Here is a 70,520-nt window from a genome sequence, read left to right on the forward strand (position 1 = left end):
GACAGTTCCTGGAAGATACTGATGTTGCTGGTCTGGGGACCACACTTTGAATAATAAAGTCCTAGGAGACAGTAAAAATTAGAATGTTCAGCATTTGAATCCCTTGTCTGCTGTAAGAGCCCCTAAACTATAGGCCTGTGCTGGTTAGGTTTGTTTCTAGCTGCGTGAAAGAGAACACCCGATGGCTTTGGATTTCAACAAGTGAGGGGGAGATTGGAGGTCTCACCTAACAGGAATTCTGGGGTGGGCCACTCAGCTCATTCCTCATGACCCAGGTTCTTTCCATCTTTCTTTTCCTCCCTCCGAGTGTGTGGGCATTTGTCTTCATGCTTGTGGTCTCATGGTTGAAAGATAGCTGCTCCACCTCCCGGTATCACATCTGAATTCCAGGTAGGAAGAAGAGGGGAGGGTCGAGGTGCATGCCTTCTAAGCCCGTCTGTTTTCAAATGCTTTCTAGGGTGCCTCACTGACCAATCTGCACTTAGTTCTCACAGCTCAGAGCTGGATCGTAGGATCAGTCTCATTCAGTAATCGCATGCGGCAGGCACTGGGCTAAGTACTGGAGATACAAGGACAAAAAAGACATAGTTTCTGTCCTCAAGAATCTTCTAGAGGAACTCTAGATTTGTAAACAAGCAAAGGGTGTTTGAGGAGAGGTGCTTGGATAGCTGTGGTGCACAAGGGCAGACAGGGGACTGTCCTGGCCACTTCTAGCTGGGAGACTCCGGGGAGCAGTGAGCCCAGAGAAGGTGGAGCTGCTGAACCCCATATGGGCTGGGAGGCCAGCCCCGCTGGCAGGGGCAGCACGCACCCAGGCACAGAGGCATGAGGCAGCACAGTGCATTCTGGGAACTGCGTGTCCACTCACACCTCTGTTGGAACTGCCCCAGCGTGGGGATCCAGCTGGCACACACAGCCAGGGCTGCACAGGTGGTTTTTGTCTGGCATACAGTCCAATTGGTCATACCCTACCAGGTCTTAAATATTTTTACTATCACCCCTGGAAAGACTATGGAATTCTCAGAATGTCCGGGCCCTAGGCAGACCTCTCTCTCGTGGGTGTGTAGTGAGCCCTCTCTCTTTGCATGGCTCAATCTTTTCTCCCCTGGATCATTTCTCCTGGGCGTCCACGTGCCGGCAGGTCAGCTATATACATGGTTTATTGGCAGCTCGACTGTGCTCACCTCTGCACCCAGGGCAGGCCCAGGCACCCTTCCTAGCGGCAGTCCTAAACCCCTCACTTCTGAACCCTGCAGACACTCACTACTCCATCCCACGCCTCTTCTGTCCCAGGACCCCGCAGGAAGACACTTCATTTCCTTGCCCAGACCTTCAGACTTCCATCCTCCCCCTCTTTCAAAACCATCTTTTCCTTCTGGCTGGCCTCTTGGAAGAGTCTGATAAATTAATTCCCAATAAGACTTTAATGATTGTCACAAGCGCTCCGGGTTTCTCTCCCCAGGGGCTGGCATTTAACACAGGCAGTAAAGCCTAGCATAGAGTCAGCGGGATTGGCATCCAAACATTGGTGGTCCTGAGTTTGTCCCTCCCTAAAATGCTGTGGTGAGTGGACAGCTGGTGAGGGTCCCACCAGTCTGAGCCTCTGGGTCTTTTTCTGTCAAGTGGGAATAACAAACTCTCTGCCAGTGCAGAGCCTTTTTGTGGGGCTCAAATGCAATAATGCACTGGAAGTGCAACCTGGGAAAGGCTGCAGGAAGGCGGCGTACTATCAGAAGGGGCATGGTGCCCTGGCATGGAGCAGGAGTGCCTCCCCGCTGGATGGGGTGTGTGTTGCTCAGGCCCACAGAGAGACTGCGAGGGGGCTTCCCGGCAGCCCAGATGGAGCCCTGGAGGTGAGGCTCAGCCAGGGAGAGGCCACCAGCCGGGAGGGGAAGGAGTGATGGTGGGCACCCTCCCCCAACCCCAGCACCTCATTTATATCCAGGTTGTTTTCCGCTCAAACCCCTGAGGAAGGGGCCGAGCCGTCTGGCGCGCTGCCCCGAAGGGTTAGGTAAACAAGCGCGGCTCCTGGGGGACTGTGCCCCCGCTGGGCACCGCCCTCCCTCGGGCAGCAATCGTGGCAGATTTACGGGCCTCCTGTCACCAAAGCATGTACCACTTCACTTTCACTCCAAGGGTCCCCAGAGGGGAAGGGGCTCCTGAAGGCCACTTTTCCTGTGCTGTGGTGTCCTAAGCAAAGCCTCGAGCTCTGAAGCCGGGCTCTGGCACCAAGTGTTACCGGGGGAGCCCCCTCCCAGCTCTGGCACCAAGTGTTACCCAAGGGGAGCCCCCTCCAAGCTTCTCTTGCCCTTCCCCTCCATTTCCAGGTTCTGTCAGAGGCTCCCAGAAACCTGGCCTTCTAGGTACTAGCTCGTTTTCACACAGGATTGCATTAGGGTCTGGGGCTCCCGTCCATGCAAGATTTACAGGAAGCTCTGTTCTTCTTCGGGAATTGGTCGGTCCCTTTTCCCACCCACCCACAGCCCATCTTCTGCTGAGCAGCCTACCAGGGGAGTCCGACGTGGTGTCTGTGCACAAGGTCGGCTCTGGGATGGGGAGAGCCAGTACAAAAATCCCACAGTCTGTTTACAGTCTTTGTATAAGGTGCCGATCATCAGTTCCCTTAGGTTTCAGACCTAGGAAAGATTTTCCTTCCCTGCAGAAAGAGAGAACTATGGGAGTGATTCAGGCTTCCTGATTGCCTTGGTTCTCAGGAAACGCAGTGCAAAAGTGGTGCTCAAGGGCAGTACCTCTCAGCCTGGGCATTTCACATGACTGCCTCGCCTGACTCCCTGTTTATGCATTTATTGGGGTGGAAGGCCTTATTGAGCATGCTAGATGCTGGGGATGCAGGCATAAGGGGACAAAATAAGACAAGATCCTGGCCCTCCATGAGCTCACAGTCATGTACTCAAAAGGTCAACGTAAGTGCTGTAAGGAAGTGTGCACAGTGCTCTGGATGCAGGGCAGAGAGGGCAGTTAATCCGACTAGGAGGAGGAGGGGGGTGATGGGCCCAGAGGAGGTCAGGCAAGGCTGCCGGGAGGACGCAATGCTAGAAGGGATGAGTAGGTGGGTTTACCAGATAAAATACAGGATGCCCAGTTCAATTTAAATTTCCAATAAACAAGGAATAATTTATAGTATAAGTATATCCCATGAAATATTTGGGATATACTTATACTAAAAAAAAATTATTTCTCGTTCATTGGAAATTCAGATTTTACTGGGAATCCTATATTTTTATTTGTGAAATTTAGGAACCCTATGAGTTAGGGTTTGGAGGGTGTTATAAAGAAAACAGCATGTGCTGACAGCACGTGCAAAGGATGGGAAGCAAAGGAGGAGCTGTTGAGTTGGGAAAGTGCAAGTATGTTCCTGAGCTTGGAGACTGGGCTGGGCAGAGGGAGGGGTGGGAGGCAAGGCTATCAGGAGAGACTTTGGAGGGTAAGATCTGGATGCCCTACAGGAGTCTGGGTTTCTTCCTGTGGACAATCAAAAAGTCTGGAAGGGTTTTAATCAGAGAAATAGTCCATCAGATATTTTTGTTTCTATTTTAGAAGTTACGTTAAAAATATGCATTTTAGTTTTAGTTCCCCCCTGTCTGGAAGGTGGCATATAAATTCCACAATTTATATATTTATAAATAAATTGATATGTTTATAACTGAATACAAATTGCCAAGCCCAGTTTGACAGAGCCTCATCTGGAGAGTGAGCAGGTGGTTCCTCTGAGCAGTGGGCAGGGGCTGTGACCATAGCCTTGCCCTTCAGGGCATGGCTGACAGCATTTTCCCAAGCCCACTGCTGGTCAGTTAGGGTGGGCACTGATGCCAGGGTGGTCTAGTGAGTAAAGAAATTATAGGGAGCAGAGTTTCTCTTCAGGAAAGGAAGAACATTCTGAACCTGGTGGCTGTGTCCCAAAGAAGTGAAGGGGTCAGTGGTGGTGGCTAGGATGCTCAGCCAGCCCGATCAAGAATGGTGCAGAGGTTCAACGATACCGTATTATACACTGAAAAATTTGTGAAGAGGGTAGATCTTATGTGAAGTGTTCTTACCACAATAAAAAATGATAATAATAAAGAAGGATGCTGTGGATGGATCCTTGCACGGGGCAGAGGTAGGGCTGGACTTTGCCTTCAACTCCGAAGTTTTCTGATTCTTCCCAGATATTCTGGAACCCTAGACAGCAGGTCAGGCCAGTCCTTGGGTCGGAGGGGCTCAGGATCAACAAGGGTGGGCATGGTATTTGCACCTCCACAGAGGCAGAGCGGAGAAGAAGCTTGTCCAGGTAAGAACATTACCGTGCTTCACCATGTCTGGTACGGCACAGCACTCTAAACCTTTCAGACTGAAAGGTTTCAGTCCTGAAAGCCCAGCCACGTGCCCCACTGACACTAGATAAGGAGAATGCACACATTTCATTTCATGAGGTAGCAGGGCAGAATTAATAGCTCTGATTTACAGATGAGAACTCTAAGGCCAGAGGGATGAAGTGCGAGTCACCCAGCCTGTGAGGAGCAGAACTGAGGCCTTACTCCATATTTCCTGACCCTGGACCAGAATGCTCTTCTCTGAATTGCACCAGACCCACCACCCGGCCACAGGCAGGAGGCACCCCTCCTGGCTGATGGAGAGGATGCTGAGTGTATCTTTGGAGAGTGTCATAAAAATCGGTGATGATGTGATAATAGACGAGAAAAGGAGGAATATGCTCAAAAGCACATCACCCCCCTCACACCCCTCCCCCCTCAAACAGTTTTTCTAGAAGAGAGCAGGAAGAAGATCTGGGTGGGATGAGGCCACCAGGTAGGCACCTGGGAGGCCTCTCAGTGACCCTGCTTAGTGACTTCTGTTCCTGGGTGGCAGTCAGCTTTGGGCAATGAAGGGACTGCAGAATGCTTCCTTAAGCTGCTGTCGTGAAGTAACAGGGAATGCACTTCCAATTTTCACGTGTAGGCCTCTGGCAGTGTGGGAAAATCAGAACTTTTTCAAAATGAAAAACACAAGTTTAAAGTTGCCTCTGCTCATTTAAGCCATTCAAGGAGGAATGTGCCTCCTGGCTCACTGCTCCCAAGCTTGAGATCCCTGGTTTCTAGGAGTTCTGTCATGTCAATAACATGTTTAAAGACCTTTTGTTCTAGAACTTTCTCCTCTACACACACACACACATTCTTGCCATTAGGGAAAAGGAGACTGGGCTTTGAAGTGCAAAGTTTTGACAATATGAAAAAGGACCAAAAGAAAAAAATCCTGTGTGCACCTCTAAAATATGAAGTCTTCAGGCTGTTCTGCCTGGTGTTGTTACACAGCACGCGAACTGACCGGCAGTGGGCAGTCATTCATCCAATTCCCAAGTGTGGGTTCAAGTCTATCAGTGGGACAGAGACCTAGAGTCCTTCCTTTCCAGCTGTGCCTCCAAGGAGCTAGAAATGTACGGGGTTAAGATTCTGGGGTCTTATTCCCACACTCCCCGTTTGTCCTTGAGACAATTGCGTCCCTGGTGTGCCCCAAGAGGCCTCTCCCTAAAGCAGGAAGACTATTTGGGGGTGGGGTGGTGAGTTGGGGGTTCAGAGTGATCAAAGTCAAAGAGGAACGACCAGTCAAGGCTAGGTCCTCCCAGGTATGGATTTGTGAAATTTACTCCTGACCAGATCTCCAGGACTGGTGGAGGTGCCGTCACCTGGACTAATTTCCAGCATTTTAATGGTGGACAGACCCAAGCCTTTCCACCATTTGGGGAAACTGTGCAAACGTGAGTGAGAGGTCAGCCAAGCCTGGATGCAGAGGTGAGAGGATGTTATCTAGTAACACAACTCCTTCCGAGGAGTGAGTAAACAGACACATTTGGCCTGGGACTGAGGGCCTGGCTGTAGGAGAGAAAAGGACCCCTACCAAACAGCTTTTTTCTCTAAATGCCCCTTGACTCAAGACGCAGTTGCTGGGTCTCCTGCGGTCTATTCTCTGTGAGGAATGTCTTCCACAGCTTCCCGGGCTGAGCATTACCAATTGTTTGGAGATTAACCCTTTGCCATCCAAAGTCTTGCTCTATCCCTCCAGCCCTTTCCCTCCTTCCGCCCCTCTTGCTCCGGCGCACCCTTCCTTACTTTGGGAATGACAGAGAAGCTGACAGTCTGCAGACGCCTCCTGTGTGCACAGTGCATGACAGTCTCCGCGTGGGCGCGAGTGCTTTAAGAAAAGAGCCTTGCTTCCTCACAGACTCTAGGAGTTTTACTTGGAATCTGTCCATCAAGAAATTTGGTCTGCAGAGTCCAAAGCAAGCTTTCCCAGAGCTTTACAAACAAGCTGGCCCCGCAAGGCAGCGCCTCCTAGGGTGTCCGCCTTGAGCTCTAAGATCTGTGGCCCATTTGCCACATGGGGCAGTACCACACTCTCCAGATACGGTTTTCACATCCTTGGCCTGCCTCCACCCACACTTCAAGACACTAGCAGTGTGGAAGCCCAGCGAACTATATGAACTGCTTGCTGTTGACTGCTGCCTCTGGAGTCAGCCATGGTCACACTCCTAGCTTTCTGGATCTTGACCCTCCCTCCCAGGGTTTGTTGGAAACATACACAGAATTCCAGGACCACTGAGGTGGAGGGGGGCAGGGAGACTTCTGTTCCTGCGGGCTGGATGAGAGGGCCAGGCTGTGTTTCTAATACTCTCCTGTGCCATCTGCCTTAATGGGGACCCTTGGTTTTTCACTTGAGGTTCCTGGGCCAGCTCTGAATGTAGCATGTGTGCCCCAGTGATGGACTTGATATTTACACAAACCACGCTGATGAGTGCACATGTGTTTTTAATGTCTTGGCTTTCTACACCACAAACATGTCAATGCATACATACGTGCACACACAGACGTTCTGTCGGGCTGCGACTTATGAGTAGGGTTTTTCCCTTTTTTTTCTCCTTTTTCAACTGTCCTCTCAAAGCTAACACTTTTGTGAGCAATATTTCCAGCCACACTGAGCAACATTTACCTACTGCCTCCGGGGCTGTTTGAAGGCCGTCATCCGGTTGGCCCACCTGGAAAGGTACTACGTTTTTAAACCAGCAAACGGCCCCAACTACACCTTCCCTTGTCTTTGAGGGAGCCGAGTCCGAAGGGCTGGGCGTTTAAAAGCAGCCCTCCGTCGCTTCAGCCTTCCTGAGTCCCGGTTTGTGGGCAACGGCCTTTGTACTGCAGCTACAGAGAACAAAACCGAGGGAGTGAGCTGCTCGTCTGGTGAGCTGCTGCGTGAAATTAGGAAAAAATATTTTAAAAAAGTTTTCATTATCTCACGGATTTCCAAATACTGCTAAGGTTCCTTTCTTTTCTGCGAGCCGACTCAAGTTAAACACAGCCTTCAACTTTGTCTTTATCCACCCCGCACTTCGATCTAGTCTCTTTCTTTTTCCCCCTATTTTCTTTCGTTTCCTCCTACTTTTTTCTTTTTTCTTCTCTTTCTTTCTTTTTTTGGTTCTGTTTTTTAAGGAGTGTTGACCTGTGTCTAGTTCTAGTAAACCGAACCCTCTTGCAAGTGAAGCGATTGGCTAATTGCGCCGGTGACTGACGTGCCGCCTGAGTGCGGCTCGCCGCGGCCGGGCGCTGATTGGCTGCGCGGGCGACTCCGAGGGCTTTGCAACAGGAGCGCCGGGCACTCGAGTCCTGCAGCCTCGGGAGCGGGAGCCGCGCGCAGCCCGCCCGCCCGCCGCGCGTCCGGGAGCCGGGCCGCCCTCGGGCCGCGCGCCCTCTCCCCGCGAGCTCCCGCCGCGCCGCGCGCCGCACGCCGAGGGACGCCCCCGCCGAGCTCCGGGCAGGAGCGCGCGGCCGCCGGAGCCGGGCACGGGTGGGGACGGCGCCTTTTGTCCCCGGAGGTTCCTGCAAGTTTGCGGCGGGACGCGCGTGGGGAGGCGGCCGGGGCAGCCCCGACGTCGCGGGAGCGAGGGCGCCGAGCCAGCATGGGCAGCGGGCGCGGCGCTGGGGGCCGCCGCGGGGCCGCCGGGGGCGTGCTGCTGGCGCTGGCCGCCGGGCTGCTGGCCGCGGGTTCGGCCAGCGAGTACGACTACGTGAGCTTCCAGTCGGACATCGGCTCGTACCAGAGCGGGCGCTTCTACACCAAGCCGCCGCAGTGCGTGGACATCCCGGTGGACCTGCGGCTGTGCCACAACGTGGGCTACAAGAAGATGGTGCTGCCCAACCTGCTGGAGCACGAGACCATGGCCGAGGTGAAGCAGCAGGCCAGCAGCTGGGTGCCCCTGCTCAACAAGAACTGCCACATCGGCACCCAGGTCTTCCTCTGCTCGCTCTTCGCGCCCGTCTGCCTCGACCGGCCCATCTACCCGTGCCGCTGGCTCTGCGAGGCCGTGCGCGACTCCTGCGAGCCCGTCATGCAGTTCTTCGGCTTCTACTGGCCCGAGATGCTCAAGTGTGACAAGTTCCCCGAGGGGGACGTCTGCATCGCCATGACCCCGCCCAATGCCACTGAAGCCTCTAAGCCCCAAGGTAAGGCGGCCCCCTCCCACGCCCGCGAACCCCCGACCCGGGCGGGCGGGGAGCCGGGCATTGGCCGGGCTGCCGCGGGCGCTGCGGGAAAGCGCCAGCCACTCCGACCCCCGCCCAGCGCTCCAGCCCGGAGTTCGGATGTGCTCCCTAGAGGCTGCTCTCAAGCTGTGCAGAATGATTTTTAAAAGCTTCTAGTACGAACGAGGTGTCACTCAGCGCCCCTCCCGACCCAGGCGCCCCGGCCGCGGCGGCTGCGCGTGGGCCCCAGGCAAACACGGTCTGGTTCCTGGGGGGCTTTTTCTGGGATCCAGTCCCGCTGTTTCCATCCCGGCAACAAGGCCTTACGCTCCAAAGAAAAGGAGAGCTCTTCTGTCCTCTGGGAGGGAACCGAGTCCCCATCGAAGGTTTTAACACCCGAGACGGGATGCCCCAGGAGGAAAACACCAAAACTCCTAACCTTAAGTGTAGAAAGCCCGAGAAAATGCTAAGGCCAGCTTTGTTTATTTCCATGGATTCGATGAGGATTTTTTGTTGTTGTTGTTGTTCACAACTCTTTCCTTAGCTAGCCGTTCAGCCAAGTAGCTCCAGGACGGCTGCAGAACTGGCTGAGAAAAAAGTTTAGGAACCGGAGATTTCTGTTCCTCTGCCCCTTGCAGGGAACAGCCCAGGAGGGCTGGGGGTGGAGAATGTCTTCCTTCTCAGTCTTGCATACCCCCTGCTTCTCTCATTTACACACATCCTTGGGTAATTAGAAAGGTAAAAATGTAATTAGCTCATTGTTCATCTCTCCTTGGGGAGTGGGGATCCACAGATTGGAGACTTTCCTAACAGCCTGAGGGACAGCTGAGGTTCCTCTCAGAATCCCCTCCCACTTAAAGGGCAATTCTTGAGTGGGAAGAAAAAAATCCCACAGACGCGAAACCCCCAAAAACCAAAACCGAAAAGAAAACAAGCCCGCAAAAACCCAGCGTGGTGGCCTGACTTTCATAGTAGGGAATTCAACCCTGGCTTCTTCGGAAGCAGAGTTGAGGCTCAAAGATGCAGAGATAGTCAGAGATGGGGAGCCATACCCAGGTGCGCTTAGCCCAGCGGCGCTGTCCCAGGGCTTTTAGGGTGGGGGGACCTGCTGCTCGCTGACTTAGCTTCTCTTGAGGTGACGCCAGGAAGAGAAATGTCCACATAAGGGCGTGCTCCCCCAGAGTGAGGGTAGGGGTGGTGAGGGTGGCGGGGGAAGGGGCACCCTGAGTTCTGAATGCTCTTGTTTATTCCAGGGAGGGAGGAGATCGGTCCCAAGTGAGCGCTGTTGGGTGGCCTGGGGCTGGCAGTGGGAGAGGCGGCAGCCTGCCTGCGGCAGCGGGGAGGTTGGGGGGCACTCTGCTCTCGGCTTCCTGGGGGTCTGCCCAGGGTTAACCGCGGGAAAGTGCAGCCCCTTGAGAGCGAGGGCTGAGCAGTGACCTACAGCTGACAAAGCACTTTGTGTTCTGTGCGCGTGGACCCTTCCCCTGCAGCCCGCAGGATTTTCCTTCTCTCCTTCCTCCACCGCCCGCCGAGGGGTTATGCCAGCCCTGCCCTGGGAGGCCGTGGCCAGCTCTGCTCCACCCCCACTTGTCTCTTCCTGAGACAGTCGGTGAACACAAAGTGGAGATCTTTAGGGGGGCATCTCCTGAAGGGAAGGTGGAGGGACAGGCTGGGCTGCCTACTTACGAAGGGGGAAGAGTCCTCTCAACCCAGCACCCCAAAAGGTTGGGATGGAGCAGTGCTGGGGTGGCAGAAACCAGGCAGTTGCTGCCTTCTGGAAGCCTTTTACTCCTTGGCTGCTGTTTGACTTGACTGCCATCTCCTCAGCCTGGGCCTCTGTGCCATCCTCCTCTCTCCCTCCCTCCAGGAGCGCTCAGGTAGTCAGTCAGCCTCCCGAGACCAGCTGCTTAACAAAGAAGAGCTCTGAGAGGACCAGGCAGGCGTGGGATGGGGAGCTGTCCTCCCCTCAGTATTTGTGGTGAGAGGCTCTCTCCTGAGACGTGACTTCCTCTGAGGCCACACGGCCATGAACTGTCAGCTGAGCACGGAGATGGGAGGGCTGTGTGTGTGTGTGTGTGTGTGTGTGTGTGTGTGTGTGTCTGTGTGTATGGAGGGGCAGGTGGAGACACACCAGACTGCCGGTCCTCGTAACCTTGTGGCTGGTGGCTCCAGAATAAGAACTGGTACTTTTGGACAGAATAAGCACACATGCACTACTTTTATTCTTTATTCTTTAAAATTAAAACTGAGTTTTCAGAGCAGTGCTGTATCTCTGAGTGATCTAGGCTGCGTTTTGTTCACATCCCTGGGCATGTACAGTTTTGGGGTATTGGGCAGGCCTTTGTGGCCACTTGTTATTAAAGATAAACTCTATAGTGAGAAATATGTCAGAAGACGCTTCCCGCCCCCCTCAAAAGCTGATGCCCAAGTTGCAGCAGCATCTGTTTTAGAACAAGCAATTGCTCTTTTTCCAGGAAAGTTATTTCTAAATCTTGCGCTCACATTAGACCTGTGCTCTCTGAGCCCGGTGAATGGTTGCTCTCCCTCCCTGCCAGGTTTTACTAGTTCAAGTTGTGTGAGCAAGCACACCCTTTCAGTTCAGTTTTCTTGTTGTTTAGGCATGTTGTGCATTCATTCAGCTTGGCTGTTTTAGTCACAGATTGCAGAGGCCATGGTGCCCTCATTTCCCCCTAGAGGCTTTGTAGGATCCATTCTCTGTGTTTTGAGGAGCTGGTCAGGGAAGACCTGTTGTGTGTGTGTGCGTGTGTGTGTGTGTGAGAGAGAGAGAGTATGTGTGTGCTTGTGTGTGTGAGTGTGTGCCTCTGTGCATGAGAGAGTGCTTGTATGTGTGTGTGAGTGAGACAGAGTATGCTTGTGAGTGTGAGAGAGAGGTGACCGGAGAATGTGCTGTATGCATGTGTGTGCCCTGATTTTTAAAAAGTCACTTAATCTTGACTCCAGTATTGGATTTTCTCCTCTACTCCCCGTTAAATATTAATGAAACGCAATACCTTTTAGTGTTTGGTTCCTTTGCTTGAAACGTTATTTTAGATACACCTTAAAACAGCGATCTAGTTCACTCAGCCGGATGACCGGGTGGATTTCTCCTGCTGAGGCAGCCTGCAGGGCCCCAGGGACAGTCCGGAGGGGGTGCAGATTAATATTGCATTACACATTCCTTCCTTCTCTGGATCAGACTGCTCCGGAGTCAGCTCTAAGGAAAGTGAGTTGGGGAAGGCCATGTTGAGAACACACAGGGCTCGCCCCAGTGAGCTGCTGCCACCCTGAGAGGTGCTGAGGCCTCTTGAGTGGACTGAGGAAAACGCCCTGCAGTGTATAGAGCCGTCGGAACTCAGAGTGTCCAGCGGAGATGATGTGAGTGTGTGGAGGGGGTGGAGACCTGGTGTTTACATTCCAACAGCCCTGGCCCTGCTACTTGTTTGGTCAAGATTATATTCATAGAACCTCGCAATGTGATGACTTCCACTTTTTTTAAATAACCCAAACAAGGAAAATCTCAAAGCACAGTTTACTCTCCCAATATAGGTAACATGGTCCTTCCCATATTGCAGAACTTCCTTTCCCTGTTTTTCTCCCCGTGGAAGCGAGACACTACTTGTGGAGCCCAGTCTCAAGTTCTGGGTGAAAAATACATTTCCAACATCTGGGCCAAAAGACAGTCACACAATCTTCTGCTTGGAGGGGGGCAATGGTTCTTGCTGCACTCAGACTCTGGATGGGTTTTGGCCCTGGGTACAGAGAAAAGGTGGGTGAGGAGTCTGTCCATAAAGACTAAGGTGTGTGGTCTCTCCTGGGCCACGCAGGGACCCTGCTTGGAAGTGAGCAGTGGTTGTGCATCATCTCCCCACTGTTGCTAGCCTGCTGGCCAGCTGTGGACCAGCCGTGTCCTGGGATTGGCCTGGGAGGGCTGCGCAGCTCCCTCCTTGTCATCCATCATGGAGGCTTTGCCCATTTCACTGAGCTGTGGAGAGGAGAGGGGAGGAAGAAGATGAAGAGCCTTATATCTGAGCAGAGGTCGCTCAGCACACCATCCTGCCTTGGGGTGACTTTCCTGTGCTTCTCAGCTCCAGGCTGTGCTGTGCCAGGAATGGAGTGTTCTTAGAACGTGCTAATGCTTTTCTGGATCGTAGATGAAACTCCAAGTTGTTTGATGGACGATGATGGTGATGATGACGATAGTGATGGTGGTGATAAGCCACCTCACCCTTCTGGGGATTCCACTGTACCACTTTCTCCCTGCCCTTCTCTGGCGGCTCTTTATCTCCCAGGGGTCCCTCCAGCATTGGCAGCATCTGGGCTTGGAGGAGGCCTCTGAAACCTCCTGCCCCTGCAGCTTAGCTGCCTCCCAGTGGCCCTCCTGCCAGCCACACACACACCTCCTCTTCAAAGCACTTCACAGTGTTATGAAAACGCCTCCAGAGGGTTGCTCCCTGTCCAGCTCTGTCCTCCCATTTGCCAGCTCTTGCTAGTGTGGCCCCCAGCCCCCACCCAGCTGCTCCTGCGTCCCGCCCCTGCAGGAATCTACTGCAACAGCCCTTGGGGAGTGGGGTGTCCAGGGCCTGAAGTTGGAGTTTAGGGGTCTGGCTGAGTTTCTTTTTTGGCTCCTAGAGATCCAGTCAGATTGACCTGTTATCCTCATGGGAGTTTGAGAATGGGAAGGGGGTAGGAATCAGGGCGGGGGAGGGAGAAAGAACAGGAAACAACTGTAGCGGATGTGTTTGGTTTACAAGTCAGCTTTTCCTGGGGACCCAGCACACCCCATCAAGCCACACTTCATGGGACCTGCCCCACCCAGCCCCAGATAGTGTTGGTTTAAATAGCTGTGCCATATTCAACAACTCTGGCCCCCAGATTTTCAAGAAACTGTATGTCTGTTGATGGCTTTAGGTCCTGGCCTCAAGGACTCTTCTTTTCAATTCTCGGGTTGTCCTTCAGAAATTCCAGTAGACTGTTAACTGCTTTCAGCCTGGTCCCGGGGTTGATCTCTTCCGCAGGGGTGGTTCCTCCCTGCCCCTCCACCCCCTCAACTCACAGCTCCTGTTTCTCTCCCTTTCTCGTCCTAGGCACAACGGTGTGTCCTCCATGTGACAACGAGTTGAAATCTGAAGCCATAATTGAACATCTGTGTGCGAGCGAGTTTGGTAAGAAAGCATCCCTGGCCGCCTCGGGGAGGTTTGGCCTCCCTAGTTCCTCTTGGTCCGTGTCCCTGATAAACAGAGAGCCTGTTGATGCGTCATTTTGGAGCTTTGTATTCTCTACCTGCGCCCCTGCCGAATGGCTGCTTTCTCAGGCAGATGGAAGGCTCACTGTTGTGGGAACTGGCCTGGTGTTACTAAGTCAGACTTTGTTTCTGCCCTGCTGTGTGGGGGATCACTGGATAGGTTTTGGGGGCCCTTCTCTAGGAGTGGAGGAGGCAGACTTGGGGGCGAGTGGAGAGGAGCTTGGGGAAAACACCACTCCTTGAACGCTCCAGGAGGTACAGCGGGCAGCCTGGGCTGGCCTTCTCTCTGCACTAGCTCTCTTTCCATCCACCCCTAGGTGTCAGCACCCCTCTACCCAGGACCTGAAATGGCTGATGGCGGGTGCCTTCCTAAGGGAGGGGGAGAGTCCAATGCTTAGGGCATTCAGAGGAGGGGCCCCTATCAGGTCCTTTCAGGCAAGGAAAGTTGACATCGCCACTGTCAGGGGATTTCTCTCCTTCTTCCCAAATTACTCCCAGCTAAGAGGGAATTCTGAATGAGCCTTTCCAGCCCATGGAAGGGCTGGATGTGGCCTGGGGAGCAGATCTCAGGTGGCCTTTCAGGGCAGGACCCTTGTAGTTGGCCCCACAGGAGACCCGGGCTCCAGATACCCTGGGAGTCTCTCCTCTGGGAAAAGTAAACCGCATCTCTGTGAAGGGCCGACTCCCTCGCCCCTGCCTTTGTTTCGTATGGAGGCCGAGGAGTGGCTCGGGCCAGGCCCACTTTGCCCAAGGACAGGTTCAGCCTGATGCTGAACAGGGCGTTTGTCATGATCCTGCGCTGTGTCCCTGAGGCTGGATTTCTTACAGAATTCTTATCAGGAAAAGCAGGACGGTAGGTAATCTGAGTCTTTATGTTCATTCAGGCTACCTACTCCGTGTTTTCATTAACCAGACATTAAATAACATACACAAAAGGGCCTTGTTCTGGCAAAGTGCCATGTCTGAATGAGCCGCACACATGTGCGCGCACACGCGGTTGAGGGAAATTGTACATGTGACAGATCTGTTCTCAGGGTACTTGTCGTGGTGACTGAAGGGGAAAGTTGGAGAATTCAGACCCTTTGCCACGGCGAGCTTCTTGAGGATGGATGTGTTTTGCTTGCCTTGTCTCTGCACTCAGTGTCTCTGCTTGCCTCCTCTGTTCTTGGTGGAGGACAGCAGGACCTCCAGGAAGATGTGGCCTACTCTGCATTTTGCTGCTTGTGTTTGAGGCACACCCTTTTTCTTGTTGCCGTTTTAAAGGAACTCAAATAACATGGTAGCAGGCACCTGCAGTGATGTGTGCACACACTGATACCCTCGCCTCTAACAGTGGGAACGTTTGCCTCCTGATGGCGCTCTTGCTTCCTCAGCAGGTGCTGAAACCCAGCTTGGCCTGGTGGGTCTCCTCCCGTACAGTCTGCGGGAGCACAGCCCCACATTGCCTTCACGCCTGGCTCTTCCTCCCCCATGGGCTTGGGACTCCTTCCCAGAGATGCATTAGAACAGAAAAAAGGGATGTAAATCACATCTCTCAGAAATCCTGACTAGAAGCCTTTTGCTGCATGGCTGGCGCAGGAGGAATCTGTTCAGATACGGCTCTGACCCTGAAAGTTCCTTATGAGGGATGACTGAGGGGCTGCTTCTAGATTTCATGGATCCTCTTCAGAGATTGTAGATCCCCACACTCATTTTTAGAAGTTGGCCCACTGACATTTCAGCAAATCCAGGAAATCATGTCAGAGTAAACTCTGAAAGGTAATAGCTTAGCAGATGTTTTATGCTCATATGATTTCTGTCAGGTTCGGCTCCTGAGGGAAGCGTGATGGGAATCCCTGAGCTGACTGTGAGGAGGTGACTGGCAGGGCAGCCTTCCTTTTGAGGTGACTGGCAGGGCAGCCTTCCTTTCAGGGAACTTGGATTCAGTGTATCGCATCATTTGTCGATTCACGGATCCATTCATTCAATGTTTCTGGAGTGCACAGTACTGTGCTAGATGCCGTATCCAAAAATACTTACCTAGGATAAATTAAAATTTAATTCCAAAAGTTTTTTAACCCTGACCAAACAGTCGTCAGTGATTTCCTAGAGAATCGTGGAGTCGTTTTCTAATTCACCGGCTGAAGAGGGGGCTGTAGGAGCTCAAGGCCGAAGTTAATGTTAAGGAGCTGTGAGAAGAGAATCCATGTCTCTGTGCTCAGAATCTTTGTTGGGAACTTACCAGCCTGAACCTGTCAGTGGGTCTCCTCTCCACTACCTCAGTCGCCCACCAAAATTCTGGCAACCGGGGGCTTTGTGGCAACTAGTTAAATAGAGACATTCCCTGGACGTGGGCTGAAGACACAAGGCTTGGGAAAGAATTCGAATCTGGAAGGTTGACCTTCTGGTGTAGGGCAAGGGCCTAGAGGGTGCTCAGGTAACTCACCTGGGGATGGACAGCCTTTCCCCACTGCATAGGCACCTGCGAAGTCAGCAAGCCGCCTGCTGCCTGCCTGTAGGAGGGAGCAATCTATCTTGTTTTAATAACCAATCAGGTCTTGGTGATTCTGAGTGATCAGCTGTTTGGGACTGTGTTTTTTCAGTCCTGAGATTATTTTCTTCTTGAGTTCATAGAACTTTTGAGTTCTCTTGGACACGATGGGTCATCTTATCCCATCCACTTATTTCATAAATAGGGCATCTGACTTTCCTAGCTGGCGTTTGTTTCCTCTCTGTCATACCGCCTCCTCACGTAGGAGAAGATGAGCAGTCACTGGGTTTTGCCACGGAGGCGTGGGTCTCCTCAGCATGGGTGTGCTGCGTGCCAGGCTTCTTTGATCTGGATGCGGGAGAGACTTTTTGGTTTTTTGTTTGTAATGTTCTTATAAGGCAATAAATAGGATTTTTTTCTCTCTCTCTGCGGGGGCTGAGCTTAGCTCTGCCCTTCTCAGCACCCTGGAGAATGCAGCCTTGTTGGGAAACTTGTTTCCTACTTTAGTTCATTTCAAGTGAGGGAGGCAGTCAGCCACACTGATGGGATTCAGTTAGGGAACAAAGAAATTCAGCAATGCAAGCTGACACATAACAGAGGAGAAAAAGAATGTTTTATTCCCTACTCCAGGGATCAAACTTTGCATTAAGTGGCCCTGACATCCCTGGTGGGAAGACATCAAGTTGTTGGAAGGCTCTCTGTGAGCCGCAGGAACAAGGGGTGCGTTCCTTCTGGGTCAGCATGCACACTTGCCCTCCTGCCAATGCATCCGTGGACTCCTGCAGCCTCCGTGGAGCTGGTCATACCCATTACCTCCTTCCCGGGCAGTGCATTTTTAACTGTCTGGCAGGTCTGCTTGGCCACTAGTCTCTCCACCCCTGCACTGTACCCCCTCAGTTCAGAGCACATTTTTTCCCCCAACAGGGAAAAACATCACTAGAAACACCTGTGTGCTGATGCTCAGGAATGCAGCTGAATCAGCCCGGATCAAGCACCAGATGTGGGAAAGCCAAAAGTTAGATGGTGCAAAGTCTCCGAATTCAACCTGGTGGCCAGCCTGCCTGCAGTGCTTCAATTAGGACGCGCTGCTCTGCTTTTTGTCCTCGTTCTGATTTTCCTGCTATCCAACAACCGGGGGCTGCTCTTTTCTCTTAAACAGGCCAATGTAGTAAATGTAAGCTGCCGCTCTGATGATCCTGCTGTCGACAGCTCAGTGCCACAGCCGTCTTTCCTGCAGGTTCGCTTATCCAGGGATGTGAGGATCTGATGTCTAATTGCTGAGGTTAGGACTCCGCCTCTGGCCACTGTCCCTCGCTTCTTCTCCAGTATCTGTAAACACCCTTAAGCTTTTCTGGAAATGTGTGTGATGATATACTTCTGCTAAGGCATTTCAGAGCTTCCTCTTGTAGGGGCTTCTCCAGTTTTTTGAGCTTGAGAGTTCAGGTGGCAACTTTTTTAGCCTGGTATTTTCTTGCTGTGGAAAAAGATTTCTTTGCCCCTAGAAATTTTCCTTGCCTTCTGGAAGGATTTTTTTTTCCTGTTTATATGTTTCCCCTAAAGAGTAAAACCATACTTTGCAACACTAAAATGAGTCAAATAGGAATGAAAAAAATTCAGCTCTCACTGTTAGCATTCGGGAATATTTCCTAGAAGAAATATTTTCAGAGGCTCCCGAACCTTCACTAGCCCTGTTCTCGTTCTGCTTCACTCTTCTTTCGAGGTGTCTTGGCTGTGCTGCTGTTGGGAGGCACAATGTTTTGCTCTGAAGTGCAGTTTGATCTCTTGCAAAAAGCAGGTTCAACCTTTCCAAACTAAACCTTGGGTTTCCTCCTGCCAGTGAGGGGTCTGGCTGCCAGCACCGTAGCCGCAGCATCTGTAGGCACTTGGGAGCAGAGTTTGTATCGTGTACCCTGTTTTACCTAATATACGAGGCTCATTAACTGTGAGATGCACTACTTGTTTTGTACCACTGACAAAGAAAACACACGTCATGTTAAAATGTGAAGATAATCTGTGTCTTAGAATGAACAAAACAAGGCCTGTTTGTACTTAAATAGTCTTTGGCACAGCGTCTTATATTTTTAGGCATAAAATAAAAGTTTGTCAGATAAGTCCATGAATGACAAGGGATGGCAGGGGTATGGCAATTGGACTTCCTTTTTAATAAAAGGAGAAAGCTCTTTTCCAAGTGGATATGCACAACTTGTTTATTAAGTTCAAGGAAAACTTCATGCCCTGTTTTGGGTGATTGTGTATGTGTATATGTAAAAAAAAAGCCCTAACATCCAGAAATCTAGTTCAGTCAAAGTAAAATTAAATAGACATGGGAGAAGGAACTGTTACCCCTGGTGGAATTGGCAGGCTGAAAACAAGTGGTTTTTATTGTCACTGAAGATATCTAAATACGTATTCCATCCACAGATCTGTAAATACTTGGAATGAGTTGTTATGGCATTTCATGTGTGGGAAAATGTGGGACTGGCGCTTTAATGCACTGAAAGAGTAACTCTGAGCGCACGGCCGGCCTCCCGTTCTGAGTGCTCATCCCGTGCGTGGGTTGGGCTGTGCAGTGCAGAGACCATGGCTGAAGCTGAACCTTCGAAGCTGTCCAGTTGGCCGGGTGAGTTGTGATGTCAGTTTCTGCTCCCCCACGGTCTCGGATTAGAGAGTTCCTGAGCGGGCCCCAAATCTGGGGTCCTGGCCAGAGGAATCAGGCCCTGGGCAGTTTGGGCCGAGATCACATGGGGAGCACTTTGCACTCTGAAGCCATGTTGAAGAACACAAGGAAAAGCTGGGAAAAGAGCCAGATTTCCCCCTCCGGTGCGGATGGTACACCCTATCTCCACCTGTAATTCTTTCGTGGCTGTAACTGTGGCAGGAAGATGCTTCGATAAGGCAGACGTCAACAAGAAACGCTGTTCTGTGCGTCTTTGAACCTATAAAAGCACGTTGAAGCCTGGGGAGGGGACAGAACCCAGGACCCACGGAGGGGCACAGCGTCCTCTGGGCCGAGTGCAGTCCTCCCCCTGTCGCTGTGTGCACGCCCTGCAGCAGTGGGCCAATCTCCTAACCTCCGCAGGCCTCAGTTTCCCTCTGTGAAATGGCACCTCGTACCCAGGTGTCGGTTCTGGGGAGGAGCAGACGAGGTGGCGTGTGAGGAGGCCGGCTCTGGGCCGCACACAGGCTGCCTCATTCCAGGTGCACTTCAAGGGCGAAGCAGCCCAGCTTTCTGTCCTGGGCAGGTGAGGCCTCCCTTCCTGGCGCTCACTGAAGGATCAAGGGGTGCAGCCAGGGACTCTCTGTCTTCTGCTCTCAGCATATTTATTGAAATCTTTCCTGAACCTTCTGTTTTTAGCCCTTGCTCCTCCTCCTGTCTTGCTAGAATAACTGCTTTTCTTTGTCCTAAGACAGATGTAGGTGTGGGCACGGCTGATTTAGGATTGTCTGACGCGTGACTTCTCCCTCTTTGTGGTTAAGTCCAGCTCTGACTAGGTTTTTCCTTGGGATGGTCAGTTGCTAACCGGTGTGGTCTGGGTGTCCTTTGAAGTCCTGTCCACCCTCGATTCTGTGAGTCTCTGGTTGTGATTTGCCCTGCCCCAGCCCTCCTGCCTAGGCGTCCTTATCATTTTTTAAAATTTACTGTGGTAACATATATATAACATCAGGGCCTGCCCCGTGTCTGAGTGGTTAAGTTCCTGCGCTCCGCTTTGGCGGCCCAGGGTTTCACTGGTTCGGATCCTGGGCGTGGACATGGCACTGCTCATCAGGCCATGCTGAGGCAGTGTCCCACATGCCACAACTAGAAGGACTCACAACTAAAAATACACAATTATGTACCAGGGGACTTTGGGGAGAAAAAGGAAAAATAAAATCTTTACAAAAATATGTACATAACATAAAAGTTACCATTTTAACCATTTTTAAGTGTACAGTTCTGTGGCATTAAGTACATTCACATTGTTGTGCAACCATCACCACCATCCATCTTTGGATATTTTTCATCATCCCAAAATGACGCTCTGTATCCAAAGACTAACTCCCCATTCCCGGCTCCCCAGCACCCAGAAACCACCGTTCTTTCCGTTCCTGAGTTTGACTGGTCTAGGTACTGCATATAAGTGGAATCATGCAGTATTTGTCCTTTTGTGTCTGGCTTATTTCACTTGGCGAAATGTGGTCCTTATCATTTGATGTATGTATAAACTATCATGGAGAAGGGAGCAAGAGCGGTTTGCCTTCAAGCCCACCTCTGTTCTCTGAGGCTTTCCTGGGGCAGGGCGGAGAAAGGCCAGTGAGGGACGAGGCGGGATCGGGGGTCCTTCACAGCCCACACAAGCAGCACATTTCTTTGGGTGTTGTGTTGCTCCTCAGTACCCATTTGTCGTTCTGAAGATATGCTGAGCTGAATGCGACCTCAAAGATCAGCCAGTCTAAGCTCTCATCGTACAGATGGAGGACAATAAGACTCAGATAAAGGAGTTAGTCATCTGGTTGCCCCAGGCCACTCTGCCTGGCATCCCTGACAGTCTTTGTTTCACCAGCACTTACCTGGGTAGCCAGTCCAGATTCCATACCCTCCCTCCTTCATGTCCTCTCATGCCCGTCCCATTCCCATCCTGCCAGGACTGGGAGAGCCAGCTCCCTGGGCAGGGGCCATCGGCTGCTCTTTCACTCCTCTCAGTTTGTGGGATACAGGAGGATTGCGGTCTGTGCCTGACACAGGGGCAGCGCTCAGCACTCGCTGATCTCTCTCTGTGGCGGGCCGGCAGTGGAGTGGAGTAGAAGGAACAGAGGCTTTGGGCCACACAGACTTGGATGAAATCCCAAGCCTATAAGCTGAGTGACCAGGAGGAAGTCTGTCAACCTCCCAGAGCCCAGCTCCTCACTTGCAAAATGTGGTTGATGATTTCTGTGTTACTGTGCTGTGGGGAGAATGGAACTAATCAAGTGTGTACGGTTCTTGGGCACGATGGCTCCTCAGTCCGCAGTGATTATCTCTTCTTATTTGAAAGAATTGTTTCAGCGTGGAGATTAGTCTAGGTGGGAGGATGCTAGCACTAATGAAATCAGCTTCTTTGGCAAAAAAATTTTAGGAAATGGAATGGCATGGCCTCGTTAATTCTCTGGTTAACAGAAGATTAACTGAAGAAGCCTTTCTACAAAAGCCCACTTAGACAAACTGTAAAAGCTCTATGCAGCTTCAAGGTGCTATGGTTAAAAAACCAAAACAAACCCAAACACAGCCCAGACCCGGCAAACTGAAAACCACCCTGTCTACACTGGCCGTGTTAGCGAGATGACACCCTTAAGTCCTTGTGAAACTGGAAGTCGTTGGATGGCTCTCACTGCGGAGCTCCCACTGGGGCTAGACCAGCTCCCTGACACGCCCACGGAAGCTTTCCTTTTGTGTTTTTGTGTGTTGTAGAAATTTTGTTTTTAATCCGAGTTTTTCTACTCACAGTTTTTTTGGGTCTGTTTGAGAGAGATGTTCGATCCTGCGTGGCATCCTGCCCTCTGCCCTCCCCTTTCCTCGAGCCCCGTCTCCAGGGCAGTTTTCACTCTCTTTTCCAACAGCTGCCTGGTGAGGTTTGTGACACGTGCTCCCTTTAACCAAAACACAGGCTATATGCAGAAGAATTGAGCATTTAAATATTGGTAAGTTTTGTCCAGTTTTGCAGAAATGAGCCAGAAGCTCCAATCTGTATTTTTTTTTTAAAGGAGAACAAATGGCCACAGAAATGTCAGGCCCCCGCCCTGCCTCAGCCTGCTCGCAGCAGCTAATTAAACATGCATTAGCTTTGGAAGGCTTCTCAAAGGCCTATAGATTGCGCTTGAAATCCTTGTTTAGTCTTTCAGGAACACTGTCACACAGATGATTTATCAAAGAAAGTTGTTTATCTGGCAGTAAAATAAACTCTGGGCCTGTTCAGACTAAAATTTCCCGTGAATTTCTACCAAGGTAAACACTGGTAACTGGCAGGTTGCAAATTCCGTGTGAAAGCCAGACATGTACAATAAATATTTGAGCTACGGCTTTGCTGTGTAAGAGGCTCAGCCTGTCACTGGCACTGTCACTCCTGCTGTGCCTGGGAGGACCTGGTCCTGCAGCCTGGCCGGCCGGGCCACCAGGAGCAGGGACCGGCAGGCCTGTGTGTGCTGGAGCCGCCCCTGCTGTGGGGGCCTCCCTGGGCTTGAGTGTCACTTAGGGCTGGCACCGGGGACTTCCTGGTTCAGAGGGGGTCAGCCTCGGGATGGCTTCCCTCAGCATCCCACAAACAGCCTGTGATGAGTTATGAGGGAAATGAACCATAAGCGGCCAGCTTCGGTTTCTTTGAAAACAGACACTTGTTGAACCAAAGTGGCAGGGGGCTGAGGTGTGTTGAGTGCTGTGGGAGCTGGGGCCAGGGCGTGGTGGCAGGGGTCAAATCACCTTGTGAATGCTGCTGAGCTTGAATTATCGTGGCAGAAAGTGCTGCTGATGCTTCCCCAGGGTCTCTGGCTCGGCTTGGTGGTGGTCGTGAGAGATCCACGGAGGAACGCTGCCGTGGGAAGTGCCCAGCACGTGTGCGAGGGAGTGAGGGAGGGAGGGAGCGAGTGAACAAATGAATGGTGATGATGGAAAGGAGGGGAAATAAAGCCTTCCAGGTCTTTCAGAGGAAGATACTGCTGTCATTGTTTATAGTGGCTTTTCAGGGAGCGGCTGCTGAATCATAAACTGCTTGTTCTCAGAAAGTCCCTGTCCCAGAGGCTGGAGCTTCAGGATCACCCTGGCCTTGGCCGGGTCCTTAGTGTGGGACTGTGTTTAAAGGTGTTCATGGATACATTCCATAACTTAGGCCCCACCCTGGCTCCCTCTCATGCTGACTTCCTTGGTGGGTCAAGGAGTGGAAGCAAGGACCCTGCAGAAGAGGTAACGTTTGTGTCATTTGTGAGGGCTTTTTGGGTTGGGGTCGAGGCTCCTGTGCGGTGCATGCATGCTCACGTTGAAGTCTCAGAGTAAATGGCATTGGTCTTTCAGGGTTGGAGGGGCTGTGGGTGCGTGAGGCCAGGCTGTTCTGACAGCTCCCTGGGGACTGATGTGCGGGGGAGGGGGGGGCGGGGGGGGGTGAATAGATGTTGACTGGCTTGCAGATTTTAGGGGAATAAAGGAGTGTTTCTTTAGGGCAAGAGTTAAGGGAAGTCATTTGCAAATTCTGAAAGGATGTCTGTGAGTTGTAAGGTGATGCCAAACTAGTGCTTTGGCAGTGGGGAAAAATTAGGAACCAGCTTCCTGCACTGTGTTCTCGCCCCTTCAGGCAGGATTTCAAGAGGGATTTTCTCTCCCTTGTCGTCTCTAGCCCTTCCATCAGCGTTCTCCCAGGGGTATTTCCTTTTGGGAGTACCTCTGATGTGTTCTCTTCTCTTTGTGAGCTTTTTGAAAATTAGTTCACACTGGTGTGTCTTCCACAAATCCATTCAGCTTCTGGAAATGGCTTTATGGCTGAAGGAAATCCCTACCTCCGTGTCTGTGGCGGCAGAGCTAGAAACGGGCCTGCGATAAGCACTGTAAACCCTTAGAAACAGCGGCCCCTGAAGAGTGAGTCCCTTGTGCAGCCCTGCACGTGGGCGCGACCCCCGCCCGCACGCATGGCTCCGGCCGGTCCGTGTGTCTGAGGCAGAGACGGCCGCATGCCCTCCAGGCTTCCTTTGATCTCAGCTCCGTACCAAGGACCCGGTTCCTGTCCCCAGCAAGTTTAAGCATCTGATGGATGTCTCTGCTCTCTGGTAAGCTCAGATGCTTTAGCGCATAGTTCTGACTCTAAGGCCTGAGGGAGCGAGGGGTCTTTTGTCGGAGTCGGAGAAATTCACGGAAGTTTCCTAGAGGAGATGAGTATTCTGTCAGGCTGCAGATGAATGGAGAAAGTAAGGACAGGCATTTCTGGGCTCAGGAGATGAGGGCTTGGAAAGGGAGTGAAGAGCCAAAGCAAATAGTAATTCTTCTTTTTTGTTTTTTTTTTTTGAGGAAGATTAGCCCTGAGCTAACTACTGCCAATCCTCCTCTTTTTGCTGAGGAAGAATGAGCTAACATCTGTGCCCATCTTCCTCTACTTTATGCGTGGGATGCCTGCCACAGCATGGCTTGCCAAGCAGTGCCATGTCCGCACCCAGGATCCAAACTGGCGAACCCCAGGCCACCAAAGTGGAACGTGTGCACTTAACCGCTGCACCACCAGGCCGACCCGCAAATAGTAATTCTTAAAGTGACAAAACTTAGTTCAGGTGAATTAATGCAGGTAAAGAATGTCATTTGTCCATTCTAGCAACTAACTCAGCAGCCTGAGTTAGGGCTAGACTGGGCCGGAAGCTTGCGGACTGAGGCAGAACTGAGATGTGAGGAAGGAGTTGGTGGTCCTGATTCACCACTGCTGGTGTACCTGCTGGGGGCGGTGCGGGGTCCCAGCGACGCGGGCCTGCCCCTTATGGGACAGCAGGTGGAGCGGCAGGAGTGTCACAGTGGTTACCCATTCAGTGTGGCCGTGGGCCCGAGACGCCATCCAGTGGGGCAGGCTGCAGGAGGAAGGAGGTCCGTCTGTGAGCATGGGTGTCTGCTCCAGATACGGCGCTCAGGAGCGGAGGGGCCAGACTGAGCTGATGTGGGCCACTTTGGGCCGCCTTGGACCCCCACGTACCTGCAGCCGCTTCCGCCCAGAGGGAGCAGGGCTCACTGGGAAGTCACGGTCTTTGTTCTGAGATCCGGATGCACAAGGGGCCTCAGACACCCACAGGTGTCAGATGCCGGCCAGCACTCCGCCTCTCGGCTTAAGGCTCCTTTCCTCTTAACATGCCTTCATTTAAAGACAAGTGTATGACGTGTCTGTGTATGCATGTGTCCGTCCACAGAAAGTGTGCTCTCTTGCACAGGTTTAATTCAGCAGACAGTTATTGGGCGTCTGTGGGGTACGTGGCCTGCTTATATTTTAGACGGCATATGCTGACTGTGGGATCGATATCTAGAGACACATCAGTTGTGCTGACACAGAGTTTGTGTCCTTTCTTCCCAGGGCGTGGGAAGAGGGGAGACCCCACAGTCAAAGCCAGTGGGAGCCGCCGCCTCCGGGTGCTCTGAGCCCCGAGCTGAGCCCTCGCTGAGGAAGGGAAAACCTCAGTTGGCCAGAGGCTGGCTCTTCCCGGTGCACATAGGCACAGGCAGGGGAGGTTTCGGTAGGGCCTGTTCTAGCCTGTTGCATGTTGCCTTTTAAATTGGATTCTGAGGAGGAAGCCTTGCACAGAGGCCCTGTGGTGAGGCGAGAGCGCCGTGCTTTGGCGCTTCGGTCTGACGGTCTGACGGAGTGGGAGCTGGTGAGTGTTGGAGGGGAGGGTGGGAGTGTATCTGTGGGTGAGCTCACAGGAGGACTGGGGTACCTCACCCTCCCCATTCCTGGGGCCAGCTGGAGGCCAAAGCTTCCAGCTTGTCCCCGGCTTTCCAGAGGTGCTTCGTTCTTCCCTCAGGCCCTGGCTCTCAGCACTTCTGTGCTGCTCCGAATGGTGTTTCCTGCCCTCGAGAGGGAGGTGCCTCGAGGAACTGATCACATGTTAGGGTTCGAGGTCTAAAAAAAGTCAGTTGATTCGACTTGAGGATCTATCACGCGTCAGGCTCAGTACTGGTTACAACACATAAGAATGGTTGTGTGGGATGATCAGATATGGCACCTGCCCTCAGAGGGCTTACCATCTCGCGGGGATACTGAGGAGAAAACAGGTAAGTATAATACCCTGTCATCAAATGCTGAAGTTCTGGTAATAGGTAAGACCTGGGGGTCGTGGGAGCACAGAGGAGGGCACAGTTCTTCCTAGAGAGGGGTCAAGGAGAGCTCCCGAGAGGAGACACCTTGTGCTGTCTTCCAAGGAATTGATAAGAGTTTGTCAGGCCGAAAAGATGGGGCGTTGGAAGAATCTTCTCAGCAGAGAGCCCAGCAGAGATGGAGACATGGAGGCATGACACTGTCTGTCTGCTGGGGGCTGGTGAATCCCTTTGCAGTCAGCGTATAAGATGTTTGGTGGCAAGTATCTAGAAATAAGATTGACACAGTTGGCCGAAGTCAGCTCATGAGGGCCTTGTGTGCCCTGCTAAAGAATGGGGCGTTTGTCTTTTTGGCAGTGGAGAGGCATCAGGAGCCTATTATAAGTGATATTGTCACTTTGTGTGGGAGTGGGGACAGAAGGAGGAGAGACCTGAAAGGAAGGTACTCATAAATCCAAGGGGCAGAAGCACTGATGGCTGCTCTGCAGGCACCAGGGGTGGGATGTTTGGACAGGAGTCTGTGGCTGAGACTGAGAAGGGGAGAGAGACGACCCTCATGTCACTTGCCTTAAGAGCGCTGGCTGGGCCTGGGCCAGCTCTGGGCCACCCACTTGAAGGAGCCCTGAAGGCCAGCCTGATGAGGTCCGCACGTGGCCTGGGCAGTGGGGAGGGGCCGTCTGCTGCGGTCAGGGCTGCCGGGGAACCTTTGTTCTGGCCGTGTGGGGCAGGAGCCAGAGCCTGTAATCAGCTCATGCGCGGGTCGCCGCGGAGCTGGTCATTACCGAGAGCGGGCGTCATTAGGAGCTGTCGTAAATTGTCCTGATTCTCTCTCCAGACCTTGTTAGTGGCCCGGGCAGGCGGCAAACGTTGCGCTTCTGGAGCCCTCCCCTCATTGTTGGACTGGTAATCACATTAGTCAGGGCCTGAGAGGCTGGGCCAGCTCAGGTGTCTGGGGTTCTCTAGAGGAGGGGGCAATAGGGGCTGTTGCCACCATAGGGGACAAGGGGCGAGGCCTCCGATGGGGTGCGTGCGTGGCTTGTGTGTGTGCTCACATCTGTGTGTGTGGGTAGGTGTGAGGTGTGGGTGTAGATGCATGTGTGTAGCCGGGTGGTACAGTGGCCCATGTGACTGTGCACATGCGTGTGCTTGTCTGTGTGCGCACAGCATATCTGCCTTGTGAGCGTGGCTGTGCCTGTCAGCTGCTTGCTTGCCTAATGGGCGCCTGCCTCTTACCGCCGTGCTGGCCTCTGCAGGCGCTTAGTCTCCACTGGTGAGGTCAGAGGCTTTCTCCTTCCCCATCACTTGAGAGAGAGGCCGTCAAGAGCACACCGCTGATTCCCCTGGCTCAGGTGGGCTTGAGAGAGCCAGTAACGGGACTTCTCCACGGCATGCCTTTCTGTAAAGCCAGGCCATCATTGTGAGTTTGGGGAACACTCCCATAGTCTTGGTGTTCTGTTCTCCAAATGCCAAGTAGGCCCGTTTTGTGTTGGTTTTAGTGTTTGCAGTAAATCCATTTAGGACAGCTGGTTCTCTGGGCAGGAGTTACTTCCTTAGCAGATTCCAGTGGTTAGCAGAGATTGTCATAAAGGGCATGGTGTAATCCCTAGGATTTCAAAAGTATTGGAAAGAACATGCATAGCCTTAGAAGTCATACAGACCTGAGGTCAAGGCCTGGTTCTACCACTTACTGTGTCAGCTCAGGCAAGCCACTTAACCTCTCTGTGACTCAGTGTACCCATCTGTCAAAAGACAAAAAGGAAAACTTTGTGTAAGGAGATAACATGTGATGCGATAGACAGTAACACAAATTCTGGAGTCCTGGGGTCTGATTCCAGCGCTGCCACTAAACAGCTTTGTGACTTGGGCCAGTCGAAGTCTCAGGGCCTGTTTCCTTGAAGCAAATTGAAGGGGTCACTCTAGGTGATCTCTAAGCCTCGTTCCAGCTCTGAAATGTTATGGTTTTGTTCTGCAAAAACTCCATGACTTGTTTTCTTGACGTAATGTCTTTGTTGGCACCTCCCTGCTCCCCGGGCATGTTCACTCGGCCTGCATCTTGGACACTAAGAGAGGCCGGTGTCTAAGTGTGTGCAGCAGGTGGAAAGTGAGGCGGATGCCCTGATGGAAGAGCTGGGCTGCAGGACTGCCACCGGGCAGTGCGTGGTTATGTTGTAGGTCTGCATTCCCTGATGGGGCCTGGGCGGTGCCGGGCGTCCTGACCTCAGCCCCTCTCTGTGGACTCTTCCCTCATTTGGAATTGGGATCCCTCTCCTGAACGTGTCCCCAGGCTTCCTGTCCTTCCCTGTGCTTACTCAGAAACTTAGGAAGGAAGGGCCTATGGCCCTCCTCGCCTGCAGGGGAAGATGGAGCCCAGTGGGAAGGTGGTTTGAAGCGTGGAGCAAACGATTTCTGAGGAGGACTTTCTGCACCTCAGCATCGCGTTTTAATTCCAGCTCCACAGTTTACAGCCCTGGAACTTGGGACAAATCTGGTCTCTGAGCCTCAGTTTTCTCATCAAGTGGGGATAATCGTGCCAACTCCTCCGACCTGGTGTGTAGACCCTATGAGACTATCTTGCAGTGTCCTAGAAAGGACAAAATGCAGAGTCATGTCTAACGTGTTACTCGCCCTGTGACAGGCGCCATCCGACAGCTCTGCTTGGCATCCCAGCATGGCTGTTTTCCCCCTAAAGCATTTGTAACATAAGTCGTACACTGGCTTTCCTTAAAAGAGGAAAAATAAAGAGTGAATGTGATATAGCAAATCTGAACCAGGATAGTAATGGTCATGTTTCTCTCAGAGGAGCTTAGAAAGAATTTTAGAGGTTATTGAAATACAGGCTGATCCAACCCCTAAACATCTCTAGGCCACAAAGGCCACGAATAGTAACTGAAGACTAACTGAGGCCCCTAGCATTGGGTGGGAGGGGATGCTCGGAAAATCTGCGTCTGAGACTTTGTGCTAGCCTCGCCCCCAAAGAGGGGACAGTGGCCACAGCAGGCCCTGGTGCAGACATGGCACGTCTGGAGCCTCCGTCCTTCAGTGGCGAAAGACCCAGTGCTTTTACTGACACTCCCCGTGCTGTTCCTCTGCGCCGCCAGTGTGTGGAGGAGTGTGTGGCGTCCCTTTGGTCCATGGTGGCTGATGGTCGATTCTTGTGTGGGCAGGAGCTGTGACGTGGGGAAGGTGAGTGCCAAGCCATTGGTCCTAGATATGGTGGGGTCAGGTTGGATGTTTCCCACTTTCCAAGGGTCCTGGCCATTCTCTTCCCACATCCTCCCTCAGCTGGAACAGCCTGTGTGTTGGAGGGGTCGGCCTCTCAGGACAACAAGTGTCAGGAGGACAGTAGTTGAGAGAGCTGAGACTGTCTAGTCCAGCAAAGGGAAGACGTGTTCTGTGCGGCTCTGCTAGAACCTGATTTGTTGAGAAAATAAAACCTCCATCAACAAGGTAGTGTGGTCCCCACCATGGGAGCTATTCAAAGGCTGGGTGGCCTGCGATGCCAGGGAGGCCTGCATTTGGCAGGAAGCTCAGAAGGCTTGACCTCTATGGTCCTTTCCAACCCTGTGGATTCCATACTCAGATTCACGCAGCGCCTGCTGTCTGCGTTCCCGCTGGTGGCTTCTCCCCGTAAGTGGCTGAGCTGGTGGGTAAGCCTTCCTTCTCGTGAGGATGTCAGATGATCTTCCTGAGGAGGGCGGAGGAATAAACTGGCCCCAGCTCCTCAGAGCACTCAGTGACGTAGGAAGCCCCCTCGAAATCTGCTTCTGCTCAGTACTGACCTCACATGCAGACCGGCTCTTCAGCTCTTCAGCGAGGAAAGGCTGACTCCTGGTGTGCAAAGCCGGCACCTCGAGGTCATTCCGAGTTGCGTGTCTCTGTGATGAAGGCCAGATGGCGTGGAGTGTTCTAGTGGTCACAACTCTTGGGAATGGTCCTCCCGCTGCCAGAGAGGAGGCCCAGCAGGCCTGGAATGAAGGCCGGGCCCGGGCGGGCCTCCGCTCCTTCTGCTTCCCTCTCGGCCCTCGCCTCCATACAGGCAGGGTCGTCTGGTCCACCCCCAATCCCTGGTATCGGTTTTCCTGCTGGCTTTTTAAAAGGTCCATTTTTGCCTTCACAGTTGTACAACTGTGTGTGATGGGGGAGGGTGGTGAGAAGGTTGAGCCCGAAGCTGCCCCTTGCCTGGAAAAGGAGGAGAATCAGTAGACTGTGTCGACTTTCTCCGTGACTGACAGCTCTTTGCCTGCAGCCTTCCTTTCGTACAGACCTAATGTGGCTTCTGGCAGTTCTGCTTGTTTTGAGTGATTGCTCAAAGTAGAGACGGGGCAAGCCCAGCGAAGAACTCAGCGCTCTGCCTTTTGCTCATCCTCCCACCCCGGTCTCCCCTTCACGGTGCTGTTTGGGGGTGGGTTGGTGAACGGAATCTGGTCTGGGGCAGCTGAACACTCTGTGCTCCTGCCCTGCCCTCCCCGTTTCTCAGAATGAGAAACCCGGGTTGGAGCTGAGAGGCTGTTCCTCCGTGGAGCCTGGGCATGGAAGTTCCTGCGGGGCCCACACCCCGAGAAACTCCGGCCCAGGACAGCACCAGATGGGGGATCATTGGCATCCCCCCAGGTCTGATCTGGTGGTTTGAGGTCCGGGAGCCCATTTCTGGGGCTGCTCTCTTGTTAGTCCCTGCCTCACCCCTCTGAGAAGAATGCTTCCCTGGACAGGCCCCAGGTTGCTCAGTAAGAGTTTCTGGAATGGTGAGGATGGAGTGCCTGGCTGCAGCCTGCTGGTTTATCTGGTCGGTGGTCCTGGGCCGGAGTGAGGGGCCAGGCAGTGCTTCCCAGGCCTCCCTGCAGTGGGTCGGGGGCTGGCAGGGGCTGTGGTCCCGGCTCTCCTGCGCCGCGGCCACGTTTCTCGCAGGAAGTGACTCTCGTGGCGAGCTGGGGCGGTACTCCTTGAGCCTGGGTGGAGCTCAGTGTTCTGGGTTTTGGCGTTCTGCTCTGGTGCTGGCGGAGGGGGACGGTTGCCTGCGTTTGGAGAGGGAGGGAGGGCGGCTGTGTGATCACCTGGAGCTGGAGCCGGAGGGCGGGTGTCATCTTTCTGAGACAGTGTGTGTGTGAAGGGCAGAAAGGAGAGTGACACGTGCTTGGGGAGTGTCGTCGGGGGGCACATGGCCGCAGGGAGTCGGGGGTCCTGGTTCCAGCTCCCGATCAGCTGCTGACAGCTGAGACTATGGTCCTTGTTTCCTCCCGGCCTCGGTTTTCTGATCTCTGAAATGAGACTTTAGCCAGATGGCCTCTTCTATCCCATTCTGCTCTAAGAGTCTGTGCTTCTGTGTCCTAAATTAGTGCTCTTTACACACACACGTGCCATGAAGCAGACCTTTTTTCAAAGGAAATCTTACCCGTTTATAGAAAACTGGCCTACGCGGGCCGCTGGGTTGGAGGCGGAGGGACCTGGAGCTGGGCTGGCTCGGCCCCTTCTCACTCCTGGGGCACATCTGACTCTCACTCTTTTAAGCAGTCACGGGGCATGTGGATGGGTGTCTGACCTCAGGGAAGAAGGGCTGAAATCATCCAATGAGACGCTCACCCTGTACTTTCTTCTTGGATGGAACACCAGGCTTTTACTAAATGTCCCCTGGCCCGGCAGCCTGTGGGTGCAAATGATGACATTTCCATCCAAAGTGTGCCAACCAGCTAGCCTGCGCTTGCCGAGTTCACCTCCTCCCCGAAGCCTTCGTGGCTGTCTCTGCAGGAGACCCTTCTCCCTGCGCTGCCCTTGTGGGGCTCCGCGGGGGGAGTCCCCGCAGGCTGAGGCCGGGATCTGCCCTGAGCCTCTGCCCCTGCTGCTGCTGGTGGAGCTGGAGGTCTCGGTCTCCAGGCTGAGGCCCCCAGCACTCAGACCACAGGGGGCTCTGCCTGCCCTGAAGGGATTCTCTGGGGGCGGGCCCTACAGCAGGGGTCCTTGGGCCCTGATGAGTTACAGCCTCTGGTGAACAGCTATTTAATAAAGCCTTTCTGCAGCACTTCTCCCCACAGGGTGGCTGGTCCACACGACAGCCACCGCGCTGCGCCCCGAGCCACAATTCCCTGCTTCCCTCAGGTCCTGCTTCGCCGGAGTCTGGCCTATGAACCAGAGTCTCTGCTCCTCCTGGTTGTCTCCAGTGGCTTCACATCCGCTCAGTGATTGTCTCGGCAGTTCTTCCTCTTGTTGCTGAATATGGATCCCACTCATTGAGAATCTCGGTGTTTCATTTTCCGCAGAAAGTTCCTCTGTACTCCTACAAACAGCTAATGATGGTGGGCTTGGAGGGGCGTGGGCACAGCGACCAGTTGTGCTGTGACCCCACGAGGCTGGACGGAGCAGTCAGTCTGAGCAAAGGAACGTGCTCTGATCAACTCTGTGTGTTAGTTGAGCTAATCAATAGATGCAGGAAAATTGGAGGCATGCATTCATTTTCTGTCTATAAAAAATCGTGTTGATCTGAGAGGTTTTTACAAGCTCAGCGGCTGATTTTGGTCTAACCATCTGATTCCCTCCCTTGGATCGCCTTTCAGTAAATCTTGACAATGGCTGAAAAAAGCAATCTAGTGCCCGCACGTTCTCTTCTCAAGGACAGCCTCACTGGGTTTCCTGTCCAGCTACCAGGTCTTCGGATAGAGAGGCCTTGATGGATTCCCGGGAAAAGGCTTAAACATCATTCCACTCCCGCTGCAGGGGGAGACACCCCGAGCTTGAAGGGGGACATGGAGGGCGTGTTGGAGGAGGAGGAACCTGTGACAGGCTCCAGGGAAAAGAAAGCAGGGCGAAGGCGGGGCCGCGTCCCAAAGCTTCTCACTAAAGTTGCTGAAATCTCAGTGCTGGAGAGAGAGGGACACGGCAGGGAGTGGCCTTGTCACAGGTCACATAATCAAAAGCAGGAATCTAAATTCAGGACTGCTCTTGCTTCGTGAAATAGTCAAATCTTCACTCTTTGGGAGTGGGATGAAGAAGAATGAGATCATAGACAGTCACCGAGAGCTTCTCGAAAGACTGCAGGGAGATGAACCAGAGTTCTAAAGCTAGAGTTATTTTGGCCTAAACGCGTAGAAAACTTTATTTGCACTTCTCTGCTTCCCTAAAGGCAGACGGGTACTTAAATACTGGGCAGAAGTTCAGGGGAATAAAATATGAGTGAGTAAAATATGAATAAAAACATAAATCTGTACATATATACTTCTATATAGTTTGTTTTTGAATATGTAATTTAGTTTTGAAAAAGCAATATATTCACCTGCTGTAAAATTTTAAAAAAGGACAAAACAGTAGAGATTTAAAAAGAAAACAGTTTCTGTTTTCAAAATGCTTTCCCATACATGAGCTTATTTTTATATTGAGCCTACCAATCACCTGGTGAGATATGGAAAGTATTATTATCCCCCTTTTTAGGTTGAGGAAAATGAAGCTCAGAGAGATTAAGTGACTTGTCCAAGGTCACACAGCAGAGCTGGGAGTCAAACACAGGGCAGCCCGAGCAGGCATCCTAGCTAACCCTCCATCGTTCTCGTCACTGGCTGGCTGCGTCTGCTGAGGGGCAGCAGTGTAGCGGGGTTGAGTATGGCTGGTATTAGTTTTCTGTGGCTGCTGTAACAAATCGCCAAACTGAGTGGCTTAAACAGCAGAACTTCCTTCTCTCACGGTCCAGGAGGACAGGAGTGCCAGGTGCGGGTTCTTCCGGAGGCCCCGAGGGGGAATCGTTGCCTGCCTGTCTCCTGGCTTATGCGGCTCCAGCAATTCTTCGTGCTCGTTGGCTTGTAACTCCAACTCTGCCTCCGTCTTCACATGGCCTTCTTCCCTGTGTGTCTGTGTTTCTGTGTCTCTCCTCCTCTTCCTAGAAGGACATCGTCGCTGGATTTAGGGTCCACCCTAATCCAGCATGACCTCATCTTAACTGATTACATCTGTGAGAGACAGCATTTCCAGATAGGGTCACATTCTGAGCTTCCAGGTGGACGTGAATTTGGGGGAACACTATTCAACCCACTTCAGAGTCCTAGAGCCACCTTACCTGAGACCGAATCCTGGCTCTAGGTCACTTACCAGCTGTTGTCTTTTGGGAAATTGTGTGCCTACATGTGCTTGTTTTAGAAGGTGGGTGGTAGTAGTATCTGCTTCACCAGGTTGCTGTGAAGACTAACAAGACCCTGACAACAGCGCCCGGCACTCGGCAGTCCGCACAGGGATCTGAGGCAGACTTGTTAGGTGACGGTAGACGGTCGTGGCCGTCGGAGGGATGATGAGCTCTCATCTATACAGGGAAGAGCCGGCTTGATGGGGTGGGTGCTGACACGTGGATCCTGGAGGGGCTTCCAATGAAGAAGGCGTCTTTGGTCTGGCATGTCGGGGGCGGCAGAGGAAGTTCCAGACGTGAGATGGTAACCCGTGGGCCACTGCGTCACGCCCGGCGGGGCCTGGCTCCTGGCAGCCACTGGGGGGCAGGCAGCAGCTCAGTGTAGAGCCAGTGGCCCTGCTGTTTAACTCTGGGGGCGTAGGGTGTTACAAGACCTAATTTCTAGCGTGCGGGCGTGCTTGTGAATGGAGCCACAGAAAACCGAGAGCCACCCGGTACACTGTCTAGAACACCTGAGTATCTCACCTGAGGTGAGAGTATCTGCCCAGCAGCCAAACGAGGGACAGGCAGATGCAGACGTGGAGGGCAGTCAGCTCCCCAAAAGATGTCTTAGGAGCCAGGTCCTGAAGGGGATGAGAGGCCGTGGAGCCACCAGCTGTGCCCCTGGCCCCGATGCTCCGAGGGTCTCAGCACTCTAATGAATTGTCCCCGCACCTCATTTTAAGCTCTTCGGAAAAATAGGCTTTTGAAAAACTGTTGACTTGTTGAACATTAGGCACAATGCATTCACTGGAGGGAGGTCCATTGGAGGGATGGTGGTCAGGGTCGGGTGGAACCTCAGACAATAGTCCGCACCCTTGCCCAGGGATCCTGGACCTTGAAGCTGCGTCTTCCCTGGCTGGCCATGTGAATGAAGTTCTTCATACCGCAGGGTGTGCTGTGCCCTCTGAGCTCTGCTCACAGCCCTTCAGGGTACTCATCGTAATGAGCCGTGGTGTGCAGGCCGTGTTAAGGGTGGTTTCACAGCAAACCCTCAATGTGTGACAAATTGGCACTGTGGCTGTTATTTATATGGTGTCTCTCTATACACATCCATCCACAAAAGATATAAACTGGTACTGGTGTTTTTACAGCACCTGACAGTTGGCAAGATACCTTCCCACTTACCAGTTTATCTGAAGTCTTCGGCTGGTAGCCATGAGCTCAGACATTTGTGTTCTGAAGTGACTGTGCTTGTGCTGCAGCCATGGCCATATGCAGGGTGACGTTCGTCTTCCATCTTCCCCTGTCTGTGGCTGTCACATCACTGCTTCTATGCTGAGAGAGTGACGGGTGCTGTGACCCCTTTCTCTAGAAAATCTGGGAAGGGTGCCTATTTCCTGCTAAGCTCTGTCTCTGTGGTCCCCTGAGTCTTTGCCCATCCACCAGACTTCATGCCCATCCTAGGCCCTTTGTCTCCTCAGGGCCTAGGGCAGTTTATCCCTCTTCTGGAGCCAGCTGGGCCCCAGGGGCAGCAGCCTCCACAGCCAGGGGGAGGTTTATTTGTTCATTTATTTATTTTTGGGTTTCTCTCTTTTGAGTACATGGCTTTCCTGAAGAAGCAGAAAAGAGAGTCGGGGGCGGATACGTTGCCACAGCCCTTCTTTTTCTAGCACCAATGCTCCCCTTGGGCTCTCAGATCCTCTGCTCCATTGCTTGTGTGTGAGGTTCCAGATGCATGGAGTGAAAGAAAAGAGGCTCAGTGAAGGTCAGAGAACCTAGAAGCAGGAGTCAGACGTTGGCTTGAGGCTGATACTTCGCGGCCACCCTGAGTGTGCACCAGCTGAGCTCGACAAGAGTGGAAACCCTAGAAAATAGAGAGGAGGCCAGCTCTGAGCTAGGACTGGGTGCCGAGCCCATTCGCTTTTTAGATTCTTGCCTTCAATCAAACGTACCTCAGACCAAGATAAATTCTACCTTTGGCAGAACAGCATTCCTCTCTGTCTTGTTTGGTGTCTGTTGAAATCCACCCAGATCCGTGTCTGTTTCTGGTGGGGCTTGGCCGGGTGGGCGATAGGAGACCACATGTGCTGTGGCCCCTCCCCAGACTTCGTAGTGAAGCTGGGTGCTGCCCCATCTGATGGACGGGGAGCGTGTGCATTGTGGGCCTGGGCTCCGGCTGGACCTTGGTGTCTGCCAAGGGCTGCAGTCAGGCAAACTGCCAGAGTGACTGGGTCTTCTGACCCTCCCCACAAAGCCTAGAAAGGCTGAAAAAAAGAAACAGAAAATTCAAGTGCAGAAAGTTGGGTAGATGTGTAGGGTCAGAGATGTGAACGAGTGAGAAGAACCTTAGTATCCCGGTAAGGTGGGCTCAGGGCTAGAGACGAGGCTTCCATTCTGGCCTCAGAGTGAATCCTGTGATGGTTAGAATGAGAGATTTTAGACAAAGGCTTCTTTCTTTCGCTTTCTTAGCTTGGTGCTTTAGAGAAATCTGTGATGAACCAGGGAGGTGCTTCCCTCTCCGAATTCTTTTATACCTAAAATGCGCTTGGGAGGGAAAAGCGGGACACTGAGTCCCGAGTGAGAAGCTTCCCTGACCCCAGACCTGGAAAGCAGCTTGCCATGGTGGAAGGAGGACACCCCAGGATGCGGCTCTCCTGTTAGGCTCATTATGGCCCCAATAGCCCTGTGCCCCAAACCAATGACAGCTCTGGCCTTGGTTTCCTCACTAAACTGAGGAAACCTGGCTTAGAAGGTGGGACTGTCAAAGGTTCCTTGCAGCTCGATGTTCTGTGTCCGCCAGCCTCCCTTTCCCCCAGCCGGGGCCATCTCTGTTTCACTGCTGTGGGAGGGGTGGGAACTGCGGGGTTGGACAAAGTGTGCCTCGTTCGCTGACCTGGGCACCTGCGGGGCAGCTGTGGGAGTCAGGAGAGGTAGAAGGGGGGCTCCATCCCCTCCCGTTCGTCAGGCCCCTCCCCACCACCTCCATGCCAGCCGCATGTGTAAAACATACACCCATCGTTCTTTACACACGGGCCAGTTTCTAGTCAGGTGGCCACGTGTTGCCCAGGAGGGTCCCAGTTGATTCCTGTTGCCCTGGCATAGTAGTTACTAGCCTTCTTTCTGTCTCAGAAGTGTCCTGGTTTGGGAGCTCAGTTGTGTGGTTGGCCTGTGCTTCCTCTCTCTCCGACCGCGTGGCCAGGGCTGCTTTGTGGTGACCGCCCCAGGAAACTTGATGGACTAGCAAGGAATCTGACTGTTTGGGGTGGGAAGTCCTGGGCGAATACACACAGGATTCATCAGTGTTTAATTTGGTGTCTCCTGGGATTTCTGTGAAGCCCTGCTTCTCCTCCCGAGGAGCAGAACCTCTTAAAAGGAACAGAGTTAGCTTCTGAACTCCTGTTGGTGGGCAGGAAGAGATGTGAACTGTAGGTTTTAAACATCTCATTAGCCCAAATCTTTTCCTGAAATGACTTCCTTCTCTTTTGGAGAACTTTTTTTTTTTCCTGATTATAAAATACATATTTATTGCATAAAACTTGGAAAATGGTGAAAATCATAATAAAGAGATTAGACATAAGCCATACTCTCACCACCCAGAGACAGCTACTTCTAAAATTTTGGTGTATTTTGGTATATTTCTCTCCTCTGTGCCACTCATACCCACCATTTAGCATACTGATTTCTTTCCAATTAACTTTATATTGTAGACATTTTCCATTACTAAAATTACTTGGCAGTTTTCCTCATCCCAGGCCTGTTAAAAGCAGTGATTTTTGCATACTATTTCAACATAGGAAATTAACATCACCTTAATTATTGGTACCATCCGAGGGTTTCAAAGGCATTTCTCTGTAAGTACTTCTTAGGGACAGTCTCTGGGGTGAATTTGTTGGAGAACGTTCTCTGCATATTAAAGAAAAGAAACAGTGAGACTGCAGTGGTCACCTGCTCAGGCTCTGTTCCCCTGGACTTTTACTGAGCACCAGCTGGGTGCATGGCGTTGAAAGATGGCGGCCCTGCCTTTGACCCCTCCGAGCAGAGTTGCTTTTTCTTCCTATATTATTTACATTTTGTGGGCAAGACTTCCTGGGATCAAATTGTAGCTCTGCCATTGACCAGGTGTGGGGCCTCGGCAAATTACTTGAACCTCTCTGCCTCAGTTTCCTCATCTGCAAACTGGTTGTCATGAGCATACCTGCTCCATAGGGTTCTGGGAGGATTTTTTTTTTTTTTAAGATTTTATTTTTTTCCTTTTTCTCCCCAAAGCCCCCCGGTACATAGTTGTATATTCTTCGTTGTGGGTCCTTCTAGTTGTGGCATGTGGGACACTGCCTCAGCATGGTTTGATGAGCAGTGCCATGTCCGTGCCCAGGATTCGAACCAACGAAACACTGGGCCGCCTGCAGCAGAACGCGCGAACTTAACCACTCGGCCACGGGGCCAGCCCCTGTGGGAGGATTCAGTGAGTTACTCTGTGTGAAAGCGCCTGGACCAGTGCCCGGCCTGGGCAGTGCTCAGTCACTGTCAGCAGTGTGTTGCTGTTGGTGCTAAAGCAGAGGTTTGTGCAAATAATCCCATTCTCACTAGTGAGGCTGTGAACGTCAGGGCAGTGACTGTGCTGTTTACATGCCCTTGGGCATTTGTGTATCTAACAGATGTCAGCGTGAGCTCTGTGGTGTATGTGTTCGGCTCTGCCCTAGTCGCTGAACACAGATGAAAACGCAAGTGCAGGCCCACGCGAGAGCTTGCTGTGTTGGGGGCGGAGGCAGACAGGGCACACTCCTGGGTGGTTATCATGCTCCGCTGCATGAAGGTTCCGACAGGGAGGGCCGTGAAGGTCAGGGCTGGACTGGGCTGCAGAGGCTTCGGGGAGAAGATGGTCTGTAGCGTGGCCGGAAATGTTGGGTAGGGAAAGCATAAGTTTTGCCTGGAGTGCACTCTGCTTTCAGAGGGATCGACTGAGAAAACAGTAAAGGAATGATTGCTGAGGTGTGCCTGCCCTAGCGCTCAGAGGCACTGGACTCAGAGTTTCTTCCGGGATATCCCAGCCAAGGGCCCAGGGCTCCCTGTAGGCCTCTTCTCCTGTCTGTCAGATGGGAAAGTATGAAGACTGCCGGCCGCCAGGCTTGGAGTGTTGTCGGATGCTTTTCTGGGCTGTCTTTGAGTTTAGACAAGTTCACGACCAGGACCAGACTCTCATGCCATTGTGTTTGCTGTAGGCCTGGACTCTGGACAGTGTAAGCAACGTCCCTGGGTGGTGTGAGCGGGCGAGGGCAGCACCTACCATCTGAGATAGGGGATGCTTTCCCTTGGATGGTTAGAATTTCTATATTGGATTTTAAGACAGAGAAAGAAAATAAGATTTAGAAAGATTGCCAGTGCTGGAATGGAAATTGAGATTATAACTGGTTCAAATGGCTACACGGAGACCAGAGAAGTAAAGCGATTTACCCAAGTTTGTGTGAAGAGTTAGTCATGGAGTCTGAACCAGCAGCTGGAGTCTGCTGACTCTGGACTTAGAGTCCTTTGCTCTGAGGGAGATCTCGTCAAGATGGCGGCATAGGCAGACTCTGAACTCACCTCCTCCCACAAACATAACCAGGTTACAACTATTCTTGGAAAAATTATCCTGGAGAGAAAACTGAAAACTGGATAAAAAGAATACCCACAACAAGGGACAGTCCTGACTGAGGTGGAAGAGGCAGAAATTCCTTCTGGAGAGTCCTTTCCTCTGAAATGTGCCGCCTCTTGCTTTGTTTTCTTGATTTTGCAAGAATCCACCTCAGAGGGATGGGCCCCAGAGACCTCGGCGATTCTTAAAATGGCGCTAGACCAGCTTGCCCAAGGTCAGCCGGGTCTTGGCCATGCCCATGTTTGTCGTGCTGCCTTCAGCCTGAGCTTCAGGGGGTTTGGAGGGCTGCCTTGGGCTCCTGGGACGTTTAGAAAGGGATCCAGGAAAGAATCCTCAAAACGCACCGCTGTGAATAACCATCGTGACAGATCAAAAAGCCCACCCCATCCCCACCCTCAGGCCCTTTGAACCAGTGGTTTGCAAGTGTGGTCCCCAGATCAGCAGCATCAGCGTCACTTGGGAGCTTGTTAGAAATGCAAATTCTTGCGCCTCATCCCCTTGCTGCTGAATCAGGAACTCTGGGTGTGGCTCAGCAATCTGCGGGTTTAGCAAGTCCTCCAGGTGACTTGGATGACCTTAAAGTTTGAAGACCCCTCTCTTAAGCATCTCTCAGAGCTAGGGCTAGTTCATGGCTTTTCCAGTTCCTTGGTTCTGAAACCTGCTCCCCATCTTTTTCCTTCCAAGAGACCATTCCACACTCCAGCGTGGCATTTGGGCAAACACTGGGAGGTGGAATGGAGAGGAAAGGAAACCAGAGACCCCGCAGCAAGAAAAACTGTTTGCCTTGGCAAGTTTGCCAGGGCTTGGAGCCAAGTTTCAATCAATCCTAATGATTGACTTTATTTAAGCGATTCTCCTATTCTCTGCTTCCTGCTCAGGGAGGCGGGAGGCGGGATTTGTGCCTATTGGGAAGAGAGGCCAGAGCTCTTCTTTGTCCCAATCCGAGCGCACGCCCGTGCTGCCAGGGCCGCCAGTGCACACATCTTCCAAAATAAAACCACACCAGGCAGCTCCTCACTCTCAAAGTGGGGTTTTCATTTTGCACCATTAGCCTAAATCTAAGGATTTAACACGATCCATGAAATCAAGCAATTAGGCAGCAGGATTCTGGATGGCTGACATCGGTGCTGCTGTGCTGTGTGTGAGGGCCCATGAGTGTGTTGGGGAGGGGCCTGTGAAGTCGCAAACTCTACTCTCCTGCCTGACCGCCACCCAACCTCCCCAGGAGATCTGGGATCCAGAAAACAAGACAACTTCAATTAAATAATTTGCCCCGAATAATTCCCTTAGGAGCATTTTCTACATCTGCTGTTTTTTGTAAATGAGAAAAAAAAGAAAGCTGCTTTCAATCTTTTTTTTTTTTGGTTTTCGTTTTGGTTTTGCCTTTTTTTTTTTTTTAACGTATGTCCCATAGTCAGTAAATGCATGTAAGTATGCGGAGTGTGGTTTGTGGTCAGGGGAGAGAGTCTGAGTTATTGTGACCAAGTGCAAGCTCCTTTCTTTGTTGAACGAATTAATGATGCCAAACACTGGCTCCTGCTGGGAACAGAGAGGTCTGTTAAGCTGCCATTGAAGGGCCTTTGTCGTCGGACTCATTGGGGCCCTAATGCCTCAAAGCCAGCTTGCCATGGTGCCCAGACCCTCTGCTGAGTGCTGGAAGGAGGCTGTACTTTCTCACAGCCAAACCCTCACCCAGCGCTCCTACCAAATCTCATTTGCACAGTTGGATTTGGGGATGGCGCTCTTGCCTCGCGGGCGCCCCCCCGCAGAGAGCTTCACAAACGTGGGGCCGGGAAGGAGAACAGCAGGTCCTCTGTCCTGACTGCTTAGTGAGGTCTTGCTATCTGGAGAGGCGTTTTCATCTGGAGGCTCTGTGTGGGAGGAGGGGGTACGCTGAGCCCAGAGGGCTGACGCACTGCGTGCCCATCTGTGGACCCATCCTGATCCAAGGGCTGGTAACCTGCCACCTTGTAAATAATTTGCCAATCTTTCCTCCCTGCTCCTCAAATTACCCACTTGGGAACTTCAGCCCTCTCTGCAAGAGGAAGTAATTTGGGGAAAAAGTGAGCCACCAGGAATCGGGGTGTGTGGTCTGTCCCAGGGTGATCTGTCTTTAGCGCCTATTGGAGAAGGTGTATCCAGGTGCTTGCCTTATCGTCCCCAGAGTCTGCCAGGACCCCCACCCCCGTTCACCCCCTCCCCTTTTCCTGCTCCCTGCTCGGAGGGACTGTGGAATAAGGCAAGGAGCTCTGGGTGGAGATGCAGGGCAGCGGGTTCTCGGCACAGCGTGGAAACCCCCGGCTGTGTGACCTTGGGAAGTTACTTCTGAGCATCAGTTGAACTGGGTTTACTGTTCGATAACTAGGTTTACTCCCCAATAAACGGTTGAAGAAGCAGAATTCTTACTCAGACAAAAGCTTTAAGAAGCCCTAACACGCCAGGCTGCCCCTGTGGCGTGGAGAGTGCAGGACCTGGAAACGCAATCTTTGACTTTCTCCTAAGATCTCATATTTTGTTATTCATTTATGTTTTATATGCATATAAGTTCTTTACTAGACTATAAGCTTTTTTAAAATTTGTTTTTTGCTTCAAAACAAATGCAGTTAAAAAAATTCAAATAGTATGAAAGGCTTTTAACAAAAAAAACCTGCAGTCCTCTGCCCCATGCCTTCCCACTGCTAGTTCCTACAACCCAGAAGTAATAATTTTTAACTACTTTAGTTATTTCTTGTGATATTTAGCAAAATGGAGTAAATAAATTACGTACTTAATTTTAATTTTTAGACATTACTTATTGATTATTAAAAATAAAGATTTATCTGTCTTACTCTTATTTCTTAATTTTAATTTCAATTTTTAGACTTTTTTTTTGGAGGAAGATTAGCCCTGAGCTAACATCCACTGCCAACCCTCCTCTTTTTGCTGAGGAAGATTGGTCCTGAGCTAACATCTTCCTCTACTTTGTATGTGGGACGCCTGCGACAGCATGGCTTGATAAGTGGTGCGTAGCTCCATGCCTGGGGTTCCGAACCTGTGAACCCTGGGCCACTGAAGCGGAGCATGTGAACTTCACCGCTGCACCACTGGGCTGGCCCCTAGACATTATTTCTTAATTTGAATTTTTAGACATTAATTTTAATTTTTGATTAAATTCTTAATTTTAATGTTTAGACATTATTTATTGATTTTCTGTTATTGAAGATAAGGATTTATCTGTCTGATAGTATATCCTCATTTCTCCCCATTTTTTCCAATATGGTTATATTGCACTTTTGGTTAAATTAATACTCGATGTTTATTATAATTATGTAAATATTGTTTGCAGCTGAGCCATGTAGTGTACTACATTTATATTTCCTTTATTGTACACCTTTTTGTTTTCCCTTGAGATAGTAATTGCCTCGTGTTATTTTCCCAGTTCCTTATATTTTTATTTTATGAATTCAGCCCCAAACTTTACTGCAGGCATGCATCAGGTAGTCTGCTAAGCCTTCTTTCTCCCAGTTCAGTCTGGACCAGTTGAGCTTTACAGTTGTTCTGGAAAAACTGTTTTAAGATTTCCATTGCTTTTATCTTGTGTTAGATGTTTGGTTTCCTGTGTCTTGTTCTGCATTTTTGTAGAGCACATCATGGAGTAGTTTTCTAAGAAAAGATACATGGGAAGATGTGGTATATCTACACAATGGAATGCTCCTTAGCCATAAAAAAGACGAAATCGTGCCATTTGTGACAACATGGATGGACCTTGAGGGTATTATGCTAAGTGAAATAAGTCAGATGGAGAAAGTCGAATACTGTGTGATTTCACTTATATGTGGAAGATAAACAAACAAATAATAAACACATGGATACGGAGAACACATTGGTGGTTACCAGAGGGGAAGGGGGCAGGGGGAGAGCAGAAGGCGTAAAGGGGCACATTTGTACAGTGATGCATGGAAACTACACTTTTGGTGTTGAACACAAGGTAGTCTATACAAAAGCTGAAATATCATGATGTACACCTGAAATTTATACCATGTTTTAAACCAACATGACCTCAATAAAATAAAAAAAAGAAAAGATATATGGAAGATAACTTTTTTAACCTTTGAACGTCTGAAGATGTCTTTATTCTACTCTCACACACTGATGGTTTGGCCCAGTGTGGAATCTGGTGATTTTAAAGGCACTGGTCCATTATCTTCCAGCTTCTAGTGTTGCTGTCGATGAGTCCAGTGCCATTCTGATGCCTGATGCTTTTTCTAGATGTATGCTTCCTTTTTCTCTAGAGGATTTTAAAAGTTCTCTTTATCCCTTTATCCTTGACTCATTGAACTGGGCACCATTTAATCTGTGAACTCATCGCCTTGATTTCTGGAAAATTTTCGTGTATTATTTCTTTGGTATTTTCTCCTTCTTTTACTTGGTTCTCTCTTGCTCAGATGTTGAAACTCCTGGGTTGATTCTATATCTTATCTTTCTTCCTCCTATTTCCCATTTTTTTATCATTTTGTTCAGCTTTCCAGAAAAGTTTCCCACCTTATCTTAAAGCATTTGTATTGCATTCTTTACTTCTGCTTTTACATTTTAAATTCCCAAATACTCTTTCTGTTCTCTGAACATTCCTTTTAATAGCTTTCTGTTCTGGTTTTATGAATGCAGTATCTTAGCTAATATTATCTTTGTGAAAAGGTTTTTATGTTCCTTACCTTGTCTCTGTTATCTCTGAATTCTTTTTATCTGTTTGTTTTGTATGTTTTGGTCTCTGTTTTCACATTTAGAGAATTTCCTGAAATGCCTGCTGATCCTTGGCTGGCCATTTGAATTTAAGAGTGAAGCCTTACACTGGAAGCTCTTTGTGTATTTGCGTGGCCTGTGATTTGTTGGGCCTCATTTTAGAGTTTTGTTGGGGGGAGCTGTAGGTCTTCGCTTTGGGGCTCCTAGTTTCTTTAGCTAGAAACTCTTCAGTCCCTTCAGTGGGGGATGTAAATGTAGTGTCCTAAGGCCTGAGGGTCTCACTGTTTGCTAGGTAGACTGCTGTAGTGAAGCCCAGCGAAGGTTCAAATCTTCTGTATAGAATAAACCTCTTGGCTGCTGCTGGAGGTGCTGAGGCCCAGTCACCTGGCTTTATGGCCCAGCATAGTGGATCTGAGTGTTCTTATACAGATTTTTTACCAATTCCTCTGTTTAATACAGTCTCTGTAGTGGAGTTCAGAAGTGCCCACTGGCCCCAATTCGTGAGCACTTCTGAGTCCTGCAGTGTGGGTCAGCCCGTTTCTTCCTGGTATCCCTATCTGCCAGCAGCCAGGTTTCAGCTTTTCTTCTCCCTGTGGAGCCAGGTTCCACAGTCCATTTGCTTTCTCTTGCGCTAAATGTTGGTATGTTCTTGTTTTCTTGCATGTGTTTATAACTTCTTTTTTTTCCTATAATTTTAAACTGACTTCAGAAAGGAGTAGAAGTGATTGTCTGTGCTCAGTCAAATATGTTTGACTAGAAGTGGCCATTGGTAACTCTTCACAAGCATTCCAGAAACTTGGGCATACCTTGTCTTTTCCCTTCCCATCCCACTCGCCCTTTGGGATCCTGGCCTCCCACAGGTCATCAGTGGCCCCCGAATCGCCAAGTCCAGTGATCTAGTCTCACACTCATTCTTAAACTCTGCAGCCTTGGGGGCTGAGGAGCATTTCCTCCATTTGAAATGCCTCCCGCCTGTGCTCCCTGAGACACCTGGCCGGCTGGTTTTCCATCTGTGCCTCTGATGACTTTTATGGTAAGTCTTCTCCCCCTCCTGAGGAAGGTGCTCTCTGGGGTCCCTCATTCTCTTCTTTTCTCTGTACTTGACTCTTCACTGTAACTATGACCTGTAGTCAGGTGACTCACAATCTGATTACCACCTTAGCCCCCCTCCACCTTCCCCGTCAGATCCTCCTTGCATTCCCGCAGCCCCTCCACATTATTGGTTGTATAAATGACTGGTCCTTGGCTGATGATTGCCTCACATCCAAGCACCTGTCCAGGTAATTGGAAGACGGTCAGGAGGAGATGGTTTTGAAGAGAGGGTGGTTTTGGGATGAGTGTAACGTGTTTCCCGTTCTCATTTCAGCCTCAGAAATATGGCCAAGCCTCCTGGGGAGGCCACCAAGGGACTGTAATTTCTGAGCAAAGATTATGGTTCAGGTGACTGAATGTGGAATGGAGCTTTAAGGGTCTACCTGGACATAAGGGGTTATTGATTGTAAGGTTGTTGAGACAGATGCAGACAGCCCCTAATGGCAGCCTTAAGTTTTGGGTTTTCAGTTTCTGCATCTCTACATTCTTGCCGGCAGTGACCAGCAAGGTGAGAGGTGGGCATAATGTTCTACCCTGGGAGGATGTTAAGTGTTGGTAAAAAAACCCCAGAAGTGTTTTGTTTCTGTTTTGTTTTGTTTTAGTTCAGGGTCCCTGTTCCTGGTAGCTGAGATCAGGGGCGCAAGCTCGGTGTAGCCTCATCTCCCAGGGTGAGAAGGTCGGGGGATGAGGGAAGAGAAGGAACACAGAGTGGAGCTAGTGCTGGAGAAGAGCTTGGCTGCTCCCAGTATTGCCCAGCATGGGCCCACTGGACAGTAGTACTGCCAGGACGGCAGGCAGACTGCACTCGACACTTTACAGACAGAAAACTGAGACCTGGGGACCTCGGAACCAGATTTTGTGGTCACACAGTGAGAACGCAGGACCCAGTACTCCATCCAGCGCACCCGCTGTCGCCCCAGCTGCCGCCTCCTGAGGCTTCTCCTCCCTGTTCACCACCACCATTTGCACTGCAAACTGTGAACACAGTCCCTGGGCGAAATCCCTGGGGTCCGGGCAGTGTCCGCATGGTGGGGGCTGGGTGGGGGAGAGGAAGTGGTGATCAGTCCCAGGCTACTCCTGCGACACCCACCCCCGTCCCAGCAGCCCCTGGATGTGGCGTGGTGGGAGGTTGCACACATTTCCACAGGCACGGGGAAATCAACCTCGGCCGGCTAATCGTCTATCCAAACATTGTTGGTAATCTGCACCCCTAAAATAAACCCTCGAAAGATGGAGGGATGTTAGTAATTTCTGGCCATATGTGCCTCCTCCTTCCCTACTCTCCCCACCTCAGAAAAGAAAGGGAGCCAAATGGCAAGAAATAAAGAGTCTAATGCATAACATATTTCCATCATTGGATTTTCCCTCTCCCCTCGATGTCCCCCCACCTATGTAAACTAAATTCCTTTACACGGTCATGGCAAAGGAACATTAATTTTTGATTTGACTTGTGATTAAAAGCAACACAATCAAAAGAGTGAAATAGTTTCCATTGAAGCAATATCATTTTAAACCCAGTCATGGTAGAGTAGGAAAGAGCGTGCGTGGTCTCTGGGGTTAGATGTGGGTTCCAATCCTGATTCTCTCTCTTACAAACTGGCCTCACGTTGTCATTGCTTAACCTGAGACCTTCTCCTTGATTGTAATAAATAGTAACGATCCTTCTTAACGTGATTGCTGCGAGCGTAAAATCAGGAGCCATCGCAGAGCTCCTATCCTGTGCTCATAGACAGTGCCTGGTGCGTGGTGGGGACTCAGAAAATGATGGCTCCCTTCTCTGCAGAAAAGAGTGTGCTTGCATTGTCAGCTTGGGCGTGCATTTGTCTCTCCTGTGATGTTACTGATCGCTCCCATAGCTACACTTGGTTCCCAGCCTTAGACTTTGGGAGGTAGCTTGGGACTCATCTTACCCTGTGGGGCCACTTCTTGGAGGGTCTTGTGAAAGGAGCAAAATTGTCCTTCCTGCCTTGCCTCTCCCCAATGCTCTTGGTTGCCTTTCTTTGATGAGTGCTTTCCGGCAATCCATTTGCCCCGTTTTGCAGAAGGAAAGGAGAGATGGAGACTTGAGTTTGTCTCAGCCTGGGCGGGGAGTCTCCTCTTGCAGGTGCCCCACTCAACCTCACTGAGAACTTTCTCATTCAGCAAGCCGCAGACTAGGACAGCTGAAGTCTTTTCTCAAGTGAACCCCAGGTGCAAGGTTGTAAGCCAACAAGGAAAGCTGAAGCAGGTGTGGGCCTGTCTGGGCATGTCTGGGCTGAGGTCCTGGAGGGGTGGTTTCCGCTGCTTTCTATTCACTGCTGCGCTCCCACCTGCTGATCCCACTGTGCTCTGTCTGCAGTGGGGGTGGGGGTCAAGCATAGTCAGAAGTGCTGAGCAATGGCTGGTTCAGGGTCGGGGGAGAGTTAGAGAGGAACTCCTTGAGAAGCTGTGCTCACCCCACTCCCATGGGTGCTGGGAAGCCTGGACCAGCCTGAGAGGTCAGTGTCAATCCTCAGCAAGAGCATTCTGATGCTTGGTGCCCAGTTCCTGAACCTTCTGCCACCCTTGGGAGTGAGGCATTTCCTAAGGTGTACCAGGCCTAGGGTATTAGATGGGGTTAAGTTGGCTGCAAGATCTGGAACTCTTTTTGTAAGAAAAAGAAAGCAGTGGGGGTGTGTTTAATTTACTGACTTTGACGCATTCATTAAAGATTTGTTCCTAGGAATTTTTTCCCCTCCTCCTTATTCTTGGGTTGGTTGGCCAAGGGTGTGTCTTCTAATCAACTAAATATTAAATAATAGAGCCTTCTCAAATGCAATTTTTCCTTTGCCAGAGTCGTCTCTTTCAACCAGAAGGACCTCTTCTCCCGTTTCATAAGTAAAGTCTTTTTGAAATGTAGGTGAAACGAGGAAGCGAGTCTGAGCTCCTCCTCCCTATTTTCTTGGTCCGTTGAGTCAGTACTCTAAATTTTGGGTTCATTATAAAGAATTTTGCAGCTGCAGAGTCAGCACGGACAGCATGGTGATTAAAAGTGCGTGTTCAGACTTGGGTTGACTTTAGGATTAGCCCCTTTGGGCGAGTAAACTTAACCCCTTATGCCTCAGCTTTCTCATCTGTTAAATGGGGAAAAGAACCGTTCCTTCTTCACAGAGTTGTCAGGTTTAACTGAGGAAACACATGGAGAAGACTCAGCACGCTTCCTGGCATGCCCTGTGCTTTCATGATTCTTAGTTACTGTTATTTAGTTCAGATTCAAGCCTTTTTTCAGAGAGTGTGGGTGGAAGCTTTGGGGCTTGGTAATTTTGAATTCAGAGGATGTACAAATTATTTGGCGACTAGCGTCTAGAAAATGATTTCCACCTCCTTTGGAAATATCTGGGGATGGCCCATCTTAGAGGGAAGTTGATTGTAACAGTGACACCATTTGTTTAGTGGGTTTACAGCATGTAGAATGCCTCCGCACTAATTTATCTTCATCAGTAGACTTTGTCGTAGCCATCATTAAAATATGTGGTCTATGTGTTAAAAAATAATATTAACTCACAGTCTGTAGAGACACAGAAAAGAGAAGGCAGAGTTGGTGGATGGCTGGTTTTCCCTTTCTGCAGGGAGCTGTGCTGAGAACAGAAGCCCATGTACCATATCGGGTATGAGGAGAGATCAGCACCTGGGTTTATCTGTCGGGACTTCACTGCTCTGATCTGTCAAGAAGTCAGAGTTGAGTTTGGTTCTGTGTGGGTCTACTCAGTGGCTAGAACATCAGTGGTGCCCATTGGTGGTTGATTAGTGGTTGACGGAACACTAGCGGTACCTGCTGTCAGAACCCCCTAGAGGCCCCGTGGTCAGCACCCCTATTTCTCCAGTGTGAAAGTTGGACAGTGATGTTTGACAAGCACGACAAGTTGCATCGCCCTTGAACTTCCCCTTGCCGAGTGTGCACACATAGGTTCTGCCTTTCTTATTTCCAGGGCCCAACTTTCAAGGAATTTTAGGACCTTTTGATGTTAAAAAACTAAATCAATAACTTTTTCTTAAAACAAAAAAAACCTCAGGGTAAGTTTTTTCTTTTAGTGCTGAGGTCTATAGCATTCGATTATATAGATTATATTGGATCCTATGATCCCCTTCTCTTAAAGCATTGTATGATGTTCTGAGTCACTGAGTTTTTAAAAAGTGAAATACAATTTGGTTTTGAAAATTTATTTGACAGTCTCGTGGCACTCCATGGCAACTATTAGACACCACAAAACTAGGGGGTAGAATCAGTACATAAAGATTAATGGAGACCTTGGTTCTTACCTATAAAGCTGCCTCCTTCTTTTACTTGCTGTTTGCCTTTCATTTCATCCTCCTCTTCAGCCATAAATGTGGGTTATTGTTTTAGATGAAAAGCTGTGTTCTAAAATGCTTTCTCTCTCCCTTCTCTCCTTTCCCCGCCCTCCCCTCCCCATCTCTAGCACTGAGGATGAAAATAAAAGAAGTGAAAAAAGAAAATGGTGACAAAAAGATTGTCCCCAAGAAGAAGAAGCCCCTGAAGTTGGGGCCCATCAAGAAGAAGGAACTGAAGAAGCTCGTCCTGTACCTGAAGAATGGGGCCGACTGCCCCTGCCACCAGCTGGACAACCTCAGCCACAATTTTCTCATCATGGGCCGCAAAGTGAAGAGCCAGTACTTGCTGACGGCAATCCACAAGTGGGACAAGAAAAACAAGGAATTCAAGAACTTCATGAAGAAAATGAAAAATCATGAATGTCCCACTTTTCAGTCAGTCTTTAAGTGATTCTCACGGGCAGGTTGGGGAGGGAGCCGTGGGTTGGGGTGAGGGTGGGGGCTGAGCAGACCTCCTGGAACTGCAGTGGTTCACACTCACTGCTCTTCCTGTTGCCAGGGGACCTTGTAATCCAGTTGGCTTCCCTCTTGCACTGTCCCACTCCTTCCCCCCCATAGCCGCACTCCAGACCCCAGTCCAGCCAGTATTTAAAGCCGCACGCCCAGGTAAAGAAAACCGGTTAGATTAGGAAGCCTCTTAAGATCTGCAGTGTGGAACAGCATGTTACTCAGTAAAAGGAGGTGCAAAACCATTTCGACCAGAGACACAGTCACTAGAAAAGAAAATGTTGCTGGCAAACAAAGGGGATTGGCAGAAAGTGAGAGCAGCAAAAATGAAATTCTGCAACTTTCTTTGTCAATACGAATTGCTTGTGGATCAGCTAATCTATGCCTTTGGAACTAGAAAATTCTGACTATGGGTAAGACACGTTGCTTTCAGTTCCAGAGTAATTTCTCTTTCTGTCTCCTTTAGACAGAAACACACGCACCATGCTTACAACCTAAGATCAGTTCTGGAAAGTCATGGGTGCAGGGAAGCAAAGTGCAAGTAGAGTGTCAGAGGGACAGTGGGGTGGTCGTGCTGCCCTGCCTTCCTCATGGCTGTCTCTCGATACAATCAGCCAGTCTTGGGGGCCCTGTAAGTGGCAGTTAACATCAGCTCCATGCATGATCTAATCTCCAGGCATTGGCAGGGCGGCACGCGCCTGCCTTTGTGTGAGGGGAAAGAAACACGGCGGGCAGCAAACCCACAGCATGAGAGAGAGGATGACTTTCAGACCAAGAGGCAACCATTAGTGGTTTTCAGAAAACATAGTTAAAGAAGAAAAAAAGAAAAAAGTTTAGAACAGTCCAGCAAATTGCTAGTCAGGGTGAATTGTAATTGGGTGAAAAGCTTAGTATTCTAATTTCATCTGTTTGTTCATTTCACATATTTTTTTAAAGAACAACAACAAAAAACCCCACTTACTTTTCAAGGTTTTAGAGAAAGTCTACACTGAGCGTTTGAAAGGTGTAACTAAGACCAAGGTCTCTGGTGCCTGCAAGGCTGCCTTCTAGCAGAGCTGTTCTCTCATTAGGCGTTTTGGGTGGGAGGTGGACACGCCTGGTGGCGTAGCTGTGTGGTCCTCGTTGCTGAGGAGTTCGGGGCTGCCCTGGACCCAACACAATGCTAATCAAAACTCACAGTGCTTCCCCTTCTTTTCTTTCCTGTGAAGAAATGGATTCCTTTAACTTCATTGCCTTTAGATCAAAGCAACTCAGAGCAGCCTTCCTGCCTGTTCTCCTGCACTTAAAAAAAAAATCTTTTTTTCATTTCTGCAGAGGGAAAGTTGAGCTACAAGTGTCCCCATCCAAGGAGAGAGTTCCAAAGGCAGAACATGCCTGCAGTTCCCCAGTGCCCTGAGTATTTCTCAAAGCCCTCGTGGTTAGTGAGCCATGCACATAAACCTGTTCACTTACGCAACTTTGCTCCCCTGTTCAATGTGTAGTATAGGAAGTAATTCTAAAAAATTAATGTTAATTTCTTGCCCGAGCCGGATTCTTAATTCTCTGTAACATCTAGAGGACTTTAGTGACTGTCCCTCTGGGCGAGTGTTTATACCCAGCCCGGATGCCACAGTGAAGCTGGAAAGTGTCACCTCTGGCCCCAGCCTGACGCGGAAACAGTGGAAGATTCTGTTAACTTCCTAAGACTCCAGTCTGAAAATCAGCCTGCCAGCTTCATTACCTGCCTGAGGGTTATCCTGATACAATTAACTTCTCACAATTAGTGAGCCCATCATTTTAACACGTTTTTTGGTTCTCTCTGCCCTTTAATCATAAAGTGTTGGGGATCTTCAGTGATTTGCCTGTAATTTTGGATGATTTTTAAAAAATGTATGTATATTAGTTAATTAGAAATATTCCACTTTCATATTGTCAACTGAAATTCAGAGTGATTTCATGGGCGCCTGGATCTGGGTCTTAGTTTCGGTCGATTAACTCGAGAGCTCAGTGCTCATGTGTATCTGCTCGTTGGACAGAGTGCACCCTGCCACAGGGCCCTCTGTCCCAGGCCGGGGCCTGAGGGGAGGGGTTGATGTGGGGTACTGGCAGTTACGCAGAAAGACATGGCAGAGAGGCGGCCATGCTGAGCAACTCTCTAAATGGGAATTCTCAGGCAGGAAGTGACGTTTTCAGAAAGATTGAAAATCAGTTGGAAATGTGAATTGCAGCTGCAGCTTTACCCCAACCACGGAGCCCCTGGACCTGGAGTTTCACTGTGGACTTGAGACACACCAGCTTCGTCTCCTGCACTCTAGCAGTTTCAGGGCACAAAGCTGCATTTTTATCACAAAGCTTTGTTTTTCTCAACAAAGGATATCACAAAACCAATGTGCAGACTCATTGCTTTGTCCTTGATTTCCAAAGCGGAGATCTGTATGTGATTTGGTAATTATTGCTAGTGCAAAGGTCGTATTTGTAAAGATTTAGAATAATCATTCTGGGTAGAATCCGGTGAGGTCATTGGCAGAACTCGGCTAAATCTTTGAAGAGCAGTAGTCGTTATCTTAGAAGATAGAAAGTGAGGTGAGAATTCTAAGAACACTTTACTTTTGGAATATCCTGTGTAACCCTTGGCTCTTGGTGCGGTGAACTAGCACCAAGGTCTCCCTAAGGCAGAATCCAGTGAGAGCTCCTGTTTTCCTTTGGATCCGGAAATTACAGACACCCCACTGCCCGCACCTAGACTCTGCCTTCTCCTCCGACACCACCTGAGCAGTCGCTCTGTGGGAGCGCCACAGATGGGGTGGGGCCAGACGATGTGGTTTAGAAGTGCACCTTAGGTAACTCTGTGGAACCTGCACTGGCCATTGTGACCTGCCACCAGCAGATATGTGGACACAGACGAAATTGCCCTTGCCTCTAGTTCCTTCTTGTAGCACTCCTCTTTTAGAGTCTAAATCTTTTACAAAAGCTTTGAATACTGTGAAAATGTTTTACATTCCATTTCGTTTGTGTTGTTTTTTTAACTGCATTTTACCAGATGTTTTGATGTTATCACTTATGTTAATAGTCATTCCCGTATGTGTTCATTTTATTTTCATGCTTTTCCTGCCATGTATCAATATTCACTTGACTAAAATCACTCAATTATTCAATGACCATGTGCGTTGTGACTTTTTCTCCCCGATGATACTTCCCTCACTCTCTTCCACTGCACACATCCCCCCATCTTGTATTTTTTCAGTGATGTCTTCTGGTCCCAGTTTAAAAATAGCTTTCAAATGTAACTGGGCCCTGGGAGGCCGGAGGAGCAGCTGCGAGGCCCCGCAGGCTGCCCTCACCCCAGCCCACATTCACATCTGCTGCCGTGAATAACTTCCAGAAGTGGTTCTCCTGGCTGTGTACGTTGCAGATCAGAGAGAAGGTTAAATACTTGTTCTACAAGAATGTGTTTTTCAATCTGCCATGTTTTCTTGTCCGTGTTTTTGGTGTCAGATGCTCTTTCCCCTCCGGCCAATTCAATGTTAAAATTACCAACTAAAATTTGAAAACTTTCTGGTATCTGGAGTCTTAGACCCACATGAGACCTTAGAGGAGACCAGATTTTCCCTTTCATTTACAGGTGGAGAAGCTAAGATGGGACGTGACTAGGATTTCCTGAGGAGTTTGGGAATCCCAGGTCCATGGCCTTGCTGGAACTGGAACCCAGGGCTCCCAAGTCCTAGTCATGTGGGAACAATGTCTGAATTACCGCTTCTGAGCTTCCCTTTGGCCCCAGAGTCTGGCACGCGCCAGGACCAAGCTGTTTCATATTAGGCTACATGCTTCTTGCCTAAGGAATTCTTCAGTGTGACTTTTAATTCTGTAAACAATTAGAGTGACAACTTCAGTTGATGTCATTCCCTGATTAACAAGGCACCTCCAAACCTCAGACAACTGGCAGTTTTACCCAGAAATGAGCAAATATTCCCGAGACACCCCAAACCACACCTAAGCACAGAGACACCATTTTTCAGGCATGGTATGAGGACTTGTAAAAAGTCCATTAAAGCCTGCTCCAGTATCAAGAGATTTTCCCATACTAGTACCTGACTGGTGAACTAGCGATGTGCTCGCCCAGCCGGGGAAAACATTGGCAGTTCCTTTTAGTTCCCCTGTGGTTAAGAGGAAGGGATATCTCTTTTAGGCTGGGGGTGGATGTCATTGTCACCCCACTGAAGCCCCACCACCATGACCCATAATTTCCCCTTGATCTTTTGAAATTTTTAAAAATAAATCAGACGGTGAAGTGTGTCCAAAGGCCTCTCAGCTTGTGCTGCTGGAGTCACCCTGGAGTTTGGGATCCCAGGGATCAGGACTGCTTGAGCCTTGTGCCTAAGTGATACTGGCAGCTCCAAGAACAGCAGCCTTGCCCTCAAGCTCTGTAGCATCCACACCTCTTCAAGGAATTATACAGATGCTCTCCTACACAAGGTGGAAAGAGACAAGGGCCACAATGTTATTCAAGTCACTTGGTCTTACTTCTAAGGCCATCTCCCCACAATGGATCTAGGCGTGCCAGCAATTCCCTTTCACTCCTGAGGAAGAGAAATCTGTACCAATCATCCCTTAGGTCTCAGAGGAAACAGGGAGAGTCATTCTTAAATTTTAGCATGTATCACCTAGGGAAGCTTGCTAACATGGCAGTTTCTGGCTTCCAGCCCTGGAAATTCGGTTGGAAGATTTTCCACGGGGCCCTAGAATCTGAACTTTGAAGCAGCAGCCTAGCTGTTCCAGATGCCAGCAGCCCACTGGATCTTACTTTGCAAAACACTCCAGTAGAACATCAGAGGCCTGGGGAGGAGAGGCAGTAGGTTACTTTGGTATCTCCCTTTCTGCTACCTACACAGTTCATATTGCTGTAGCTCTTTCTGAAGTTCTGTGAGTTATTCTTACCACGTGTTAGTTAATAAAAGATGTAATTTATATACACGTGGGAGGGAATGAGCCTAACTCTTTCCTTTATACCTTGGTACATCTGTCTCTCCAAGGAGTGTGTCTCAAACTGTAATATGCATGGGAGTTACCTGGAGGCCTTGGTAAAATGCAGATTCTGAGTGGGCAGGTCTGAGGTGGGGCTGGAGCTCTGCATTTCCACTGGGCTCCCGGGTGAGGGGAGAGGCTGACACTGCTGGTCTGCAGAGTGTACTTTGAGTAGCGAGGCTCTAAGGGGAAGTGGAAAGGGCCGCCAGGGCTCAGTAATGTCCTTGTTCTGTGCTGTCATAATGCCATCTCTGGGATCCCCGTGTAGAGCCTATCTCCTTGGGACTCAAAATATTAGCCATACCTTGGTTGGAAAGAAAATCAAACTGTGGGAGAATCATGATTAGAAACCTAAAGCTGGGGGGTAATCCGCTCGACACACTCCTTAATTTTCCCTTTGGTCCCAGGCCCTGAGGGTTGACTCTTTCCTGAGACTTCACTTATTCCAGAAACTCAGAGACCCTTTTCTTTTTTTCTTCCTCAGCAAACCATTAGCAATCCAGCCTCTGCCCTTCACTGACCTTCCCCAGCTCCCAGCCCGGGACCACCAGGGGTCGTTGGCATTAACCAACTGGCGGTACTCACCTCGACCGCTAAAGTAAGATCAGAATCTGACAACAGAATTGGAACTTTTCATGTTCCATTTGTTCACATCTGTGCAGTTTCAAGCTCAGGTTATGGGAGAGGCCAAGAAAAGGGGGAAAAACTGAAGTTTGGGGAGGGGAAATCCCACCTCTGATAAATTGAGGACAGCCTGCTGAGCAGGGCTGATTTACTGGGGCACCAGGCATTAGGAGTTCTGTGAGTGAAGGCCGACGAAGGCTGCTTTTTGTAGGTTTGGAGAAGATGGGTCCCAGAACAAGCTCCAAATAGAAGCAAAAAGCTCCTGTGTCTTTATACATCTGGGGACTATTTAGATAAGAAGGGGCTGCACTTGATCATGGTCTCTCAGTTGTTTGCTTAAATAAAGGGAGAGAAAGTTGCATGTGTGTGTTTAAGGAGAGAGGAGGTGCGAGGAAGGAGAGAGGCTCCAGCAATTTTCCACAGCCGAAACCCCACCACGTGGTTTTAATTAGGATGACCGTCCCCTCACCTGAGCACCAGAATTGGCGGATGGAGGTTGGGGCAAAGGATTCCGAGTTCTCATGGTCCTGTCCTGGAGATTTGAGCTAAGCTCCCCGGTGGGCAGTTGTGAGCGCCAAGGAAAAGCTTTTACCTTCTGCCTTGCTTGCAGTGCCTGCGTCCCGGGCCCTAGAACCGTGTGTGCTCGGGAAGCGTGGTCGCTGGCTAGCCAGGTGGGATCCCGGCCTGGGATCCTGAGATTCCTTGCATGTCAGGACTTAAAGCAATCAAAACCCAGAACTGCAGATTCTATTTCCTTTCAAAAAAAGAGAATTAGAAGGAAAAGGGGAGACCTTGCTCGAGAGCTTTGTGCGTGATCCCATCTCTGTTGCACTTATTAATAATTCATACCAGCATCCACGGTTGCTATTTGTATCTGGGAATGGATTGGGGCTGGGAGCTGGTTTAAGGGCCCCAGTTTCCATTGTTGCCGTCTAGTTCTCTGGAGAGTTGATGCAGGTCCGGGTAATTTTGCCTCTTTACCTAGAAGATTAAGCCCATACTCTGAAGGAATAAAGGTGTCACATGTCCAAACCCAGGTGCCTATTTCATACTGTGGCCTGGGGACAGCGAGGGTGAGTTCCACAGAGTTAACTGGATTCCTCCGGGGTCAGCACTCCCTCCCAAGGCTGGCAGCTGAGGCCAAGAGGGATCTAAATTTGGCTGCTCGTCCTGGCAGGTTGCTTGGTGACTTCTAGCAGCAGTACACCCCTCCAGCATGGCAAGTCAGGCCCTGACCTGGGCCAGGCCTGGGGGCCCCAAAGGCCCCTGTGGAGCGGGAGGAGGAGAAAGAACTCAACTTTCAAACCCTAGGAACTGGCTTCTCTGTGCTGTGAATCTTGATGAAAAGAAGGACAGCTGGTGTGTCCCAGTCAGTTTGACTCCTAGCAAAATGTTTCTGTCCTAGACCTTACTTATTGTGATGCTACCTCTAGCCCCGGCTGCAGAGCACAGCTGTACACCGGGGGCCTGTTCTCTCCAGGTCTGAACATTTTCCAGGAATCCTCACACTGAACCTACAGCAGGTCCGGGGAAAATCCTCGCCTCTCCTCTGACTCACTGTTTCCTGGTAGATGGAAATATGTTTGTTCAGGAGAAGTGGTTTCAACTGCAGGCAAAAGAGATCCAGCTTTAAATCAAGTCAAATGAAATGCATGTGTTTCGAAAGGCACACACACGTGTGTGCGCACGCACATACAGTCACACATGCGCCCAGGGCGGTCACCGCTACACCCCCGGAGGAGTCTTTTCAAAGCGCAGACGGCTCCGGGTTTAAATTTGTTGCTATCATTTTAATAATCACTGTAATGTGTTCGGATAATTGTGAGTGGCGTTGGGAATGTTTGTTCTCGTGTAATTGCTTGTTTCCGACTGAAATTTCCACGTCAGGCCCTTTCATTGTTCTCATTATCGCCTGCCTCGTGCTACGCCTGCCGAGGGGGCCCTGGGCTTGCTGCTTTCTGCTGCTCTGCGTGTGGAGCCGGGCGTGGGCTCCCCGCAGGCGGGCGGGCTGGCGGCCGTCACGAGTGGCCGCAAGAATTCAGGGCTGTGAGCTCCGGCTCCGTTCTGACCAGCTGGGGTTCATGGTTGCTGGGCCAAACATCGGGACAAAGGAGACTTGACAGGGCTTGGCCTGCCTCCTGATTTTGGATTAAGCTAAATTCAGAGCGCATTTTGCACCCCGGCCCCACGTATTTCCCAGGAAATGTGACCCTTGTGTTTCTGATTCATGTGCTCTTAACTCATTAAAATGTTGATTTACAAAGGCCGGGTGATGTCCAAACAAACCACTAGGGCCTCTGTTCCAAGCCAGCCTTTTTCCCTTACGACTTTTTGTGAGCAGGGTGGATGGGAAGAAGGAATCAAAGATTTTGCCTTTGAACCGGGATGCTACATTCCATCAGGAATGAAACTTGGACCCAGAGGACGGGAACGTAGACCTTTGGAATGGGTTGGGCTGTCTATTGGACAAGCCATGTGCGTCTAGGCCTAATCAGAACCACCTGCACTTCCTCAGGGTCCTGTCACTGTCCAGGCAGCATGGAGCACTTGAACTTGACCTGTGCTGAAAACGAGCCAGAGTACATAAAAAAAGACCAGCATCTGTTTACGGGAATAAATGCACGTCCACGGAGAGCACCCAGGACTCTGGGACACACCCCCTATGCTTGCCTCTTCTCTTCTTCGCCTGAAATTCCAGTGACCACCTCTCTACTCCTTCAAAAAACCCAACCCTTCAAGGAACTTAGTGCATTTTCTTATGGGGGGTACATGAAACCTGCTGGAATGGGGCAAAAGGGTAATGAGCTACCGTAAATTCGGCCACGAGTGCCTTCTCGGGCCACCAAACTTCTTTAGGAAGCCCGGGGCTTTTGTCCATTTCTCATTACTTTCAGGAGAGGAACTTTTAAGAAACGTATCCCTGCGTGGTGCGCAAAGAGCACGTCTTTTCAGGGTGTGGATGCGTGTCTGTGTAGGGGTGTGTCAGCGTCAGAGTGTGTGGGAGCTGGGGTGGGGATGTCTGTGCTCGTGTTTGTGTTGGTGTCTGTGTGTGTAATGCAGGTCCCATACCAGGCCACTGGGATCCCCGACAAGGGCCCCCCTTCTGCGAGCCCCACCACACTCTGTGTACAATGGAATGTTAAACTGTGGGTGCCAAGTCTATTCCATATTGATCACTGTTGTTTCTGGAATATCTTTTAATCACTTCAACCTGTTTGTAGGCCCCGTGAGGTATAATACCACAGTCATGCGCCACTTAATGACGAGGACACGTTCTGAGAAATGTGTTGTTAGGCGATTTCTTCATGTGAACATCAGAGTGCACTTATACAAACCTAGATGGTATAGCCTACTTCACACCTAGGCCATATTGGCACTAATCGTATGTGACTGCAGTCACATACGGGATCCATCGTCGACCAAGATGTTGTTATGCGGTACCTGACTATAGTATAGTATATGTTATACTATATATTACACATTATAATACATTATTCTGGTATTACATGTGTGTGATACTGGTGCTGTCGTGCCCCTCCTCTGCTGCCATTGCCCTCAGCATAGGGCCTTGCTCATGTCTGTACTCAGGTAACTCGTATTGGATGGTTAGGAAAGAAGAGGGATGGGTGGGGACAACGGGACCTCACAGTGTTGCAGATCAGGGCCTGTGTGAGGCCTCCCAGGAGAAAGGAAAGTTACCCTAAGGGGTGAGGAGGAGGGCAGTGTTCCATCAGCTTTGCTGTGCCTGCTTCGGAGCCCTTCCTCACCTCCTCTTGGCACTATTGGGTTGAAGTGTTTTCAATTAAACTAACTTTGTTATTTCCATTATGAGAGGAAAATGGTGAATCCATGCCAGTAGATTTGAATGTGTTAAAGCCCGGTCTGGCTTCACAGACGGTGTCCATCAGCTGCTGACATACCAATGAAATCAGGGAAAAGCTGGTTTTCCAGTATTTCTTTGGCAGAGGACCCAGCAACTGACACTGGATCAGAATTAGAGCTCATAAAGCATAAAGCCAGGACACTGAATGCTGAGCGCTTTTTTATAAGATGCTTTCAACTCCTTATCTTTCAGAAAGGATAAATGTCTGCATTTGGCTCCCTCTCCTTGGGACATTTATTGACTTTTTAGGATGATCCCTTCTGGTGCAAGTAGTGAAGATCTGAGCTGGCCAGAAAACCTGGTGCATTTTCTCCTGAATAAGCAGTTCACCTTGGATCTTTTATGTGAAGTTAATTCTTCGTGATTCCTTGCTGGAGGACTTGAAAAAGCGTACTCAGAAGGCAAGAAAAAAACACCACCAGCATCAAAACGAAACGCAACCAGCAACAACAAAACGAAGAGGCCGAAAACAAAACCCTGAATTTAGCATAGGTCTGCAAAGAAAGAATTTCTGATAATCTCGTGTACAAACTCTGACACAGGAAGTAAAGAAAGGAAAGCTGAGCTCCTCACCTGGTCGACCTGGCCTACTCTGTCGGGCCGCCCTGAGGTACGGGGCACACATATTATATTCTAGCTTATTCTCTCACTTAATGGCATCTTGAGGAGGTGCATAGTATTGCAGTTGGCTTAAAATTCTGTTCCTTACAGGCAACAAAAGAAAAAAAATAGATCAATCGGACTACATCAAAATCAAAAACTTGTGTGCCTCAAAGGACACAATCAACAGAGTGAAGAGACAACCCATGGAATGGGAGAATCGGCAAATCATATATATGGTAATGGGTTAGAATCCAGAATATAGAAAGAATTCCTATAACTCAAAAACAAAAAAATAAGCAACCTGATTAAAAAACGAGCAAAGGACTTGAATTGACATTTCTGCAAAGGAGATATCCAAACGGCCAGTGTTCAACATCACTAATCATTAGGCAAATGCAAACTAAAATCTCAGTGAGATGTCAGCTCACATCCATTAGGATGGCTACTATCATGACAGAAAATAACAAATGTTGGTGAGGATGTGGAGAAACTGGAACCCTTGTGCATCACTAGTGGGATAGAACAGCCGCTATGAGATATCATATGGTAGTTCCTCCAAAAATTGAAAATAGAATCACCATGTGGTCTGGCAACTCCACTTCTGGGTATATACCCAAAAGAACTGGAGGCAAGGTCTTAAAGAGATATTTTTACACCCATGTTTATAACAGCATTATTCACAAAAGCCAAAAGGTAGGTGAGTGGGTAAACAAAACATGGTATATATATATATACAGTGGAATATTATTCAGCCTTAAAAAGGAAGGAAATTCTGACACACGCTACAACAACGTAGATGAAACTTGAGGACATTATATGAAGTGAAATAAGCCAGTCACAAAAAGACAAATACTCTATGACTCCACTTATATGAGGTACCTAGAATAGTCAAGTTCACAGAGACAGAAAGTAGAATGGTGGTTGCCAGGTGCTGGGAGCAGGAAGAATGGAGAGTTGTTTAATGGGTATAGAATTTCAAGTTTATGAGATGAAAAGAGAACTGGAGACTGGTCGTACAACAATGTAAATGTACTTAACACTACTGAACTTTACACTTAAAAATGATTAAGGGGCCGGCCCTGTGACCTAACGGTTAAGTTTGGTGCTCTCTGCTTCAGTGGCCCAGGTTTGGCTCACAAGTGCAGGCCTACACCACTCATCAGCAGCCAAGCTATGGCAGCGACCCACATACAAAATAGAGGAAAATTGGCACAGATGTTAGCTCAGAGTGAATCTTCATCAGCAAAAAAAAAAAAAAAAAAAAGATTAAGGTGGTAATACTATGTGTATTCCCTACAATTAAAAATAACTGTAAAAAATGTTGTTACTTCTTTCCTGGGCATTTCTGGGACAAAAGAGATTTCCCAAAGTCCAGGAATATGTGAGTTGGAAGCTGTGTGTGCAGCAGACGTTTATTTCCGAATTATTTATGCAGTTTCGTGTTCCCCCCAGTGGAAAAAAACCTTCACAGAGTTCTGTTTCCACCTCTTCTGCTCACCACGGTGGGGATTACAAGGGGAAACGGCTACACCCCGATCAAGTGATCAGGACTCTCACAGGGGCAAGACTTTCCAACCTTGGCAGGTGAGCTCTTCATCCCTCCTCCAGCACACACATGCACACGCGCACACATACACACACGCTTGCACACGCATGCTCTCATGTGCATGCATACACACACTTTTCCAGCCAGGTCAACGAACATTCTCTGCGGGATGACGCCATTTCCAAGCTCCCCTGCTGGCCTGGGGTGGAACCCTGAACTCAGCCCGGGACGTGGGTTTCCTGGGAGGAAGAGGAAGGGACTTGTTTGGGCTTCACTGAGGAACTCACGGCTCTTCCTTTGTGGTCTGCTTTGGGCTGGAGTGAAGCAGGGAGCTTGGACCAAGGGCCCCGCCTCGGAGGGGAACTGCATCTAGGAAACATTTTTGCTCCATCCACAAGGCTCTCCAAAACATCACCAGGAACACGACTTCTTACTTGCCATCTCTTCTCCCTAGCTTTTAAGATTTCCTTATTTTTTTCCTGCTCACTCTCTATATTTTCCCTTTTATATTCTTTTTTTTTAAAATCATATTTCATTTTACGAGTTTGACTTTTTTAGATTCCGCATGTAAGTGAGACCACGCAGTCTCCGTCTTTCCCTGAGTGGCCTACCTCACTTAGCACACTGCCCCCCGGGCCCACCGTTGCTCTGTGTGTGTGTGTTGAGGGCGGACAGGACAGATGTCGTTTAAGGCACAAACTTGCAACAAGCAGTGACTGAGCTCCAGAGATCTAACGCACAGTATAGTGAATACAGACAACGATATTGTACTAGGGTCATCCAACTTCCTAAGAGACTAGAACTTAATTATTCCAACCACTAAAAAGAAATTACAATTATGTGACGTGACTGAGGTGCTAATTATGGCTACAACAGCAATCATCTTACAAAATATAAAGGCGTCAAATCAACATGTTGTACCTGTGAAATTTATACAGTGTTAGATGTCAAATATATTTCAATAAAAAAAATTCAGAGGCAAAAAAAAAATCATCTCTCTCCCTTTGTGCCCTCCCATTCCCCATCCTCAGTCCTCCTGTTTCCTTGCTCCGTCCCCGTCTTTCCTCCTCGGCTCCCCTTCAGAGCCAGATACAATCCTGGGCTCAGGGACTCTTGTTTTGAGGTGTGATGCAGCAGGGCCGGCTCAGGGACCCTCTTGCCTGCTGGGCTGCTCTCAGGGAGTCTGTCCCAGTAGAAGGTCAGGTGGCCTCCTTTACAGAGGCAAAGCTGGAGGTCCGGCTGTCCTTGCTCCTGACATTTCTCTGTCTGGGTCTCCTCGTTCCCACTGACTTTGACATGAGGATAGCCAAGCCTGACTTGCGGTAGGGCATCACTGCGGAACCGCAGGAGTTGCAGCCTCTCTGAGGGGCAGGAGGGACGCAGGTTGGGTCCCTGTAGGTAAGAAATGTGGTACATTGCGCCTGCATGCTGCCATTGTCCTGCTGCATCCTCAGATGCAGGAACAAAAACAACCCATGACTGTTTTCCTGCTGGGCGGCACATTCCTTCCATAGCTCCTCACCCTGTAATCGAGCCTTGCGCCTGCCACACACACGGGCTCCAAACAAAAGTGGTTTCCCTGCACACAGCGCTAACCTATCTTCCATCTGTCAAGTCTGCATCTCCCTCTTGGGACAACAGGGCTCTGACTCCCGGCCGGGCGGTGAGAGGCCTGAGAGAGATGAAAGGAAATGTCCTCTTGACTGAGACGGGTGACAGCTGCTGGCCTCGTGTTCTGAAGAGCTTAGAGAGGCACAGAGCCCTTCCGAAGGGTCCACCTAGTAACCAACCATTTTCCTTAGTGCTCTTTACCTCTGCCCAGCCTGCTCCATCCAGACCGAGGAAGAGGGTTCTGTTGTTTTCAATTGTTGATACAAGCCGACCTTATTGGGTCGCCGCTGTGCCAGCTGTGATGAAGGCTGCAAAGATAAAGCAGAAATGAATCGTACCCCCAAGCATCTTTTAATCCCACAGGGAAGGTAAGACATGGAATAAATAAGCGCAGTCCTGGGTGGGAAGTGCAGTGTGCAGTAAGAGAACAGGTGAACTCCCCTGAGGGGCTGCAGAGCAGTGACATTCCGGAGGATCAAACAGTGGGGTCGATGGCCCTGAGGTTGGGTCTCAGAGAAAGGCTGTGACTGGATATGCCAAGTGAGGAGAAGGGCATCCTGGGCAGAGGGAATAGCACAAACAGAGAGAGAGAGAGTCAGTGCGTAGAGCTGATGCTGGGGGACCCGCTGAAGGCTGATGCTCAGGAGACTGACCTGATCACAAGTTGCTTCAAGGAGGCTGGAGAGACCAGCAGGGAGGCACGAAAGGCGCGGCCTGGGTCTGTTGAACGCCTCAAGTTTTCATGATGGGCTGCTTGGGAAGGGCAGTGGCTAGTGCCCCGCTCACAGCACGATCCGTGCACTGGCAGTCAGCCACTGACATGACATGTGATGAAACAAGTGCAGAAACTGCAGTTTATTGTAGTAATTTTGGGTTGAATCTAATAATACAAATTTTGAGCTTGTACTTTGTGCACTTCGTTTTTATTCCATTTTTTTCTGAGAATTCATTTTGATTATATTTTACAAAATATAGTTCTATGATCCACTAGAAAGAAAAGCACAACCAGCTTTCATGGCAGGTGGTTTGAGTGGTGCCACCTTAGCTTGCCCCTGCCGTTCTTCCTGAGAGAGGCTCCGTTTGCTCTCAGCAGCAGGTGCTTGAGCCTCACACGGTTCCCTGCAGTCCATTGTCTGAGGCCTAGTTTCTTTCTTCTCTGCACATGGACCGCGGATAGCACGTGCCGTGGCTGCACAGCTGTGTCGGGGGCCCAGTGGAGGGCAGGGCCGTGGGTCTAAGGTGTTCACGGCAGCAGGGCTGATATGCCACTGCCCACCTCCTGTGGGTGGACACTGTGGGTAGTGGGGCAGGTCTGGACTCGAGTCCTGCCACTGACCTACAGACAAGGCCACCAACATGGACTCAAGTGAGGCCCAGCAGCAGCCTGCTCTCTGTCTATGACCCTCTGGAGCCCCATCTCTTTTCCCATAAACTATTTCACATGTTTAATATTTGTAACTGGTTCACTGAATGAACTGGACTTGGGCTGAAATAATGAAATAACACTCTCTTTTCCACCTATTGCCTTTCCCACCTGGTCAATTGGATTCCTATCCCAAGAACTCACGTAGACGCCACAGCTTTCTAGTCCCTTGTACCTACTAAGGAGCAGTCTTATTTTCACACACCAAATAGTCCAGACTAATGTAAAACATTTTAAAGTTTTTATTCAAGTTAACGTGCCCCCCACAACAGTCTCAGAAGCCTACAGTGGAGAAACGGAGGTGTTTTTTCCTTCTGCTTGTCCTGCCTCCTTCCCCGCTGGTTCTCCTGATTGTTGGGGAGTGGGGGGTGCGAGCAGTGGCACCCCAAATGGGTGAAATTCTTGTCCTTAGCTAGCGTGTAGTAGTCTGGACTAGTTGCCCTCTAATTTGGCTGATGCCCAAAGCTAGGCTTTCTCTCATTGGGACTTTTATGAATTATTGGAAACTCTCTCCCCCCTCATGAAGCTCTTTCATCTTCCAGCTGACACAGCAACTGCCTTCAGCTCCTGCTTCTGGAGGTAGAGCCCACGCTTGTCTGTCAGGCTCACCTGGTCCTGGAGGGAGCTCTCGTGAGGGTAGCCCTGTAGCTGGATTCAGCCCAACCACCACGTCAGGCCCACAGGAAAAACCTGGCGCTGTGGCCCTGCCAGGCCCTGGACAGCCACTCCCAGTGCGCCTCTCTCCTCACGCTGCCTTTCCTAATAACTCCCACCCGCTTCCCTCAGAGGTCTCCTCTTGAGAGTCAGACACCTGACCCTGTGACTTCCCAACTCCAGGGAACACCTTTTTTGCTCCCCTGGGAACTTTCCTACTGACCCCTGCTCCAGTCCCAGGGCCCCTTAGCCTAAGATGCGGAGAGGGCGGGAGTACATTCATATCTACTTTTACCAAGCCACCAATCCTCTTCCAAGAGATGCATTCTCACTAACCCTCTCCCTCCGTCTCTTTGTCTTATCCTTTTAAACTGAAGGAAGGTGACTGGTCTTGGCAGGAGACAGAAAACACATCATCTTAATAGAGAGAATATAATATAAACAATTATTAACAATGCAATTCTCCAATAGTATTGGAGAACTGAAAACGCAAAGCCAAACTACTAAGGTGTTGTAGAAGTTGTAATTCTAGTAATTGGCCACCACCCCCAGTCAGGGAACTGAGGGAAGAGAGAGAAAGTATGGAAATTTAGCAGAGCTTCCCACCAGGAGTAGTAAAAGGGTCTGTCATTGTCCTCCTGCCATAAACAGCCAGAAACCTGGATGAAATAGATGAAATAGCTATTGTCAGACACTGGGTATCAAGCAGTCCAGAACTGTGGTTTCTGAGAGAAGGAAAACGAAAGAGGCAAGCTCTACAATTGCCCTGGCTGTCTGCCGGGAGTTAATTTCAGAACCATGGTAAGAGGAGAGGGAACCCAAGCAGAACCCAGCATCCTGTTGAGTTTAGGAGGCAGAGACTGGGGTTTGGGGAGGCTGAGGTAGCTGGAATTGGTGAGGTGGAAAGTTACATAGGGAAAGAGCTCCAGAAATATGCATAGGGATTCCCTTGAATCTTTGGCTGAGTAGGATGACAGTCCAAGAGACTGCCAGAAGAACAATCACGGAAAGAACTAGAACCGAGGAGCTATTAGACAACGTATTCCCAGACCTCACACACGACGGGGGATCATTTAATTCTACCAGACAGTGTGGAGAAACCTTGTTCAATATCATAATGGCCCCAGAAGGGACACGTTTTAATGGTAGGACTTAACCAATGTAAATAAAGGCTTCTCTAGACCTGCCTGAAAAAAGGTTTAATCAAAGCCCGAAAGATTAAACTGATGTGCAAATAACTTACCTGACTGCCAGAATAATGACTAACACTCTTTAAAGAAATGTAACAAAACCCAGCATTCAAGCATGTAAAATTCGCAAAATCACTAGATTTGCAAAGAAGCAGAAAAAGTAACCCATAACTAAGACCAAAAAAGTTACTCAAAAGAAACAAACCCAGCAACAGATATGATGGAAATGGCAAAAAAAGTACTTTAATGTTCCCTACCTCCACCCCTAGGAATGTGGCTGAACTCAGTAACTCACTTCCAAAGACTAGAGTATGGAATGAGAAAAAGAGTACTTTTACAGTGAGAGACATGCAGATATTACCTTAATCAAGTAATCAAGGTTCATATCACCAGTGATTTTTTTTATTGTTGACGTCCTGATATAGTATCGTGAGAGGGCACTTCACCTCCGTGGTATTCCTCAGAAAGAAAACCCCATATAACCCCAGTCTGAGCATGGGCAATGCTAGTGGAGGAACATTCTACAAAATATTTGATCATTCCTCTTCAAAACTGTCAAGATCATGAAAACAAGGAAAGACTGAGAAGTAGTCACAGTCCAGAGGAAACTAAGGAGCGATGATGACTAAATGCAATGTGGTACCCTACAGTGGATTCTGGAATAGAAAAGGGCATTAGTGGAAAAACTAGTGAATCCAAGTAAAGTCTGGAGTTTAGTTTGTAGGAACGTACCAATGTTATCTCTTAGTTTTGACAAATGTGCCATAGTTATGTATGATGTTAATATCAGAGGGAACTGGCAGATGGGTATGTAGGAACTTTGTACTATCTTTGCAACTTTCCTGCAAATTTAAAATTGTTCCAAAATGAAAAGCTTATTTAAATAAAACAGCTGTTATAAATGTACTCAATATGCTCAAATATCTAGTAGAAAATATGAAGACAAGGAGGAGGATGGAAGACATAGAAAGGAACCAAATAGAACTTCTAGAATTGAAAAGTACAATATATGAAAGGAAAAACTCACTAGATGGGAGTGCAGCATATTATAAATGGCAGAAGAAAGGATCAGTGGACTTGAAGACACAGCAATAGAAGCAATCTAAACTGAAGTACAAAGAGAAAAGTGGCTGAAAAAAATGAACAGAGTTTCAGTGACATGTTGGACGATAAATATCAATTGGGCAACACACATGAAATTGGATCCCCAGAAAAGGGGACAGAATAAATATTTGAAAACATAATGGTCAAAAATTTCCAAAATTTATGAAAACTAGAAATATATAAATCCAAAAAGCTCAGAGAACTTCAAGCAGAAAAAACATGCAAAGAAAAGCACAGGAAAGCATATCATAATCACATTGCTGAGATCACATGATAAAACAAAAATCTACAAAAAGTAGCAAAGGAAAGACATATTACTTATAGAGGAGGAAAATTCAGTTTGACTTCTTGTCAGAAACTATGCAAGCCAGGAGAAAGTGGAGTACTGGAGGGAGGGGAAGCTGTCGACCTGGAATTCTATACCCAGTGAAAATACCTTCCAAAATAAAGGAGAAATAAAGACTTTTTTTAATAAACAAAAACTGAATGTAATATTGTGATAAAGACACATGTTGTAAACCGTAGATCAACCATTAAAATAATTAGAGGTAGAACTAAGAAGCCAGTTTGTTGTTGGCAGTGCCCTCCAGTGGTTTCTGACTCCTAGCAACCCAGTGGACAGCAGAGCGGAGTCCTGCCTGGTCTATTTGTGCCATCCTCTCACCTTCTGGCACTATATCAGACAATGCTCCGCTACTATTCATAGGGTTTTCATGGCCAGTTTTTCAGAAGTGGGTGACCAGGTCCTTCTTCCTAGTCTGTCTTAGTCTGGAAGCTCCACTGAAACCTGTCCACCAGGGGTGAACCAACAGACAGGTGGTGTGGTTCCCTGACTGGGAGACACCCCAAATGTTAACCACTGGCCCACTAGGGCTGGCTAAGAATCCAATAGCAGAGATAAAATGCAGTGCTAAAAATAATCCAGTCAACCAAAAAGAAGACATGAAAAGAGGGTAAAAAATGGTACAAAGAACAGATGGAACACATAGATTAATGACCAAATGGTAGATTTAAACCTCACCATGTTAAAAATAACTGTAAATAGTCTGAACTCCAGTTAAAATGCAGAGATGGTCAAACCTGATACAAAAGCCAGACCCAGATATACTCTATCTGCAAGAGAGGCACTTTAGAGAAGCCACAGGGAAATTGGAAAATATTTTGAACAGAATGAAAATAAAGCCACAAAATATCAAAATTTATGAGATGTAACTAAAGAAGCACTTGGAGGAAAATTTAAAGTTTTAAATGCTCATATGAAAAAAGAAATGTCTAAAATCCTTGATCTAATTGTCCTTCAGAATGCAGAAAAAGAGGAGAAAATTAGCCCCAAAATTAAGTGGAAAGAAGGAAATAACGAAGAAAACAGTAGAAATTGATGAAAAAGAAAGAATAAAAGATGAAATTTTAATATTAATGCACCCCAAGCTGATTCTTTCAATAGAACAATAAAATTGATATACCTCTGGCTGGACTGATTGAGAAAGAAAGAGATAAGACAGAAACTACCAATATCTAGAATGGAAGAGAAGACAGCATTAGAGATCTCACAGGTGTTAAAAGAATAATAAGAGGATATTATTTTAAGAACTTTATGCCAATAAATTTGTCACCCTAGATGAAAGGGACAGTGAAATAAAAATCACCAATAACCAAAACTGACTCAAGAAGAAGTAAAAATCTGAATAGACCCCCATCAATGATAGAAATTGAATTCATAATTTAAAATCTCCCCACAAAGAATACTCCAGGCCCAGGTGGCTTCACTGGAGAATTCTAGCAAACATTTAAGGAAGGAATTATACGAATTCTACACAAATTTAGAAGCTAGAGGAGGGGGTGACACTCCCCAACTCATTTTTATTTTTATTTCATTATCATTTTTTTATTGCTTTTTCTCCCCAAATCCCCCCAGTACATGGTTGTATATTTCAGTTGTGGGTCCTTCTAGTTGTGGCATGTGGGATGCCACCTCAGCACGGCCTGATGAGCGGTGCCATGTCTGCTCCCAGGATTTGAACCAGCGAAACCGTGGGCCACCACAGTGGAGCACATGAACTTAACCACTAGGCCACGGGGCCGGCCCCCCAACTCATTTTATGAAGCCACTTTCACTCAGGCTCTCTAGTCACTGTCCCTTGTACTTTTTGGCTGTTGTTCTGCTGGTCTCAAGGGACCTTTACACTCCTCGAAATCTCCCAATTACTGTAGAGCACTCCAGTGCCCCCTTTTTGGAGGAGCCCGGTACCTCCTCACATGGCACCAAAATGCCCTCTCTCTATTCATCTGAATCAGTGTCGCCCAGGATAGACTGAACACTGATTGAGGGGTGTGTTCCATGCGTCACATGGTTCCGCATACACCCTACAGGTCTGACCCCGGCTTGAGTCCGTATTTGGATCTCAGTTAAAGAGTTACTGCTTGAAGCTGAAATGACTTTTCTCAACTCATCTCCAGGTGCAAACATCCCCAGCAGCAGCCCCTCCAGCCCTTGGCACTGCCCAGGCACTGTTTCCTTCCATTCCTCGCTCTCCCCACTCTGCCCA

The 70,520-nt window shown here is 49.6% G+C and overlaps 1 protein-coding gene across 1 annotated transcript; it reads left to right on the plus strand.

Moving 5' to 3' along the window:
• The first annotated feature begins 7,630 nt into the window (after positions 1–7,630).
• SFRP1 (secreted frizzled related protein 1) lies at positions 7,631–53,469 on the plus strand. Its single transcript, XM_023630936.2, has 3 exons — positions 7,631–8,486; positions 13,589–13,666; positions 49,957–53,469. Exons 1-3 carry the CDS (start codon positions 7,943–7,945, stop codon positions 50,277–50,279), a joined length of 945 nt encoding a protein of 314 aa, XP_023486704.1. The 5' UTR covers positions 7,631–7,942; the 3' UTR covers positions 50,280–53,469.
• Positions 53,470–70,520: the final 17,051 nt, after the last annotated feature.

The sequence above is a fragment of the Equus caballus genome, chromosome 27, assembly GCF_041296265.1.
Source record: "Equus caballus isolate H_3958 breed thoroughbred chromosome 27, TB-T2T, whole genome shotgun sequence".
Classification (NCBI taxonomy): Eukaryota; Metazoa; Chordata; class Mammalia; order Perissodactyla; family Equidae; genus Equus; species Equus caballus.

Coding starts and splice junctions, on each gene's coding strand:
- SFRP1 (XM_023630936.2), top strand. CDS start 7,943: ATGGGCAGCGGGCGCGGCGCTGGGGGCCGCCGCGGGGCCGCCGGGGGC. Junction 8,487..13,588: donor TGAAGCCTCTAAGCCCCAAG/GTAAGGCGGCCC, acceptor TTCTCGTCCTAG/GCACAACGGTGTGTCCTCCA. Junction 13,667..49,956: donor TCTGTGTGCGAGCGAGTTTG/GTAAGAAAGCAT, acceptor CCCCATCTCTAG/CACTGAGGATGAAAATAAAA.